Consider the following 72,089-nt stretch of genomic DNA (forward strand, 5'->3'; position numbering starts at 1 on the left):
ACTCCCCACACACTACACTAACCCTAACCCCACTCCCAGTACACACTACACTACCGCTAACCCTGCTCCCACTCCACTCACACACTACACTACCCCTAACCATGCTACTGCTCCCCACACACTACACTACCCCTAACCTTGCTCCCACTCCACGCACACACTACACTACCCCTATCTCTGCTTCTGGTCCCCACACACACTACACTACCGCTAACCTTCCACTCCTCACACACACTATACTACCCCTAACTCTGCTCCCTCTCCCTGCTCACACTACACTACCCCTACCCCTGCTCCCGCTCCCCGCACACACTACACTACCCATAACCCTGCTGCCGCTCCCCGATACACTACACTACCCCTAACCCAGCTCCCTCTCCCCGCACACACTACACTACCCCTAACTCTGCTCCTGCTCCACACACACACTACACTACCCCTAACCCTGCTGCCACTCCCCGTACACACTACACTACCCCTAACCCTGCTGCCGCTCACTGCACACACTACACTACCCCTAGCCCTGCTGCCTCTCCCCGTACACACTACACTACCCCTAACCCTGCTGCCACTCCCCGCACACACTACACTACCCCTAGCCCTGCTGCCTCTCCCCGTACACACTACACTACCCCTAACCCTGCTGCCACTCCCCGCACACCCTGCACTACCCCTAATGCAGATGCTGCTTCCCACATGCACTACATTACCCCTAACCATTCTCCCACTCCCCATACACACTACCCTACCCCTAACCATGCTCCTGCTTCCCGCTCTCACTTCACTAACCCTGATCCCTCTACACGCACACTCTACATTACCCTTAATCTTGATCCCACTCCCTGAAAACACTACACAACCCCTAACACTTTTGCCGTTCCCCGCACACACTACACTACCCCAAACCCTGCTCCCACTCCCCTCACACACTACACTACCCCTAACCATGCTACTGCTCTTCACACACTACACTACCCCTAACCCTGCTCCCACTTCTAGCACACACTACACTACCCCTAACCCTGCTCCCACTCCCCTCACACACTACACTACTCCTAACCATGCTACTGCTCCCCACACACTACACTACCCCTAACCCTGCTCCCACTCCCCTCACACACTATACTACCCCTAACCATGCTACTGCTCCCTGCACACACTACAATACCCCTAACCATGCTACTGCTCCCCACACTACACTAACCCTAACCCTGCTCCCACTCCCAGTACACACTACACTACCGCTAACTCTGCTCCCACTCCACTCACACACTACACTACCCCAAACCATGCTACTGCTCCACACACACACTACACTACCCCTAACCCTCCTCCCACTCCCTGCACACACTACACTACCCCTAACCATGCTACTGCTCCCCACACACTACACTACCCCTAACCTTGCTCCCACTCCCCGCCCACACTACACTACCCCTAACTCTGCTCCTGGTCCCCACACACACTACACTACCGCTAACCTTCCACTCCTCACACACACTACACTACCCCTAACTCTGCTCCCACTCCCCGCACACACTACACTACCCCTAACCCTGCTCCCGCTCCCCGCACACACTACACTACCCATAACCCTGCTGCCGCTCCCCGCTACACTACACTACCCCTAACCCAGCTCCCTCTCCCCGCACACACTACACTACCCCTAACTCTGCTCCTGCTCCCCGCACACACTACACTACCCCTAACTCTGCACTGGTCCCCACACGCACTACACTACCCCTAACCCTGCTGCCGCTCCCCGCACACTCTACACTACCGCTAACCCTGCTGCCACTCCCTGCACACACTACACTACCCCTAGCCCTGCTGCCTCTCCCCGTACACACTACACTACCCCTAACCCTGCTGCCACTCCCCGCACACCCTGCACTACCCCTAATGCAGATGCTGCTTCCCACATGCACTACATTACCTCTAACCATTATCCCACTCCCCATACACACTACCCTACCCCTAACCATGCTCCTGCTCCCCGCACACACTTCACTAACCCTAACCCTGATCCCTCTACACGCACACACTACATTACCCTTAATCTTGATCCCACTCCCTGAAAACACTACACTACCCCTAACACTTTTGCCGTTCCCCGCACACACTACACTACCCCTAACCCTGCTCCCACTCCCCTCACACACTACACTACCCCTAACCCTGCTTCTGCTCCCCACACACTACACTACCCCTAACCCTGCTCCCACTCCCAGCACACACTACACTACCCCTAACCCTGCTCCCACTCACCTCACACACTACACTACCCCTTATCATGCTACTGCTCCCCACACACTCCACTACCCCTAACCCTGCTCCCACTCCCCGAACACACTACACCACCGCTAACTCTGCTCCTGCTCCCCGCACACACTACACTACCCCTAACTATGCTCCCACTCCCCACACACACTACACTACCCCTAACTCTGCTCCCACTCCCCGCACACACTACACTACCCCTAACCCTGCTCCCGCTCCCCGCACACACTACACTACCCATAACCCTGGTGCCGCTCCCCGCTACACTACACTACCCCTAATGCTGATGCTGCTTCCCACATGCACTACATTACCCCTAGCCCTGCTCCCACTCCCCATACACACTACCCTACCCCTAACCATGCTCCTGCTCCGCACACACAATACACTCCCCCTAATCCTGGTGTCGCTCCCCGCACACACTTCACTAACCCTAACCCTGATCCCTCTCCCGCACACACTACATTACCCCTAACACTGATCCCACTCCCCGCAAACACTACACTACCCCTAACACTGTTGCCGTTCCCCTCACACACTACACTACCCCTAACTCTGCTCCCGCTTCCGCACACACTACACTTCCCCTAACCCTGCTGCCACTCCCCATACACACTACACTACCCCTAACCCTGCTGCCGCTCACTGCACACACTACACTACCCCTAACCCTGCTGCCACTCCCCGTACACCCTGCACTACCCCTAATGCTCATGCTGCTTCCCACATGCACTACATTACCCCTAACCCTGGTCCCACTTCCCATACACACTACACTACCCCTAACCATGCTCCTGCTCTCCGCACAATCTACACTACCCCTAACTCTGCTCCCGCTCCCCGTACACACAATCTCTAACCCTGCTCCCACTCCCCCATACACTACACTACCCCTAACACTGCTTACTCTCCCCACACGCACTACACTACCCCTAACCCTGCTGCCTCTCCCCGTACACACTACACTACCCCTAATCCTGCTGTCGCTCCCCGCACACACTTCACTAACCCTAACCCTGATCCATCTACACGCACACACTACATTACCCCTAACCTTGATCCCAGTCCCCGCAAACACTACACTACCCCTAACCCTGCTCCCACTCCCCTCACTCAATACATTACCCCTAACCATGCTACTGCTCCCCACACACTACAGTACCCCTAACCCTGCTCCCTCTCCCAGCACTCACTATACTACCCCAACCCTGCTCCCACTCCCCTCACACACTACACTACCCCTAACCATGCTACTGCTCCCCACACACTACATTACCCCTAACCCTCCTCCCACTCCCCGCACACACTACACTACCCCTAACTCTGCTCCTGCTCCCCGCACACACTACACTAACCCTAACTCTGCTCCTGGTCCCCACACACACTACCCTTAACCCTGCTCCCACTCCCCACACGCACTACAGTACCCCTAACTCTGCTCCCACTCCCCCGCACACACTACACTACCCCTAACCCTGCTCCCGCTCCCCGCACACACTACACTACCCATAACCCTGCTCCCGCTCCCCGCACACACTACACTACTCATAACCCTGCTGCCGCTACCCGCTACACTACACTACCCCTAACCCAGCTCCCTCTCCCCGCACACACTACACTACCCCTAACTCTGCTCCTGCTCCCCGCAAACACTACACTACCCCTAACTCTGGTCCTGGTCCCCACACGCACTACACTACCCCTAACCCTGCTGCCGCTCCCCGCTCACACTACACTACCCCTAACCCTGCTGCCACTCCCCGCACACACTACACTACTCCTAACCCTGTTGCCACTCCCTGTACACACTACACTACCCCTAGCCCTGCTGCCTCTCCCCGTACACACCACACTACCCCTAACCCTGCTCCCTCTCCCCGCACACACTACACTACCCCTAATGCTGATGCTGCTTCCCACATGCACTACATTACCCCTAGCCCTGCTCCCACTCCCCATACACACTACCCTACCCTTAACCATGCTCCTCCTCCCCGCTCACAATACACTACCCCTAATCCTGCTGCCGCTACCCGCGCACACTTCACTACCCCTAACTCTGCTCCTGCTCCCCGCACACACTACATTACCCCTAACTCTGCTCCTGCTCCCCGCACACACTACACTACCCCAAACTCTGCTCCTGCTCCCCGCACACACTACACTACCCCTAACCGTGCTCCCTCTCCCCGCACACACTACACTACCCCTAACTCTGCTCCTGATCCCCGCACACACTGCACTACCCATAACCCTGCTCCTGTTACCCGCGCAAACTACTCTACCCCTAACCCTGCTCCCACTCCTAACTCTGCTGCTGGTCCCCACACGCACTACACTACCCCTAACCCTGCTCCCGCTCCCCGCACACACTACACTACCCCTAACTCTGCTCCTGCTCCCCGCACACACTACACTACCCCTAACCGTGCTCCCACTCCCCGCACACGCTAAACTACCCCACCCCTAACTCTGCTCCTGCTCCCCGCACACACTACACTACCCCTAACCGTGCTCCCACTCCCCGCACACGCTAAACTACCCCACCCCTAACTCTGCTCCTGCTCCCCGCACACACTACACTACCCCTAACTCTGCTCCTGCTCCCCGCACACACTACATTACCCCTAACTCTGCTGCTGCTCTCCGCACACACTACACTGCCTCTAACCCTGGTCCCGCTCCTAGCACACACTACACTACTCTAACTCTGCTCCTGGTCCCCACACAAACTACACTATCCCTAACCCTGCTGCCGCTCCCCACACACACTACACTACCCCTAACTCTGCTCCTGCTCCCCGCACACACTACACTACCCATAACCATGCTCCTGCTCCCCGCGCAAACTACACTGCCCCTAACCCTGCTCCCATTCCCCGCACACACTACCCCTAACTCTGCTCCTGCTCCCCGCACACACTACATTACCCCTATCTCTGCTCCTGCTCCCCACACATACTACACACTACCCCTAACCATGCTCCCGCTCCTAGCACACTCTTCACAACTCCTAACTCTACTCCTGGTCCCAACACGCACTACAGTACCCCTAACTCTGCTCCTGCTCCCCGCACACACTACACTACTCCTAACCATGCTTCCGCCGCTCCATGCACACACTACACTACCTCTAACCCTGCTGCCGCTCCCCGCACACACTACACTACCCCTAACCCTGCTCCCACTCCCAGCACACACTACACTACCCCTAACCCTGCTCTCGCTCCATGCACACACTAACCTACCCCTAACCCTGCTGCCGCTCCCTGCACACACTACAGTGCCCCTAACTCTGCTCTTGCTCCCCACATACACTACATTACCCCTAACCCTGCTGCCACTCCCCGTACACACTACACTACCCCTAACTCTTCTGCCACTCCCCGCACACACTACATTACCCCTAACTCTGCTCCTGCTCCCCGCACACACTACACTACCCCAAACTCTGCTCCTGCTCCCCGCACACACTACACTACCCCTAACCGTGCTCCCTCTCCCCGCACACACTACACTACCCCTAACTCTGCTCCTGATCCCCGCACACACTGCACTACCCATAACCCTGCTCCTGTTACCCGCGCAAACTACTCTACCCCTAACCCTGCTCCCACTCCTAACTCTGCTGCTGGTCCCCACACGCACTACACTACCCCTAACCCTGCTCCCGCTCCCCGCACACACTACACTACCCCTAACTCTGCTCCTGCTCCCCGCACACACTACACTACCCCTAACCGTGCTCCCACTCCCCGCACACGCTAAACTACCCCACCCCTAACTCTGCTCCTGCTCCCCGCACACACTACACTACCCCTAACTCTGCTCCTGCTCCCCGCACACACTACATTACCCCTAACTCTGCTGCTGCTCTCCGCACACACTACACTGCCTCTAACCCTGGTCCCGCTCCTAGCACACACTACACTACTCTAACTCTGCTCCTGGTCCCCACACAAACTACACTATCCCTAACCCTGCTGCCGCTCCCCACACACACTACACTACCCCTAACTCTGCTCCTGCTCCCCGCACACACTACACTACCCATAACCATGCTCCTGCTCCCCGCGCAAACTACACTGCCCCTAACCCTGCTCCCATTCCCCGCACACACTACCCCTAACTCTGCTCCTGCTCCCCGCACACACTACATTACCCCTATCTCTGCTCCTGCTCCCCACACATACTACACACTACCCCTAACCATGCTCCCGCTCCTAGCACACTCTTCACAACTCCTAACTCTACTCCTGGTCCCAACACGCACTACACTACCCCTAACTCTGCTCCTGCTCCCCGCACACACTACACTACTCCTAACCATGCTTCCGCCGCTCCATGCACACACTACACTACCTCTAACCCTGCTGCCGCTCCCCGCACACACTACACTACCCCTAACTCTGCTCCTGCTCCCCGCACACACTACATTACCCCTAACTCTGCTGCTGCTCTCCGCACACACTACACTGCCTCTAACCCTGGTCCCGCTCCTAGCACACACTACACTACTCTAACTCTGCTCCTGGTCCCCACACAAACTACACTATCCCTAACCCTGCTGCCGCTCCCCACACACACTACACTACCCCTAACTCTGCTCCTGCTCCCCGCACACACTACACTACCCATAACCATGCTCCTGCTCCCCGCGCAAACTACACTGCCCCTAACCCTGCTCCCATTCCCCGCACACACTACCCCTAACTCTGCTCCTGCTCCCCGCACACACTACATTACCCCTATCTCTGCTCCTGCTCCCCACACATACTACACACTACCCCTAACCATGCTCCCGCTCCTAGCACACTCTTCACAACTCCTAACTCTACTCCTGGTCCCAACACACACTACAGTACCCCTAACTCTGCTCCTGCTCCCCGCACACACTACACTACTCCTAACCATGCTTCCGCCGCTCCATGCACACACTACACTACCTCTAACCCTGCTGCCGCTCCCCGCACACACTACACTACCCCTAACCCTGCTCCCACTCCCAGCACACACTACACTACCCCTAACCCTGCTCTCGCTCCATGCACACACTAACCTACCCCTAACCCTGCTGCCGCTCCCCGCACACACTACATTACCCCTAACTCTGCTCCTGCTCCCCGCACACACTACACTACCCCAAACTCTGCTCCTGCTCCCCGCACACACTACACTACCCCTAACCGTGCTCCCTCTCCCCGCACACACTACACTACCCCTAACTCTGCTCCTGATCCCCGCACACACTGCACTACCCATAACCCTGCTCCTGTTACCCGCGCAAACTACTCTACCCCTAACCCTGCTCCCACTCCTAACTCTGCTGCTGGTCCCCACACGCACTACACTACCCCTAACCCTGCTCCCGCTCCCCGCACACACTACACTACCCCTAACTCTGCTCCTGCTCCCCGCACACACTACACTACCCCTAACCGTGCTCCCACTCCCCGCACACGCTAAACTACCCCACCCCTAACTCTGCTCCTGCTCCCCGCACACACTACACTACCCCTAACTCTGCTCCTGCTCCCCGCACACACTACATTACCCCTAACTCTGCTGCTGCTCTCCGCACACACTACACTGCCTCTAACCCTGGTCCCGCTCCTAGCACACACTACACTACTCTAACTCTGCTCCTGGTCCCCACACAAACTACACTATCCCTAACCCTGCTGCCGCTCCCCACACACACTACACTACCCCTAACTCTGCTCCTGCTCCCCGCACACACTACACTACCCATAACCATGCTCCTGCTCCCCGCGCAAACTACACTGCCCCTAACCCTGCTCCCATTCCCCGCACACACTACCCCTAACTCTGCTCCTGCTCCCCGCACACACTACATTACCCCTATCTCTGCTCCTGCTCCCCACACATACTACACACTACCCCTAACCATGCTCCCGCTCCTAGCACACTCTTCACAACTCCTAACTCTACTCCTGGTCCCAACACGCACTACACTACCCCTAACTCTGCTCCTGCTCCCCGCACACACTACACTACTCCTAACCATGCTTCCGCCGCTCCATGCACACACTACACTACCTCTAACCCTGCTGCCGCTCCCCGCACACACTACACTACCCCTAACCCTGCTCCCACTCCCAGCACACACTACACTACCCCTAACCCTGCTCTCGCTCCATGCACACACTAACCTACCCCTAACCCTGCTGCCGCTCCCTGCACACACTACAGTGCCCCTAACTCTGCTCTTGCTCCCCACATACACTACATTACCCCTAACCCTGCTGCCACTCCCCGTACACACTACACTACCCCTAACTCTTCTGCCACTCCCCGCACACACTACATTACCCCTAACTCTGCTCCTGCTCCCCGCACACACTACACTACCCCAAACTCTGCTCCTGCTCCCCGCACACACTACACTACCCCTAACCGTGCTCCCTCTCCCCGCACACACTACACTACCCCTAACTCTGCTCCTGATCCCCGCACACACTGCACTACCCATAACCCTGCTCCTGTTACCCGCGCAAACTACTCTACCCCTAACCCTGCTCCCACTCCTAACTCTGCTGCTGGTCCCCACACGCACTACACTACCCCTAACCCTGCTCCCGCTCCCCGCACACACTACACTACCCCTAACTCTGCTCCTGCTCCCCGCACACACTACACTACCCCTAACTCTGCTCCTGCTCCCCGCACACACTACATTACCCCTAACTCTGCTGCTGCTCTCCGCACACACTACACTGCCTCTAACCCTGGTCCCGCTCCTAGCACACACTACACTACTCTAACTCTGCTCCTGGTCCCCACACAAACTACACTATCCCTAACCCTGCTGCCGCTCCCCACACACACTACACTACCCCTAACTCTGCTCCTGCTCCCCGCACACACTACACTACCCATAACCATGCTCCTGCTCCCCGCGCAAACTACACTGCCCCTAACCCTGCTCCCATTCCCCGCACACACTACCCCTAACTCTGCTCCTGCTCCCCGCACACACTACATTACCCCTATCTCTGCTCCTGCTCCCCACACATACTACACACTACCCCTAACCATGCTCCCGCTCCTAGCACACTCTTCACAACTCCTAACTCTACTCCTGGTCCCAACACGCACTACACTACCCCTAACTCTGCTCCTGCTCCCCGCACACACTACACTACTCCTAACCATGCTTCCGCCGCTCCATGCACACACTACACTACCTCTAACCCTGCTGCCGCTCCCCGCACACACTACACTACCCCTAACTCTGCTCCTGCTCCCCGCACACACTACATTACCCCTAACTCTGCTGCTGCTCTCCGCACACACTACACTGCCTCTAACCCTGGTCCCGCTCCTAGCACACACTACACTACTCTAACTCTGCTCCTGGTCCCCACACAAACTACACTATCCCTAACCCTGCTGCCGCTCCCCACACACACTACACTACCCCTAACTCTGCTCCTGCTCCCCGCACACACTACACTACCCATAACCATGCTCCTGCTCCCCGCGCAAACTACACTGCCCCTAACCCTGCTCCCATTCCCCGCACACACTACCCCTAACTCTGCTCCTGCTCCCCGCACACACTACATTACCCCTATCTCTGCTCCTGCTCCCCACACATACTACACACTACCCCTAACCATGCTCCCGCTCCTAGCACACTCTTCACAACTCCTAACTCTACTCCTGGTCCCAACACACACTACAGTACCCCTAACTCTGCTCCTGCTCCCCGCACACACTACACTACTCCTAACCATGCTTCCGCCGCTCCATGCACACACTACACTACCTCTAACCCTGCTGCCGCTCCCCGCACACACTACACTACCCCTAACCCTGCTCCCACTCCCAGCACACACTACACTACCCCTAACCCTGCTCTCGCTCCATGCACACACTAACCTACCCCTAACCCTGCTGCCGCTCCCCGCACACACTACATTACCCCTAACTCTGCTCCTGCTCCCCGCACACACTACACTACCCCAAACTCTGCTCCTGCTCCCCGCACACACTACACTACCCCTAACCGTGCTCCCTCTCCCCGCACACACTACACTACCCCTAACTCTGCTCCTGATCCCCGCACACACTGCACTACCCATAACCCTGCTCCTGTTACCCGCGCAAACTACTCTACCCCTAACCCTGCTCCCACTCCTAACTCTGCTGCTGGTCCCCACACGCACTACACTACCCCTAACCCTGCTCCCGCTCCCCGCACACACTACACTACCCCTAACTCTGCTCCTGCTCCCCGCACACACTACACTACCCCTAACCGTGCTCCCACTCCCCGCACACGCTAAACTACCCCACCCCTAACTCTGCTCCTGCTCCCCGCACACACTACACTACCCCTAACTCTGCTCCTGCTCCCCGCACACACTACATTACCCCTAACTCTGCTGCTGCTCTCCGCACACACTACACTGCCTCTAACCCTGGTCCCGCTCCTAGCACACACTACACTACTCTAACTCTGCTCCTGGTCCCCACACAAACTACACTATCCCTAACCCTGCTGCCGCTCCCCACACACACTACACTACCCCTAACTCTGCTCCTGCTCCCCGCACACACTACACTACCCATAACCATGCTCCTGCTCCCCGCGCAAACTACACTGCCCCTAACCCTGCTCCCATTCCCCGCACACACTACCCCTAACTCTGCTCCTGCTCCCCGCACACACTACATTACCCCTATCTCTGCTCCTGCTCCCCACACATACTACACACTACCCCTAACCATGCTCCCGCTCCTAGCACACTCTTCACAACTCCTAACTCTACTCCTGGTCCCAACACGCACTACACTACCCCTAACTCTGCTCCTGCTCCCCGCACACACTACACTACTCCTAACCATGCTTCCGCCGCTCCATGCACACACTACACTACCTCTAACCCTGCTGCCGCTCCCCGCACACACTACACTACCCCTAACCCTGCTCCCACTCCCAGCACACACTACACTACCCCTAACCCTGCTCTCGCTCCATGCACACACTAACCTACCCCTAACCCTGCTGCCGCTCCCTGCACACACTACAGTGCCCCTAACTCTGCTCTTGCTCCCCACATACACTACATTACCCCTAACCCTGCTGCCACTCCCCGCAAACACTACACTACCCCTAACCCTGCTGCCACTCCCCGTACACACTACACTACCCCTAACTCTTCTGCCACTCCCCGCACACACTACACTACCTCAAACCCTGCTGCCGCTCACTGCACACACTACACTACCCCCAACCCTGCTGCCACTCCCCATCCACACTACACTACCTCTAACCCTTCTGCCGCTCACTGCACACAATACACTACCCCTAACTCTGCTCCTGCTCCTCGCACACACTACACTACCCCTAACCGTGCTCCCACTCCCCGCACACACTACACTACCCCTAACTCTGCTCCTGCTTCCTGCACACACTACACTACCCATAACCATGCTCCTGCTCCCCGCGCAAACTACACTGCCCCTAACCCTGCTCCCATTCCCCGCAGACACTACACTACCCCTATCTCTGCTCCTGCTCCCCACACACACTACACTACCCCTATCCATGCTCCCGCTCCTAGCACACTCTTCACAACTCCTAACTCTACTCCTGGTTCCAACACGCACTACACTACCCCTAGCCCTGTTGCCGCTCCCCACACACACTACACTAACCCTATCTCTGCTCCTGCTCCCCGCACACACTACACTACTCCTAACATTGCTCCCGCTCCATGCACACACTACACTACCCCTAACCCTGCTTCCGCACCCCGACACACTACACTACCCCTAACTCTGTTCCTGCTCCCCACACACACTACACTACCCCTAACTCTGTTCTTGCTCCCCACACACACTACACTACCCCTAACCCTGCTGCCACTCCCCGTACACACTACACTACCTCTAACCCTGCTCCGTCTCTCCGCACACACTACACTACCCCTAACTCTGCTGCCACTCCCTATACACACTACACTACCCCTAACACTGCTCCCACTCCCCTCACACACTACACTACCCCTAACCCTGTTCCCACTCCCCGCACACACTACACTACCCCTAACCCTGCTCCCACTCCCCGCACACACTACACTACCTCTAACCCTGCTCCCGCTCCCCGCACACACTACACTACCCCTAACTCTGCTGCCACTCTCCATACACACTACACTACCCCTAACCCTGCTCCCACTCCCCTCACACACTACACTACCCCTAACCCTGCTGCCGCTCACTGCATACTACTACACTACCCATAAGCCTGCTGCCACTCCCCTCACACACTACACTACCCCTAACCCTGCTCCCACTCCCCTCACACACTACACTACCCCTAACCCTGCTCCCTCTCCCCGCACACACTTCACTACCCCTAACCTTGCTCCCACTCCCCGCACACACTACACTACCGCTAACCCTGCTCCCACTCCCGACACACACTACTCTACCCCTAACTCTGCTGCCACTCCCCATACACACTACACTACCCCTAACTCTTCTCTTGCTCCCCACCCACACTACACTACTCCTAACCCTGCTGCCACTCCCTGCACACACTACACTACCTCTATCCCTACTCCAGCTCCCCGCACACACTACACTGCCCCTAACCCTGCTCCCACTCCCAGCACACACTACACTACCCCTAACCCTGCTCCCACTCTCAGCACACACTACACTACGCTTAACTCTGCTGCCACTCCCCATACACACTACACTACCCCTAACCCTGCTCCCACTCCCCTCACACACTACACTACCCCTAACCCTTCTCCAACTCCCCGCACACACTACACTGCCCCTAACCCTGCTGCCACTCCCCTCACACACTACACTACCCCTAATGCTGATGCTTCTTCCCAAATGCACTACATTACCCCTATCCCTGCTCCCACTCCCCATACACACTACCCTACCCCTAACCATGCTCCTGCTCCCCGTACACACTACACTACCCCTAACCCTGCTGCCTCTCCCCGTACACCCTACACTACCCCTAACCCTGCTGCCACTCCCGGCACACCCTACACTACCCCTAATGCTAATGCTGATGCTGCTTCCCACATGCACTACATTACCCCTAACCCTGCTCCCACTCCCCATGCACACTACCCTACCCCTAACCATGCTCCTGCTCCCCGCACACAATACACTACCCCTAATCCTGCTGTCGCTCCCCTCACACACACTTAACAAACCCTAACCCTGATCCCACTTCCCGCACACACTACACTACCCCTATACTTGCTTCCACTCCCCATACACACTACTCTTCCCCTAACCCTGCTGCCGCTCACTGCACACACTACACTACCCCTATCTCTGCTCCCTCTCCCCGCACACACTACATTACCCCTAATGCTGATGCTGCTTCCCACATGCACTACATTACCCCTAACCCTGCTCCCACTCCCCATACACACTACCCTACCCCTAACCATGCTCCTTCTCCCCGCACACAATACACTACCCCTATCCCTGATCCCACTCCCCGCACACACTACACTACCCTTAACCCTGCTGCCTTTCCCCGCACACACTTCACTAACCCTAACCTTGATCCCACTCCCCGCACACACTACACTACTCCTAACCCTGCTCCTGGTCCCCACACGCTCTACACTACCCCTAACCCTGCTGCCGCTCCCCGCACACACTACACTACCCCTAACTCTGCTCCTGCTCCTCGCACACACTACACTACCCCTAACCATGCTCCCGCTCCATGCACACACTACACTACCCCTAACCGTGCTCCCACTCCCCGCACACACTACACTACCCCTAACTCTGCTCCTGATCCCCGCACACACTGCACTACCCATAACCCTGCTCCTGTTACCCGCGCAAACTACACTACCCCTAACCCTGCTCCCACTCCTAACTCTGCTGCTGGTCCCCACCCGCACTACACTACCCCTAACCCTGCTGCCTCTCCCCGCACACACTACACTACCCCTAACTCTGCTACTGCTCCCCGCACACACTACACTACCCCTAACCGTGCTCCCACTCCCCACACACGCTAAACTACCCCTAACTCTGCTGCTGCTCTCCGCACACACTACACTGCCTCTAACCCTGGTCCCGTTCCTAGCACACACTACACTACTCCTAACTCTGCTCCTGGTGCCCACACAAACTACACTACCCCTAACTCTGCTCCTGCTCCCCGCACACACTACACTACTCCTAACCATGCTTCCGCTCCATGCACACACTACACTACCCCTAACCCTGCTCCCACTCCCAGCACACACTACACTACCCCTAACCCTGCTCTCGCTCCATGCAAACACTAACCTACCCCTAACCCTGCTGCCGCTCCCTGCACACACTACAGTACCCCTAACTCTGCTCTTGCTCCCCACATACACTACATTACCCCTAACCCTACTGCCACTCCCCGTACACACTACACTACCCCTAACTCTGCTGCCACTCCCCTCACACACTACACTACCTCAAACCCTGCTGCCGCTCACTGCACACACTACACTACCCCTAACCCTGCTGCCACTCCCCATCCACACTACACTACCTCTAACCCTTCTGCCGCTCACTGCACACAATACACTTCCCCTAACTCTGCTCCTGCTCCTCGCACACACTACACTACCCTAACCGTGCTCCCACTCCCCGCACACACTACACTACCCCTAACTCTGCTCCTGCTTCCTGCACACACTACACTACCCATAACCATGCTCCTGCTCCCCGCGCAAACTACACTGACCCTAACCCTGCTCCCACTCCCCGCACACACTACACTACCCCTAACTCTGCTCCTGCTCCCCGCACACACTACATTACCCCTATCTCTGCTCCTGCTCCCCGCATATACTACACACTACCCCTAACCATGCTTCCGCTCCTAGCACACTCTTCACTACTCCTAACCCCAACATGCACTACACTACCCCTAACCCTGTTGCCGCTCCCCACACACACTACACTACCTCTAACTCTGCTTCTGCTCCCCACACACACTACACTACCACTAACCCTGCTGCCACTCCCCGTACACACTACACTACCCCTAACCCTGCTGCCACTCCCCGCAGACACTACTGTACCCCTAACCCTTCTCCCGCACACACTACACTACCCCTAACCCTGCTGCCATTCCCCGTACACACTACACTACCCCTAACCCTGCTGCCTCTCCCCGTACACCCTACACTACCCCTAACCCTGCTGCCACTCCCCGCACACCCTACACTACCCCTAACCCTGCTCCCACTCCCCATGCACACTACCCTACCCCTAACCATGCTCCTGCTCCCCGCACACAAAACTCTACCCCTAATCCTGCTGTCGCTCCCCTCACACGCACTTCACAAACCCTAATCCTGATCCCACTTCCCGCACACACTACACTACCCCTAACTCCGTTCCCGCTTCCCGCACACACTACACTACCCCTATACTAGCTGCCACTCCCCATACACACTACACTTCCCCTAACCCTGCTGCCGCTCACTGCACACACTACACTACCCCTAACTTTGCTCCCTCTCCCCGCACAAACTACATTACCCCTAATGCTGATGCTGCTTCCCACATGCACTACATTACCCCTAACCCTGCTCCCCCTCTCCATACACACTACCCTACCCCTAACCATGCTCCTTCTCCCCGCACACAATACACTACCCCTATCCCTGATCCCACTCCCCGCACACACTACACTACCCTTAACCCTGCTCCTGGTCCCCACACGCACTTCACTACCCCTAACTCTGCTGCCGCTCCCCGCACACACTACACTACCCCTAACTCTGCTCCTGCTCCTCGCACACACTACACTACCCCTAACCATGCTCCCGCTCCATGCACACATTACACTACCCCTAACCCTGCTCCCTCTACCCGCACACACTACACTACCCCTAACTCTGCTCCTGCTCCCCGCACACACTACACTACCCCTAACTCTGCTCCAGCTCCCCGCACACACTACACTACCCCTAACCGTGCTCCCACTCCCCGCACACACTACACTGCCCCTAACTCTGCTCCTGATCCCCGCACACACTGCACTACCCATAACCCTGCTCCTGTTACCCGCGCAAACTACACTACCCCTAACCCTGCTCCCACTCCTAACTCTGCTGCTGGTCCCCACACGCACTACACTACCCCTAACCCTGCTGCCGCTCCCCGCACACACTACACTACCCCTAACTCTGCTCCTGCTCCCCGCACACACTACACTACCCCTAACCGTGCTCCCACTCCCCGCACACGCTAAACTACCCCACCCCTAACTCTGCTCCTGCTCCCCGCACACACTACACTACCCCTAACTCTGCTCCTGCTCCCCGCACACACTACATTACCCCTAACTCTGCTCCTGCTCCCCGCACACACTACACTACCCCAAACTCTGCTCCTGCTCCCCGCACACACTACACTACCCCTAACCGTGCTCCCTCTCCCCGCACACACTACACTACCCCTAACTCTGCTCCTGATCCCCGCACACACTGCACTACGCATAACCCTGCTCCTGTTACCCACGCAAACTACACTACCCCTAACCCTGCTCCCACTCCTAACTCTGCTGCTGGTCCCCACACGCACTACACTACCCCTAACCCTGCTGCCGCTCCCCGCACACACTACACTACCCCTAACTCTGCTCCTGCTCCCCGCACACACTACACTACCCCTAACCGTGCTCCCACTCCCCGCACACGCTAAACTACCCCACCCCTAACTCTGCTCCTGCTCCCCGCACAAACTACACTACCCCTAACTCTGCTCCTGCTCCCCGCACACACTACATTACCCCTAACTCTGCTGCTGCTCTCCGCACACACTACACTGCCTCTAACCCTGGTCCCGCTCCTAGCACACACTACACTACTCCTAACTCTGCTCCTGGTCCCCACACAAACTACACTATCCCTAACCCTGCTGCCGCTCCCCACACACACTACACTACCCCTAACTCTGCTCCTGCTCCCCGCACACACTACACTACTCCTAACCATGCTTCCGCCGCTCCATGCACACACTACACTACCTCTAACCCTGCTGCCGCTCCCCGCACACACTACACTACCCCTAACCCTGCTCCCACTCCCAGCACACACTACACTACCCCTAACCCTGCTCTCGCTCTATGCACACACTAACCTACCCCTAACCCTGCTGCCGCTCCCTGCACACACTACAGTGCCCCTAACTCTGCTCTTGCTCCCCACATACACTACATTACCCCTAACCCTGCTGCCCCTCCCCGTACACACTACACTACCCCTAACTCTTCTGCCACTCCCCGCACACACTACACTACCTCAAACCCTGCTGCCGCTCACTGCACACACTACACTACCCCTAACCCTGCTGCCACTCCCCATCCACACTACACTACCTCTAACCCTTCTGCCGCTCACTGCACACAATACACTACCCCTAACTCTGCTCCTGCTCCTCGCACACACTACACTACCCCTAACCGTGCTCCCACTCCCCGCACACACTACACTACCCCTAACTCTGCTCCTGCTTCCTGCACACACTACACTACCCATAACCATGCTCCTGCTCCCTGCGCAAACTACACTGCCCCTAACCCTGCTCCCACTCCCCGCACACACTACACTACCCCTAACTCTGCTCCTGCTCCCCGCACACACTACATTACCCCTATCTCTGCTCCTGCTCCCCACACATACTACACACTACCCCTAACCATGCTCCCGCTCCTAGCACACTCTTCACTACTCCTAACTCTGCTCCTGCTCCTCGCACACACTACACTACCCCTAACCGTGCTCCCACTCCCCGCACACACTACACTACCTCAAACCCTGCTGCCGCTCACTGCACACACTACACTACCCCTAACCCTGCTGCCACTCCCCATCCACACTACACTACCTCTAACCCTTCTGCCGCTCACTGCACACAATACACTACCCCTAACTCTGCTCCTGCTCCTCGCACACACTACACTACCCCTAACCGTGCTCCCACTCCCCGCACACACTACACTACCCCTAACTCTGCTCCTGCTTCCTGCACACACTACACTACCCATAACCCTGCTCCCACTCCCCGCACACACTACACTACCCCTAACCCTGTTGCCGCTCCCCACACACACTACACTAACCCTATCTCTGCTCCTGCTCCCCGCACACAATACACTACTCCTAACATTGCTCCCGCTCCATGCACACACTACACTACCCCTAACCCTGCTGCCGCTCCCAGACTCACTACACTACCCCTAACTCTGTTCCTACTCCCCACACACACTACACTACCCCTAACTCTGCTCTTGCTCCCCACACACACTACACTACCCCTAACCCTGCTGCCACTCCCCGTACACACTACACTTCCTCTAACCCTGCTCCGGCTCTCCGCACACACTACACTACCCCTAGCTCTGCTGCCACTCCCTATACACACTACACTACCCCTAACACTGCTCCCACTCCCCTCACACACTACACTACCCCTAACCCTGCTCCCACTCCCCGCACACACTACACTACCCCTAACCCTGCTCCCACTCCCCGCACACACTACACTACCTCTAACCCTGCTCCCGCTCCCCGCACACACTACACTACCCCTAACTCTGCTGCCACTCTCCATACACACTACACTACCCCTAACCCTACTCCCACTCCCCTCACACACTACACTACCCCTAACCCTGCTGCCGCTCACTGCATACTACTACACTACCCATAAGCCTGCTGCCACTCCCCTCACACACTACACTACCCCTAACCCTGCTCCCACTCCCCTCACACACTACACTACCCCTAACCCTGCTCCCTCTCCCCGCACACACTTCACTACCCCTAACCCTGCTCCCACTCCCCGCACACACTACACTACCGCTAACCCTGCTCCCACTCCCGACACACACTACTCTACCCCTAACTCTGCTGCCACTCCCCATACACACTACACTACCCCTAACTCTTCTCTTGCTCCCCACACACACTACACTACCCCTAACCCTGCTGCCACTCCCCGTACACACTACACTACCCCTAACCCTGCTGCCTCTCCCCTCACACACTACACTACCTTTAACCCTGCTGCCGTTCCCCGCACACACTACACTACCCCTAACTCTGCTTCTGCTCCGCACACACACTACACTACCCCTAACCCTGCTGCCACTCCCCGCACACACTACACTACCCCTAACCCTGCTCCCGCTCCCCGTACACACTACCCCTAACCCTGCTCCCACTCCCCCTTACACTACACTACCCCTATCACTGCTTACTCTCCCCACACGCACTACACTACCCCTAACCCTGCTGCCACTCCCCGTACACACTACACTACCCCTAACCCTGCTGCCACTCCCCGCGCACACTACACTACCTCTATCCCTACTCCAGCTCCCCGCACACACTACACTGCCCCTAACCCTGCTCCCACTCCCAGCACACACTATACTACCCCTAACCCTGCTCCCACTCTCAGCACACACTACACTACGCTTAACTCTGCTGCCACTCCCCATACACACTACACTACCCCTAACCCTGCTCCCACTCCCCTCACACACTACACTACCCCTAACCCTTCTCCAACTCCCCGCACACACTACACTGCCCCTAACCCTGCTGCCACTCCCCTCACACACTACACTACCCCTAATGCTGATGCTTCTTCCCAAATGCACTACATTACCCCTATCCCTGCTCCCACTCCCCATACACACTACCCTACCCCTAACCATGCTCCTGCTCCCCGCACACACTACACTACCCCTAATCCTGCTGTCGCTCCCCGCACACACTACACTACCCCTAACCCTGCTGCCACTCCCCGCACACACTACTCTACCCATATCTCTGCTCCTGGTCCCAGCACACACTCCACTATACCCGTAATCATGCTACCGCTCCATGCACACACACACTGCACTACCCCTAACCCTGCTGCCGCTCCCCACTCACACTACACTACCTTTAACCCTGCTGCCGCTCCCCGCACACACTACACTACCCCTAACTCTGCTTCTGCTCCGCACACACACTACACTACCCCTAACCCTGCTGCCACTCCCCGCACACACTACACTACCCCTAACCCTGCTTCCGCTCCCCGTACACACTACCCCTAACCCTGCTCCCACTCCCCCATACACTACACTACCCCTATCACTGCTTACTCTCCCCACACGCACTACACTACCCCTAACCCTGCTGCGTCTCCCCGTACACACTACACTACCCATAGCCCTGCTCCCACTCCCCACACACACTGCACTACCCCTAATGGAGATGCTGCTTCCCACATGCACTACATTACCCCTAACCCTGCTCCCACTCCCCATACACACTACCCTACCGCTAACCATGCTCCTGCTCCCCGCACACAATACACTACCCCTAATCGTGCTGTCGCTCCCCGCACACACTTCACTAACCCTAACCCTGATCCCTCTCCCTGCACACACTACATTACCCCTAAACCTGATCCCACTCCCCGCAAACACTACACTACCCCTAACACTGTTGCCGTTCCCCGCACACACTACACTACCCCTAACCCTGCTGCCACTCCCCATACACACTACACTACCCCTAATGCTGATGCTGCTTCCCACATGCACTACACTACTTCTAACTCTGCTCCTGTTCCCCACATGCACTACACTACCCCTAACCATGCTCCCGCTCCATGCACACAACACACTACCCCTAACCCTGCTGCCGCTCCCCACACACACTACCCTGCCCCTAACCCTGCTGCCGCTCCCCGCACACACTACACTACCCCTAACTCTGCTCCTGCTCCCCACACACACTACACTACCCCTAATCCTGCTGCCACTCCCCGTACACACTACACTACCCCTAACCCTGCTGCCACTCTCCGCACACACTACACTACCCCTAACCCCGCTGCCACTCCCCGCACACACCACACTACCCCTAACCCTGCTGCCACTCCCCATACACACTACACTACCCCTAACCCTGCTGCCACTCACTGCACTACCCCTAACACTGCTGCCACTCCCCATACACACTACACTACCCCTAACCCTGCTGTCGCTCACTGCACACACTACACTACCCCTAACCCTGCTGCCACTCCTCATACACACTACACTACCCCTAACTCTGCTCCCCGCACACACTACACTACCCCTAACCGTGCTCCCACTCCCCGCACACACTACACTACCCCTAATTCTCCTCCTGCTCACCGCACACACTACACTACCCATAACCCTGCTCCTGCTCCCCTCGCAAACTACACTAACCCTAACCCTGCTCCCACTCCCCGCACACACTACACTACCCCTAGCTCTGCTCCTGCTCCCCGCACACACTACACTGCCCCTAACCCTGCTCCCGCTCCTAGCACACACTACACTACCCCTAGCTCTGCTCCTGTTCCCCACACGCACTACACTACCCCTAACCCTGCTGCCGCTCCCTGCCCACACTACACTACCCCTAACTCTGCTCCTGCTCCCCGCACACACTACACTACCCCTAACCCTGCTGCCGCTCACTGAACACACTACACTACCCCTAACCATGCTCCCGCTCCATGCGCACACTACACTACCCCTAACCCTGCTCCCACTCCCTGAACACACTACACTACCCCTAACCCTGCTCCCACTCCCCGCACACACTACACTACCCCTAACCCTGCTCCCACTCCCCGCACACACTACACTACCCCTAACCCTGCTCCCACTCCCTGAACACACTACACTACCCCTAACCCTGCTCCCACTCCCCGCACACACTACACTACCCCTAACCCTGCTCCCACTCCCCGCACAAACTACACTACCCCTAACTCTGCTCCCGCTCCCCGTACACACTACCCCTAACCCTGCTCCCACTCCCCCATACACTACACTACCCCTAACACTGCTTACTCTCCCCACACGCACTACACTACCCCTAACCCTGCTGCCTCTCCCCGTACACACTACACTACCCATAGCCCTGCTCCCACTCCCCACACACAATGCACTACCCCTAATGCAGATGCTGCTTCCCACATGCACTACATTACCCCTAACCCTGCTCCCACTCCCCATACACACTACCCTACCGCTAACCATGCTCCTGCTCCCCGCACACAATACACTACCCCTAATCCTGCTGTCGCTCCCCGCACACACTTCACTAACCTTAACCCTGATCCCTCTCCCTGCACACACTACTTTACCCCTAAATCTGATCCCACTCCCCGCAAACACTACACTACCCCTAACACTGTTGCCGTTCCCCGCACACACTACACTCTCCCTAACCCTGCTGCCACTCCCCATACACACTACAGTACCCCTAACCCTGCTGCCGCTCACTGAACACACAACACTACCCCTAACCCTGCTGCCACTCCCCGTACACACTACACTACCCCAAACCCTGCTGCCGCTCCCCGCACACACTACACTACCCCTAACTCTGCTCCTGCTCCCCACACACACTACACTACCCCTAACCCTGCTGCCACTCCCCGTACACACTACACTACCCCTAACCCTGCTGCCACTCTCCGCACACACTGCACTACCCCTATCCCTGCTGCCACTCCCCGCACACACCACACTACCCCTAACCCTGCTGCCACTCCCCATACACACTACACTACCACTAACCCTGCTGCCTCTCACTGCACACACTGCACTACCCCTAACACTGCTGCCACTCCCCATACACACTACACTACCCCTAACCCTGCTGTCGCTCACTGCACACACTACACTACCCCTAACCCTGCTGCCACTCCTCATACACACTACACTACCCCTAACTCTGCTTCTGCTCCCCGCACACTCTACACAGTACCCCTAACCATGCTCCCGCTCCATGCACACAACACACTACCCCTAACCCTGCTGCCGCTCCCCACACACACTACACTGCCCCTAACCCTGCTGCCGCTCCCCGCACACACTACACTACCCCTAACTCTGCTCCTGCTCCCCACACACACTACACTACCCCTAATCCTGCTGCCACTCCCCATACACACTACACTACCCCTAACCCTGCTGCCACTCTCCGCACACACTACACTACCCCTAACCCTGCTGCCACTCCCCGCACACACCACACTACCCCTAACCCTGCTGCCACTCCCCATACACACTACACTACCCCTAACCCTGCTGCCACTCACTGCACACACTGCACTACCCCTAACACTGCTGCAACTCCCCATACACACTACACTACCCCTAACCCTGCTGTCGCTCACTGCACACACTACACTACCCCTAACCCTGCTGCCACTCCTCATACACACTACACTACCCCTAACTCTGCTCCTGCTCCCCGCACACACTACACTACCCCTAACCGTGCTCCCACTCCCCGCACATACTACACTACCCCTAACTCTCCTCCTGCTCACCGCACACACTACACTACCCATAACCCTGCTCCTGCTCCCCTCGCAAACTACACTAACCCTAACCCTGCTCCCACTCCCCGCACACACTACACTACCCCTAGCTCTGCTCCTGCTCCCCACACACACTACACAGCCCCTAACCCTGCTCCCGCTCCTAGCACACACTACACTACCCCTAGCTCTGCTCCTGCTTCCCGCGCAAACTACACTACCCCTAACCCTGCTCCCACTCCCCGCACACACTACACTACCCCTAGCTCTGCTCCTGTTCCCCTCACACACTTCACTACCCCTAACCCTGCTGCCGCTCACTGAACACACTACACTACCCCTAACCATGCTCCCGCTCCATGCGCACACTAAACTACCCCTTACCCTGCTCCCACTCCCTGAACACACTACACTACCCCTAACCCTGTTCCCACTCCCCGCACACACTACACTACCCCTAACCCTGCTCCCACTCCCCGCACAAACTACACTACCCCTAACTCTGCTCCCGCTCCCCGTACACACTACCCCTAACCCTGCTCTCTCCCCGTACACACTACACTACCCATAGCCCTGCTCCCACTCCCCACACACACTGCACTACCCCTAATGCAGATGCTGCTTCCCACATGCACTACATTACCCCTAACCCTGCTCCCACTCCCCATACACACTACCCTACCGCTAACCATGCTCCTGCTCCCCGCACACAATACTCTACCCCTAATCCTGCTGTCGCTCCCCGCACACACTTCACTAACCCTAACCCTGATCCCTCTCCCTGCACACACTACATTACCCCTAAACCTGATCCCACTCCCCGCAAACACTACACTACCCCTAACACTGTTGCCGTTCCCCGCACACACTACACTACCCCTAACCCTGCTGCCACTCCCCATACACACTACAGTACCCCTAACCCTGCTGCCGCTCACTGAACACACAACACTACCCCTAACCCTGCTGCCACTTCCCGCACACACTACACTACCCCTAATGCTGATGCTGCTTCCCACATGCACTACATTACTTCTAACTCTGCTTCTGCTCCCCGCACACTCTACACAGTACCCCTAACCATGCTCCCGCTCCATGCACACAACACACTACCCCTAACCCTGCTGCCGCTCCCCACACACACTACACTACCCCTAACCCTGCTGCCGCTCCCCACACACACTACACTACCCCTAACCCTGCTGCCGCTCCCCGCACACACTACACTACCCCTAACTCTGCTCCTGCTCCCCACACACACTACACTACCCCTAACCCTGCTGCCACTCTCCGCACACACTACACTACCCCTAACCCTGCTGCCACTCCCCGCACACACTACACTACCCCTAACCCTGCTGCCGCTCCCCGCACACACTACACTACCCCTAACTCTGCTCCTGTTCCCCACACGCACTACACTACCCCTAACCCTGCTGCCGCTCCCTGCCCACACTACACTTCCCCTAACTCTACTCCTGCTCCCCGCACACACTACACTACCCCTAACCCTGCTGCCGCTCACTGAATACACTACACTACCCCTAACCATGCTCCCGCTCCATGCACACACTACACTACCCCTAACCCTGCTCCTACTCCCTGAACACACTACCCCCCCTAACCCTGCCCCCACTCCCAGCACACACTACACTACCCCTAACCCTGCTCTCACTCCCCGCACACACTACACTACCCCTAACCCTGCTCCCACTCCCCAAACACACTACACTACTCTTAACCCTGCTGTCTCTCCCCGCACACAATACACTACCCCTAACCCTGCTCCCACTCCCCGCACACACTACACTACTTCTAACTCTGCTGCCACTCCCCGAACACAGTACACTACCCCTAACCCTGCTGCCGCTCCCCACACACACTACACAACCCCTAAACCTGCTCCCACTCCCCACACGCACTACACTACCCCTAACCCTGCTGCTGCTCCCCGCACACACTCCACTACCCATAACCCTGCTGCCGCTCCCCGCTACACTACTGTACCCCTAACTCTGCTCTTGCTCCCCACATACACTACACTACCCCTAACCCTGCTGCCTCTCCCCGTACACACTACACTACCCCTAACCCTGCTGCCACTCCCCGTACACACTACACTACCCCTAACCCTGCTGCCACTCCTCGCACACACTACACTACCCCTAACCCTGTTGCCACTCCCCGTACACACTACACTTCCCCTACCGCCACTCCCCGCACACCCTGCACTACCCCTAATGCTGATGCTGCTTCCCACATGCACTACATTACCCCTAACCCTGCTCCCACTCCCCATACACACTACCCTACCCCTATCCATGCTCCTGCTCCCCGCACACAATACACTACCCCTAATCCTGCTGTCGCTCCCCTCACACACTACATTACCCCTAACCTTGATCCCACTCCCCGCAAGCACTACACTACCCCTAACCCTCCTCCCACTCCCCGCACTTATCTGGTTTCGTTATTAACATCAAATCCTGACCAATATTCATTTATATATTTTTCTTAAATTTAATAATGCCGTGTAGTACTGTTTCCATGAGTCAACATTAAGTAAATTAATTGATTATAGTAGGGACGGTTTGTGTTGCTATGTTTTCTTTATAGACACTAAACCAGCCCTCAGATGTGTTATTTACTGCGCTATTGGAACATTATTTCCGCAGTTGGCATTGGAGGATTACTCTGTCTATCAGAGCATCCTATCCAATCATGAGATGGCCGGTGGGATTTATTTCCGGCCACAACATCAACACGTGAGCCCTCTTGACAAAGTCTCTCAGGCGAAACGTGCGTCGGGGGCCGGGAGTCCCTGTGCACACAGGCACTCTGGATCACACGGACGGCAGCTCAGGCATTATTTTTCTCTTCCTCTCCCCGCTGATTGCGCTACCAGGTATTTTCTGTACTATCCTCCTTTCACCAGACTCTCATCAGTTGCCAGCTATGTTGTTCCCACCCTGCAATACTGCGGCAACAGGGGGATCCCACTGCCTGCACTGACAGCAGAGAGAGTGCTTTCTATATTTCACTGTGCTTTGGGACGGGGACTCTCATTCCCAGTCCTATTCTTATGTAAGGCTGGCAATAGGAGATCCACAATTCCCTGTAAATGCACAGATACTTTCTTTTCAATTTCCTGCAATCTGCCATGGGGATGATTTTTGAATAATGAGGGATATCTCAGATTTTCTGTCAATTACCAAACTGTCAGGTCCGTGTTATCACTGCATTCATTGAAATAGGCAATGATTTATGTATTAATTATTGACATTTATATTTAAATGTATTTTTATTATCGCCTTCTACACTCTTTTTAACTAATATAGAGGGTTGTCTCATCATGTCCTTGTGATACACACACGTATGCACTTTTGCACTTTGTATTGATGCACCTATAGTATTAACAATGCATGATATGAGAAATGGTCATTGTTCATGCATGCAGTGAATATTCTGATTTAATAACTGTTTGACAAATTTGTTTCATATTTTCATATTTATATTAATTTAAATGACATTGTTGTGTTTATGTTTTTTCTACAACATCTACTTGACTTGTGTAGGTTTGCATTTTTGCACTGTACATCAATCATAGTGGTACCACAAAGTTATAGCATGGGAATAATTAGTGATCATATACACAATGAAGATATTGATTGGATGAATTGTTTTATACCAAACTTATATTTTTTCATTGTTATTCACATGTGTATCAACACTTAGGAATTTTTTGCTGCTATTTTTAGGATATTTTTGCGCTTAGCACTTTGACATTTCATTTATTGTTAATCTATATATCAATGGTATCTTTCAGATATATGTGTATTAATTTTTGCTGCTATTTCTAGGACATTCTTGATTGCACTAACACTTTGATTTGTTTGCTGCTAATTCGAATGGGTATGGTATCTCTTAAATACATAAATGATATATGATTGCATACCTTCCTATTTCTCATACTAGGTGTGATCACACTCTAGTTTCTTTGGTTTAAACATGATGACCATATGATGTGTTTTTTTGTACAAAGAATGTTTAATTTATTCAATTAAAAGTTACATTTTAATATATGTGACACAGTGTGCCTCAATCAAAGGAGTTACTTTTCTCTTTTATCCCTTGTACTCAGTTTTTTACTCCTTGAGAGCACCTCTGTCAGACATAACCATTGCATCATGTGATTATATTTTCTATAATTTAGAGAACACATTGTCTGTATTTACTTGTGCTGCGTTCCCCTTTTCCCCATCATCCCTTACCCCTGTTTATTGTATTGTTTTTTTTGCTTCCCTGATATATGTACAGATGTGTCCTCATCCTCATACACCTGTGCTCAAATCATGCCACGGACCTTGCGACTTAGCCACACTACACATCTTTTTCTTTGAATATGCAACATAATGGCATCACTTAATGGCTTACTAATCTATTGACCACATTTGTTAGTTCATGGTAACACATCTGCCTGTGAGTATATAAAATGCTGATTTTATACCTTTTATATACTATAATTATGGCAAGCATGTGCATGTCATAACTGCTAATTTGATAGATACATATTTATAATTATTATTATTATTATTCATTTATTTATATGGCACTACAAGGGTTCTGCAGCACCTAACAAAGTACATAAACAAATGAGCGAACAAGAAACCAGTGACTTATAGTACATAACAATGCAGGACAAGGACATGGTTATACACATTGCACCATTAGCGATCATAACACTCAAAATAAGCAGCAGCAGCAACTAAGTGTTAGGTGCCCTTGTGGGGAGTTTGGAGTAGATGATAGTATAAGTAAGGAAAGGAGAGGCACATAAGGGAAGAGGGCCCTGCTTGTAAGAGCTTACATTCTAATGGGGAGAGGCATACAAAGGGCCATAGCTAGGGTAGTCTGACCAGTGCCATGGCACAGGGCACCGCAGGGCAGGGTGCGATGTTTGGGCCTGTCAATTTTCCTGTTTATTATCATTCTCACTTGTAGCTTCCTCTTCTTTTATCCCCCGCATCTCCTGGCCTCTCCTATCTCTTCTCTGGCCCTTCTCCAGGAGGCTATGGCCCTTTTTCAAGTGCACTATCTTATGTCCATATTTAAAAAATGGGGTGCTCTCTCTGGCACAGGGCACCAAAAAGTTTAGTTACGGCTCTGGGCATACAGACGGGTGACACAGATGGAGTAGATAGACAGAGAGAATGGAGAATGGAGCAGCTGGTTAGAATGGGGGCTGGAAGGATTTTATAATAGTGCAGTGACCATTTCTTCTCATGTGCTTAGTATGCAGTATGCTGCTTTATTAGTGCCAATACACATATTAATGGTTAGTGAAGTGCCATTACATATATCTGCCCCCCCTATATATTTTTATTTGGGCTTGTTTCTTTCTACACATTCCTTCTATTTTTAGAGGGTCTGATTCTCTTTGCCCCCATACTATATTTTTTTATGTATTCATGCCTGGTCCTATCTGACACCATCCCTTATATAGTTGTTCATGTGGGCCTTTTTACAAATGTCATACAGATCATTAAGCCTCCTCTACTCCACCATTTTCTTACCTTATGCCATTGGTTCCCAAACTTGGTGCCCTAGAGTACAGTATCAGCATTGTTTTCACGGCATCCCTAGGCCAAAATTTTTAATGAGAAATTCAACAAATATTATTATATGAAGTAAATTGTACTTATATGTCATCCTGAGGTTCAGTTATGTGATGGTAGACAGGATTGCGTTCCTGTTTGTACACATATTTTATGATTGGCAGCCACCTATATTGGTTTTGCCTATCATACCCATAGCACTCCTGCAAGTGCCCCATGGCAACATTAGAGTGCCACAGCACTCATTTTGGTAACGACTGTCATATGCCATTAAGTGACTCCTTCCCTCTTGCAATAACTATTTTAGCTCTGGTTCTCTATTTCTCTTTTCCTTCCTTTTTCTCTCTCCTCTTTATTTTTTGCATGAACTGCGGTGCTATTACACGGCTCCTTTCTGGCAGTATTGCTGTGTTGCTGCGTGATGATGTTCATCAGGGATAAAAGCAGAGAGCTGAGCACCATTCAGTGTCAGTGTGAGGCAGCAGCTCCGGATTCATGTGGGACTGAGGATCTGATTCAGACCCGGATGCTAAGCCGTGAACGCACGCTATGGCCAATAATTGCATATTCACGCATGCGTATGCATCAATATGCGCATGCGTGAGTCACTCACTGCGCTCAGGAATTGTGCGCTCTTATTACACAGACGGGATGCTAATTTGAGTGACAGCGCCGTTTGTGGGTGGTAACAGGGGAAGGTGCTTGTGAACGGGGGAGTGGTGCTGCGATTGCCGGCGTGTCTGGGCGTCTAAACGGTGTTTTAGGGTTGTGCATAATTAGCAAAGATGCGTCATTGTACAAGTCACTTGGTTGTATTTTAGACAGCACTGATCGCTGTGCTTGCGGTGGGGTAGGGTCTACCTCAAGCGCTGCGTGCAGCTCCGATGGCTCTCAATGTCACCGATTAATCACACACTTCCTGGAGATGACGTGTGCTAAGAGAGAAAGGTGGGCGTCTTTATACTGGCTTGCGTTCGCTCTGCCGTCGCTCTCTAAGGCATATAGGGCGTCCTTCCAACAGACAGTGTGATCGCGGCATTTGCATACCCGGCCCCTTTTGGCTGCGTTTGTTCGCGACTTAGCGTCCAAGTCTGAATCAGGCCCTGAGTTACCACTGGATATTGCAAAGAGAGATTTTTCATTGGATGCCGCCAGGTGTCGGCGAGGAGTAATGTAATAACAAAATATGATCCTTCTTCCTGGTGGTGGTGCCCCGAGACTGCAGCCTATTAGCATACCCTAAATCTGGCCATGATCTGGCACTTACAGTCAGTTACTTGAATGTGCTTCAGTTACCATAACCATTTCCTTACTGGTAAGCTGCTGAATGGCTGTGAGGGGATGTAGTCAGCATCCAGGCGTTCAGGATCTGGTGATCAGAATCCCGGCACTGAAATCACGACAGCAGTCTGAATCCCGGCTCCAAGATCTTGACCGATGACATCCCAACAGTGAGTATTAAGGTTAGGGTTAGTATTAGAGTTAGGTTTAAAGTTAGGCATTTAGGGCAGGGTTAGGGTTAGGCTGTGGGAGGGAAGGGTTAAGGTTAAGCTGCGAGGGGGAGTTAGGGTTAGGCTGCGGGAAAGGTGGGTTAGGGGGAAGGTTAGGGTTAGAATACTTATCAAAGTCTGTTGGCATTCTGACTATCGGGGGGGCCACTGTGAGTATTCTGAACTTTGGCATTCTGTCCGTCGGGTGTGATGTTCTGGGTTGTTAGTGGAGCCGGGGTGGTAGCAGGAGTGATCACAGAAGCAGATTTAAAAATAAAACTAGAATTTTTAATAAGTGCTTGAGTAGACAGATAATGGCAGTAAATAAAAGTCCAGGAATATATAATGTGCACAACAGTTCTGTGGTGGGAGTAAAAGGGTTAATGTCCAAGTAGAAACAATTAAAGCTGTCCAGGTTTGCAGGTAGTGAAACTGAAAATAATCAAGCCAGGTTTGCAGGTAGTGAGCTGAAAATAAACAAGCCAGGTATACAAGTAGTGAACTGAAGCACAGGATATCTGCAGGCTCAGGCACTCAGGTATGGGCAAGGGTGATGGAGGAAGCGGGGTAGTCCAGTGGGAGCTAGGAGCTGACAGGCAGACTGGCAGACAGCGAATTCACAGGAACAGGAAAGCACAGAGAACTCCCTCTCAGCTAGGCTGAGATACACGTTGCACTGGCAAAGAAGGAAGGCACTGACCCTTCCTAAATACCCCATGCCGTGCTGTTACTGGCCGGAGGGAACATGTGACTCACCAGGATTGGCCAGCCGCATCACATGGCCAGAAGGCAAGATGGCGGCGCCCATGCCAAACGGAACGGAGACACCGCCAGGCCTCACCAGCGCAGAGTGACAACAGGGCCGCACAACAACGCACGCAGCCAAAGCCCCCCGCCAGACACCAGCTCCGCCACCAGACAGCCCGCGCCACAACGACCTCACAGGTAACACCCGCTAGCGCCATGCTGAAATACCCTGGCCGTGACAGTACCCCCCCTTTTGGGGTGGCCTCAGGACACTCACCAGGCTTCTCCGGATGGGCAGAATGGAATCTCCTGATGAGCGTGGGAGCGTGGACATCACGAGCATCAGTCCAGCAATGTTCCTCTGGACCGTAACCTTTCCAGTCCAACAAATACTGAAGATGACCTCTGCGCAGACGAGAGTCCAAGATCTGGGCGACTTCAAACTCAACTCCTCTCTCCGTCTGGACTCGAGGAGAAGCAGGTAGAGCATTATGGAACTTATTCAGGACTAGGGGCTTTAATAAGGAAACATGGAAGGAATTGGGAATTTTTAGGTATGGGGGTAACTGTAAACGGTAGGCCACTGGATTAATGACTTCTGTTATGGTGAAGGGACTGATGAAGCGGGGTGCGAATTTCTTAGACGGAACTCTTAGACGAAGGTTCCGAGTAGACAACCAGACCTGGTTTCCTACTTGCATGCGTGGGACTATTCTACGCTTCTTATCGGCCTGGGTCTTATAGCGAGAGGATGCCTTCAACAAATCAGACCGTACTGGAGTCCAGATGGCAGCAAAATTCTGCACCGTGTCCTCCACGGCCGGAACATCGAAAACAGGCAGGCTTCGGAATTCGGGAACACGAGGATGAAGGCCATATACAACCTGAAATGGCGTTTGGTTAGTTGACGAGTGGTAGGAAGCATTATGTGCAAACTCAGCCCACGGCAGCAAGGCAGCCCAATTGTCCTGGGAAGATGACATAAAAATTCTTAAGAAAGTCTCTAGATCTTGATTAACTCTCTCGGTGGAGCCGTTGCTTTGCGGATGGTAGGCCGTGGAAAAGTTTAACTTCACTTGAAGAACAGAACACAAAGCCCTCCAGAATTTTGCAGTAAACTGCACACCACGGTCAGAGACAATTTCAGCAGGAAGGCCATGTAGATGAAATATGTGTTGGACAAACAACTGTGCCAGGTCAGGGGCAGAAGGTAACTTCTTCAACGGTATATAGTGGACCATCTTAGAAAATCAGTCTATTACAACCCAGATAGTGTTGAAACCTTGAGAGACTGGCAGGTCTGTGACGAAATCCATGGAGAGATGCGTCCATGGACGTGATGAGGTAGGTAATGGAAGCAATTCCCCAGCTGGAGCTTGTCGTGATGATTTATGCTGGGCACAGGAGGAGCAGGAAGAGATAAACTCCATTACATCTGCCTTCATAGAAGGCCACCAATAGTGTCTTTTCAGGAACTCCAAGGTCTTCCGAGTGCCTGAGTGCCCTGCGAAGCGAGAGGAATGTGCCCAAGTGAGAAGCTGCTTCCTTAATTCCGGGGCCACAAATGATTTTCCCGAAAGAGGCTGAAGTTGTAATGCGGCAAAAACTCTTGATTCCAAGACAGGGGTATTGCTTTGATTTTCAGATTGATCATCACAGAGGAGAAATCTCGATAGGGCATCAGCCTTCTGATTAAGTGCTCCAGACCGGAAGGTCAGGGTGAACTGAAACCTGGCAAAGAATATTGCCCAGCGGGCCAAACGAGGACTCACACATTGGAGGTTTTTGAGAAATAGGTGATTTCTATGGTCCGTAAATATAGTAAATGGAAACTTAGCGCCTTCTAGCAAATATCTCCATTCCTTCAACGCCAACTTTACAGCTAGTAGTTCTTGCTCACCTATGGCGTAGTTCCTTTCGGCAGGAGAGAATTTTTTAGAAAAGAACTCACACGGATGGACTCGGTTGTCCTCATAATGTTGAGACAAGACTGCTTCCACAGCTTCAGATGATGCGTCTACTTCCAACAAAAAAGGCCTGTCCAGATCGGGTTGTCGAAGAACTGGTGCTGAGATAAAGGCCTGTTTTAGAAGATGAAAGGCAGACTCTGCCTCAGGTGACCATTGGGCAGGATTAGCACCTTTGCGGGTCAAGGCTGTAATGGGAGCCAGCAGTGTAGAAAATCCCTTAATGAAGCGTCTATAATAATTTGCGAAGCCCAACAATCTCTGGATGGCCTTCAGTGTCTGAGGTCGGGTCCAATCCAGAATTGCCTGTACCTTCTTGGGGTCCATTTCTAAACTGGAGCCAGATATTACATAGCCGAGAAAAGGTACACTGGGCACTCCAAAGACGCACTTCTCCAGTTTGCAGTAAAGGTGGTTTTCTCTCAAACGGGTCAGAACTTCTTTAACATGTTCTTGATGTTTAGCCACAGAGGGTGAAAAAATCAGTATGTCATCCAGATAGACAACAACAGAAACATATAACAGATCCCGGAAAATCTCATTAACGAAACTTTGAAAGACAGCAGGGGCGTTACACAATCCAAAAGGCATTACTAAATACTCGAAATGTCCATCTCTGGTATTAAAAGCGGTCTTCCATTCATCGCCAGCTCGGATACGAATGAGGTTGTAAGCCCCTCTTAGATCTAATTTAGAAAAAATGACAGAGCCCTTGACCCTATCAAACAACTCAGTAATCAGGGGAAGAGGGTATCGATTCTTTACAGTAATGTCATTAAGGCCTCGATAATCGATACATGGTCTTAGACCACCGTCCTTCTTGCCAACGAAGAAAAACCCAGCTCCGGCAGGTGAAGTAGAGGGGCGAATGAACCCCTTTGCCAGGTTGTCCCGGATGTATTCGGTCATGGCTTGAGTCTCAGGCAAGGACAGCGGATAGGTACGACCACGAGGTGGTATCTTATCAGGTATCAATTCAATTGGACAGTCCCATTCCCTATGAGGGGGTAAGATATTTGCTTGTTGTTCAGAGAAAACATCGGCGAACATCTGATATTCCTTGGGAATGGCAGAAGAAACTAATGGAACTGTCTTTCTCACAGGTCGAATTTTTGGAAGACAGAATCTCTGACAGTCCATACCCCATGACAGAATCTGCATAGAACTCCAATCAATCCTGGGATTATGTTGACGTAACCAGGGTAGACCAAGAACAATTTCTTGAGAGGCCTCTGATATAACCAGGAATTTTAAGGACTCAGAATGAAGTGCCCCAATTCGGACCAATACTGGTTGAGGCTCTTTGGTGACTATCCCGTTAGTTAGAGGGCGTCCGTCTATAGAGGTCAGAGAGATGGCATGGTTGAGAGACAAACAAGGAATCTGAAATTTATCTATGAAACTAGACGTTATGAAATTTCCGGCTGCTCCCGAGTCGAGTAGAGCAGTAGCAAAGACAGGTTTGGGTTTAAGATCCAAGGCTAGGGTAATCGTGAAATCTTTAATCTTTGGAGACGGGTTCATAACTCCTAACTTGATGTCTCCAGGGTCAGTTAGGATTTGGCATTTCCCGGTTTACGGGGGCAGGAGATCAGCAGGTGACCGGACTCTCCGCAGTACAGACAGAGGTTCTTTTGCATTCTTCTCTGACGTTCTTCTTTAGAGAGGTGTGTATGATTCACCTGCATAGGCTCCTCTTCAGTAGGGGAAGGAATGGGACGGGTAGAAATGGAGGGGGTAAATGACCTTTGCCGGTCAGTTCTGTTTTTTTCAGCTTGACGTTCCCTGAAGCGTAGGTCAACTTTGATACACAACGAAATCATGTCGTTCAGATTAGTAGGAAGCTCTCGAGTGACTAGATCATCCTTTAGTCGGTCTGACAACCCATGCCAGAAGGTCGAGGTGAGGGCTTCCTCATTCCATTTGAGCTCTGATGCTAAAATTTGAAATTGCACGGCATATTGACTGACAGGACGGACCCCTTGTCTCAGTGTCATGATGTTTGATGATGCTGATACAGTACGCCCAGGTTCATCGAAAATCCTCCTGAAGGATGACGCAAAGCCTGCGTAATTATCCAGCAGCGGATCTGAGCGCTCCCAGAGTGGGGAAGCCCATTCCAAGGCCTGGCCGGATAACAGAGACTATATAAGCCACTTTAGTTCTTGCAGTTAGAAAGTTGTCAGGCTGCAGGGTAAAATGTATGTCACACTGATTTAGGAATCCTCGGCAGAGTTTAGGGTTGCCATCAAATTTACTTGGTAAAGGAAGATGTAAGCGGGGAGATGATCTGCCTCCTGTATTCCCAGACGCTAAAGCGGATGTAGATGCTGGTACTCCAGGGGTAGAAAAGGAAGTTTGCAAACTATCCTGTCGCTTGGACATCTCTTGCAGAAATTGAGCCATCTGATGCTGCATGTTTTCCAGATTTTCTAAATGACCAGAAATGCACCTGAACAAATCCACTCCTGACTCCTGATCCGTGGCCGGCTCCATGGGGCCAGTGCAAACTGTGATGTTCTGGGTTGTTAGTGGAGCCGGGGTGGTAGCAGGAGTGATCACAGAAGCAGATTTAAAAATAAAACTAGAATTTTTAATAAGTGCTTGAGTAGACAGATAATGGCAGTAAATAAAAGTCCAGGAATATATAATGTGCACAACAGTTCTGTGGTGGGAGTAAAAGGGTTAATGTCCAAGTAGAAACAATTAAAGCTGTCCAGGTGTGCAGGTAGTGAAACTGAAAATAAACAAGCCAGGTATACAAGTAGTGAACTGAAGCGCAGGATGTCAGCAGGCTCAGGCACTCAGGTATGGGCAAGGGTGATGGAGGAAGCGGGGTAGTCCAGTGGGAGCTAGGAGCTGACAGGCAGACTGGCAGACAGCGAATTCACAGGAACAGGAAAGCACAGAGAACTCCCTCTCAGCTAGGCTGAGATACACGTTGCACTGGCAAAGAAGGAAGGCACTGACCCTTCCTAAATACCCCATGCCATGCTGTTACTGGCCGGAGGGAACATGTGACTCACCAGGATTGGCCAGCCGCATCACATGGCCAGAAGGCAAGATGGCGGCGCCCATGCCAAACGGAACGGAGACACCGCCAGGCCTCACCAGCGCAGAGTGACAACAGGGCCGAACAACAACGCGTGCTGCCAAAGCCCCCCGCCAGACACCAGCTCCGCCACCAGACAGCCCGCGCCACAACGACCTCACAGGTAACGCCTGCCTAGCGCCATGCTGAAATACCCTGGCCGTGACATCGGGATCCCGTACCCAACCCACTGTGAGTGACTGTCTACGTCTATCAATGGCCAGCCTGCTGATTGGCTCAGAGATAGTCATTCAAAGCCAATCAAAGGTCTGTTTCCTTCTGCAGCAGCCGTTGATTGGCTGGCGGGGCTCCAAGTGCAGGAACACACTCGTGCCACATTCGGCATCAGTACTGTATGTATAGTATGTACATATATAGCTCTGCTATGTCCGTCTGTTAGGTTTGTTATTTTCTTACCTAAGGATGCTACTTAAGAGGACTAATCTTCACCTAGGATGCTACTGGACAAGGGGACGAACCAACACAAGAGACAAGTTAAGTATGTAGTGTGAGTGCGAGCGAGTGAATGAGTGACTGCATGTATAATAAAAGAATAAAATATTTAGTATGTGTACAGTATACTGTCATTATTTTTATATTTCTCTTACATGGAGACTATAGGTACCAGCGGGCCCTTAATGCCCCTCATGTTGTGCACTTGTGGTTCTATGAAGTACCGGCATGCAGGGGAGGCTGTGGCATTACCCACTCACTAGTGGAGCCTGTTGTTGGTTCTAAAAATACGGGACCCCTGCTCAAAGTTTTCTGCATATTTTTAGGACGAGGGCCAGATCCAAGAGCCCGGTGCTGGGTCAATAAATACGGGGGACCCCTGCACATTTTTTTCACTGTATTTTTTGAACCAAGGCTGGCTTAAAAGAGCCTTGGACTTGTTAGGCTTGGGAGAGGGGACCCAACATCATTATTTTTTTAATTAACACTTTAAAGGCTTTTTTTACACAGAGAAGCATACACGGATCTCACTAATCTATATTTGCTTCTGATAAACACGCTACTGGAATTTGTGAATTCATGTGTGATTATGGGTCAATACAAGTGAAGTCGCACACACCAGAACATGGTGAGTATCACCATCAAATGCCAGCCAAATACACTCTTTAGTAAATTTGTGATTTACTGTGGAAAATGTTCAGATGAAGAGATGTGATTAGAGATCACACACCAATATGAATCTTAGTATATTTCCCCCTTAGTATAAGATCTGAGTGGACTTTGCAGTCTGAGTCAGATGCTGCTATAAGAGGACCTTCCAAAGCAAGGGATAAATGGCCTGCTTCGTTACGGATTGCAACTGCAATTGCAATAGCGATTACTCGATAGTATGCTAATCCACTGCGATCGCTATGTGGATGCAGCACAACATAAGTACCGTATCTGGACGGCAGTGTGCCCTGTGCTGCACTGCCACCCCTCGCATTCCCCTCCACCCCCTCCTCCCTCTGAGTGCTTACCTATTTCCACCTGGGGGTGGGTGGAGGGTGGGTAACTTCTTCGGCGTCGCTCTGCGAGTTCCAAGCAGCACTGCAGGAGGTCTCTCTACAGACCTCCGGAGCCGGACAGGTTGCGGCCGGTGACATTGGATGCTACCGCCCTGTGCGGAGGTACCAGCCGCAGCACCCTCCCTACGGCTGTGATAAGTACAGCCACTTTACCTTACACACATTCATAATCCTTAGCAAGACCACAAAACCATTTATAACATCGAGTACCATCGCAGCCTCACGCACTGACCAGTGAGTAGCGCAGAACCGAAGCTGTGTAGGTGGTAAAAGCAGGAGTCAGTAGGATAAGAAAACAAGTGCCAACTAAATCCTAAGTGAAGTTCTGTGACAGTGCGCTCAAAGTGAAACATGGGGGGGGTTTGGGACACACGGGGAGGGAGTTGTGTGCAGCTGTGTTTGGAGGTGTCCAGCCTCTCTAATTGTCATAGATAGAAGGAGTGAATCAGCACTGTAATGCGGGGGGGGGGGGGGGGTGATTGAAATACTGGTGGTGTTTAATGTGTGTAGAGAGAGAAAAATATATAAAAGAGGGCCTATCACCACCCCCATTGCAGTGCTATCCCACTCCTTCTATATAGATCCTCAGTGGGATTTAAATATTCCTCTCCCTTACCCTGGTGTGTCTGGTTGAAAAGTGGGTATGTTCTCCATATACATTTGTGGTCCAGTAATCGGGGCAGAGTGTAAAGATATTTCTTCAGTGTTACAGCCAGTGCAGCACAGACATTTCTTTACTACTCTACACAAAGACCTGCTTGTTCTGCATCTGTACCCATTGTTGTAATTGCATGCTCAACAAGTGACCTTTGTGTGTGTGTGTGTGTGTGTGTGTGTGTGTGTGTGTGTGTGTGTGTGTATAAGGTACAGTATGTGTGATGTGTACGTGTGTGTATGTGCAAATATGTATGTATGTGTATATATGTGTGCTATATTTCTCTGTATATATATATATATATATATATATATATATAAGCATGTGTGTGTGTGAATATGTAATTGAGGAGGTGGGAACTGAATTGCCCAAAGTCAGAGATGAAATAAGACTGTTTAATAGCAGCCATCTTGATACCTTGACCACTGATAATACTGAGAGTTGGTTGGTGAAATTGCAAGAACAGACTAACAGTTATCAGAGGGACCTTATTACGTTTAAACATAAAAAAATAGCTACTGTTAATTCTGACTATACTAACCCCCAAGTCTTTCGGTGGCTTAGGGGCGATAATTTTTCTAGATGCCCAGGTGGCACCCCAAAATATACGGTTCCTGCTAGATTTGATATGTCACCTTCCCAATCAAATTCTGAAAGTGAATCGAGTAACCAACGTCCTCCTAGTGGAGTTGTTTTAGGCAGAGGCCAAGGCCTAGGTTCCAGACGGGCCCCCGATACCCAAGCAGGCTCAGGGGTAAACACAAGAAAATGGGGAAGGGGGCGACAGAAGAACTAGAGCCTATTTATAATCTCTCTAGTAGATCACTTACTCAGGCTGAAACAGAGGTCCTCTCACTTGGTCTTTCTTTTGTACCTACGGTACAACACGATAAATTTAATTGGTCTATAGAACATTATAAATTTGGACGTAAATTACATCTTCATGAATATTTCTCAAACTCTAGTGAAATGAACACCATTAGCAAATTTAAAAATCCCAGCTCGTTTGATCCTCAGTCAAGTAACGCCAGTATCAAGACTTTTTTACGACTAGTGGAACATGATATGTCCGTCTCCGATGTTTCCAAAAGATATGACAATTTGACTTATGTACGAGACAAGCATTACATGGATTGATACTTGATGAGTCACTGGTGATACGTCAGGCTGATAAGGGTGGGGCCGTTGTGGTACAGGACTGGTACGACTATGACCGGGTGTGCTTCGCCAGTTGAGTGATACACATACTTAGACCAAGGTGGCTACCAATCCAATGTATAAGATCAAAGGTAGGGTTGATCAGGTAGTTAGTAGGGCAGTGCAAAATAGGTGGATTGATGAAAGTGTGGCAGCCTATTTAACAGTTCCACATCCTATATGCCCGATTATCTACCTACTACCCAAAATACACAAGACATTGGTCGACCCGCCAGGGCGTCCAATTATATCTGCTAGGGGCTCTGCGCTTCAGCCCCTAGCGATTTTTGTTGATGGGTTTCTCCAACCGCGTGTAGTTGCAATGGAGAGTTATTTACGTGATACAACTGATTTGCTTGACAAAATTTTGTTACTGAATGATCTTACTGATGTGATGTGGTTGGCCACCTTGGATGTATCATCCCTTTATATCGTGATACCACACCAGGATGGTATTGAGGCGGTCAGAACCAGTCTTGGTAGTGGTACGCATGTGGGACCTCCAATTGAGTTCCTATGTGAGCTAATTGATCTTGTACTTGGTTCTAATAATTTTTTCTACTGTGGTGATTATTATATTCAATTGTTGGGCACGGCGATGGGGTCGAATCTGGACCCATCGTATGCCAATCTGTACATGCAGCAGTATGAAAAGAAATATATTTTGGGCCATTTTGGCCCAAAGATTGTTTGTTATGAAAGGTATATTGACAATCTGTTTTTGATTTGGAGGGGTACCGATGTTGAATTTTTCAACATGGTTTCTGCCCTCAATGCAATCGATGGCCCCATACGCTTCACCACTAATTTAGATAAATATACTATAAATTTCCTTGACGTGACCATTTCACATCATGGTACAGGTGTGAGCTCAACCCTATATCGCAAATCTACAGACCGTAATACATTGCTGCATGCATCTTGCCATCACATAAGCAACCTGTAGGAGTCACTCCCCATATCACAATTTGTACGTGTTCTAAGAAATAATACATCTCAGGATGTGTCTGAAATACAATTGTTGGAGATGCGTGACAGATTCCTCGCACGAGGGTACTCACCGACAGTAGTAAATAGATGTTTGTCAAAGGCACGCCAGCGTCATTTACAAATTACCACCAAAAGAAATATTAACCCGTCAAGAATGATATACCCTGCTACCTACGATTTGGCTGCTAAGACTACAAATAAGGCCATCAGATGTCATTGGTCCATTATCACCACTGATCCAGCTCTTAAAAGTATTAACAAACAACCACCCTTGATGGCGTACCGCCGTGGTCCCAATTTGCGCCAACTACTATGCAATAACCGAAGGTGACAGAGACACATTGGTTGTCTATTCGTCGACCCAGCTGCTACAGGTGTCCTTACTGTATTACGTGTCGATCCATGGCCACGGGGACTCATTTCTCCCATCCCCACAGTGGGAAGAATATAGCAATTTGCCATCAGTTATATTGCACTTTGGACTTTGTTATCTATATTTTGATGTGCCCGTGCGGTCTCTATTATGTCAGGATGACAACAAGACCGTTTAGGGACCATATGGCTAAACACCGATCGACAATTCGAGCTGCTTTACAAACAAAGCACTCTGATAAGCCAGTGGCCAAGCACTTTGCGGCACTTGGTCACCCTGCGGCTTCATTGAATTGCATACTAATAGATCATGTACCCCCACCGAGTCGTGGTGGTGATAGGGAGCTTCTCCTGAAGAAAATGAAGGCCAGATGGATATTCAAGTTGGACACTGTGGCACCAAGAGGCCTGAATGAATATCACCCTTATAGCATTTTTTTGTGGTGAAGTGCATGTATATGTGGGTACATGTGTATTCGTGTACATGTATGTGCATATATATGTTTTCCATGATGATGAGTTCTCTATGATATGTACATGCACAAATATGTGATATTCGTGTACATGTGGAATACTTAGCTATGCTGGCACACATTGTTTATTTATTTTTCTGGGTTTTTGTGTTTTTTCAAACAGTTATTTATTATGATTATTGTAATATATGTTTAGTGTATGTTCTTGTCAATAGGTATATCCTTGTCCTTTATTACCTATTTGTGTAGTCACTTATGGATGTCAGGATTAGATCTACATCAGCTCTATTTCCAGTGTTGTTTCAGCAGTCAGATCTGTGGCTGTGTTGTTGCTATTTGACAGTACTAGCAGCGTTTGTGCGTTGCCTAGCAACTGTGCATGGCTAGCCGCGTAATTTCCGGTTGGGATGTGTTCCAATCTGTGGAGCGCAAGGCTCTCCGGTTTGCGGCGCCATTTACAGTATGCTTTATGGTTACTATGTACTAGAGTGCTGCTGCTGACACTCTTGTTGATGGCCATAGATTTCTGATTGTTAACACTAGCAGTATTGGCTTTAGCACGCTGTCTAGCAACCAAGTGTGGCTGGCCGCGTCACTTCCGGTTGGGGTGCGTTCCACGCGGTTCCACGCAGTGGAACGCATGGCACTTCCGGTTCGTGGCGCCACGTGCTTTGCATGTTTGGGGACAGTATGAGCCACAGACACTATGTGTCAGAGCTGCTGCCGATAAAACTTGATGGTGGCCATGCATTTCTGATTGTAAGTACTGGCATTAGCCACAACTGATTTGTTGTATTATGTATATGCTCCTACTTCCGGGTATTGTGTTGGGGGTGGTGCTTAACTAATTGGGGTGGCTATTTAGGTGACTGGAGGGTCATTGGGCTATGGACTTCTTTGGTTAAGGTAGCATTGTGGTGGTTCACTTGTCTTGACAAAGGTCCTTTGGGGACCGAAATGTTGACCAAAGTCATGTACTTTGTAAGTGATAAATTGGAGATTTTTTCTACTGATTGGTGAGTGCCCATTTTTTTTATTTGCACTTTGGACTTTGCGGCCTGTAGTGGAGCACCCTGGATAATACACTCTGAATTGTGAGTGCAGCATACTGGACTATGTGTATATAACTATGTGTATATATATATTATATATATATATATATATATATATATATATATATATATATAGGATAATGAAAAAAAAAGCACTCAGAGTCAGTAGTCACCAAAATCCACATATATATAGTCAAACGTTTTTGGGGTCACAGCCCCGTCCTCAGGACAAAATACATACAACAATATTTTATAATTTATTGTTGTATGTATTTTGTCCTGAGGACCGGCCTATGACCCCGAAAACATTTGACTATATATACGTGGATTTTGGTGACTATTGACTCTAAGTGACAGTTTTTTCATTATCCTGGATTTTCTGTTACTTGTGCACTGGAGCAAGTTGTTTGGTTTATTTGAGTGCCGGCAGACTGAGATTTATATATATATATATATATATATATATATATACAGTGTATATATTTTTTTTTATATTACATTGTGGTGAGAGGGGTGGTCTCTCACCTGAGTTGCCCACATTCTGGTGGGATCAGCAGGGAAATATATACTAAAGTGCGGGTTTTCTGAATTGGAGATGTTGCCCATAGCAACCAATCAGATTCTACTTACCATTTATCTAGCAGCTTCTAGAAGAAAATAGCTAGAATCTGACTGGTTGCTATGGGCAATATCTCCACTTCTAAAAACCCACACTTTAGTTAATATACCCCTAAGGGAGAAGAAAACAAGACCAGCATATTCTGCAGCTACAGCAGCAGTTTGGAACTTCGGGTTTTCACGGCTGCACAGCTCAAAGTGGAAATATGGAATTCCGGGTTTTCTATGTCACCCAGAGCCAGCATGAAATCAGCAGCAGAGGAGGATTCTGAACCCCCATTCACCTAGTCTTCCATGCACTGATGCCGGCAAGCAGCCAATTAGTAGGCCTAAGTGGCTGTAGTGCCAGGGACAAAGGGCTATGCTGCGAGAGCATGGCTGATTGTTGCTGCAAGCCACTGCAGTGGACTGACAAGCAAGAGGAGTGCTGGGATCTTTTATGTTCATTTGATTATTTTCTGTATGTACCTGTGCTTCCTTCTTCAAGAAGTCTGTTACCCGGATAAAACGCGTTGGAGACTTCTCTCACCTTTCATGAACTTACCATTGTTTTACCTGATAAGCCATTTTTATATACTTCATGTGATGTGTTATGTACAGTATATTATTAATTTATTTATTTTTTTAACCACTTAACGGGCAAATTCTTTTCCCAAAAACAGCTCCGAAATTGTCGGGTTTTTTATGATTGAATTAGGTCAAGAACATCTAGTTAAAACTTATTCAACACAATTTTATGAAAGAAAATCTTTTTTTTTCTGTTTTTTTTTTCTATTTTGAAACATAGGGCCTGATTCAGAGCCGGACGCAATTAGCGCTCGCTCGTCCAGAAAATAGGGGTGGCTATTCAAATGAACCGTTCGCTGTTTGCGGTCTGTTCACGCCTCTAGGTCTGAACGAGCGTACAAAACTTGCGGTCGTTTTTTGGGAAACTACGCCCCCTGGCCGCTCGCATCCTACGTCCTGTCCGCTATTTATTAGATTAATCGAGTACATCGAACAGGGTATGAACTGCTCGCTATTCTTGTGGTTGGTTTTTGCTACCACAATTTTGCGAGCAGTTCTGGCTTAAAAAAAACCCAGTGACGTGGTCAATGACGCTGCTGTTTTAAATATGCACACCCATAAAACGCCCGTTTTGACCTTTAAGCACGCCTGCGATCGGATCTCCACTCCCCATTTTCAAGCACCTTCCCCTGTTACCACCCACATACGCCTCTTTCTGTCACTCAAATTAGCAGGCATTCGCTATTTTGCGAGCACATGAATTCGGCCGCACTGACTGGTTCGAGCATGCGTATAACGATCCATACGCATGCGCAGTTGGGCAAACATCGCTCAGAGCGAACGAGCTGCCGCTTACGAGTGGCTCTGAATCAGGCCCATAGTACACTGTATACCATAAAATAGCTATTTTTTTTCAAATTCATGAACTTGAACTTTAAACACTTTTAAACTATTTAAGACTTATATAAAACTCATGTAACAGTAGTTTTCAGTGTAATGGAACATTTAGACATTTTTTTCAGTATGAAAGACTTTGAAACAAGGCACAGCACAAAGTCCAACGTCGCACTCTATGCAGTAGAACCGTGTCTCTTTGCATATTTTTTTTGCCACTTTCATCTCTCTTAGAGCAGCAAACAGCACATTTTCTGGCTGCATTGTCTTTTTCTGTAGTAGGGACATACTCTGGGAAGTGCCTCTCTGTTAGCTGTAAGCGGTTTGGGCTAGGTGGTGGCCGGCCACGTTTTGTTGTGCAGGTCTCTGCTGTGTGGTGATTCTCTATTAGCTCCAGTCTAAATTGTAGGTGGGTTTTACCACCTCCATTTTTTTTAAACAGGATGTAAGCATTCCAAATTGCTTGGTCTAATAGGTGGGTAAATATTTTGATATAAAATTTCTTACCCCTTTTACGGCTTATGGGATAATTAGTAATGTGCTGGTCTGCACGGTCTACCCCACCTATTGTCAAATTATAATCAATAACAGCCTGTGGTTTGATTTTGGTTGTGTAGGATTTTTCAATTTCTACAAGTTCTATGTTGTGGACTGTAGATAAGATACAGACATCTTTTTTTTATCTCTCCACCTCATCACACACACTTTTCCCCGTTGAAAGCCTACAATATCTCCCTTTTGCAGTTTTTTCTTCTTCAGTGCTTCAGGGGCATCTTTTCAGGTCAGTCCGATAGGTCAGCAATATATCGGCCAATAGAGGGGATGTATAAAAATTGTCTGTTGTGAAGCAATATCCCTTATTGAGTAAGGGTTTCAATAAACTCATTACTATTTGCACAGATAATGGTAAACCTTGGTATTATGTGTCCACTATAGTCCCTTTGCCTGTATATATAATGCTGGTGCCAAATGTATCCTGATTTTGCTTCACACAGCATGTACATTTTTATTCCAAATCTGGATATTTAACTTGGAATATACTGCTTCCACCCCAGTCTGCCTTTGTACAGCAGTAGACTTTCAGCAATGGAGATGTCTCTGTCACAGCTACAGACACTTGAGGCTCCTGGGAAGAGTCAGGCTTACTAGAAAATATAAACTGAGGTGGTTTTAGGAATGACTTTTTCATGAAATATCACTGACACGAAAAAAAAGTAAATAGAAGAACAAGAATTCAAGAACAAAAACTGTATGGCAAAGTTCCACATTAAATCTCAATAACACAAAGTTCATGACATGCACTAACATGTGCAGGGGAATGCCCCTGTGAGAAACAAAGTTCAAAGTACACATTGAACTGGTGTGGGGTGGAACCCCGAGTTCAACACAAGGCTAGGGCCTCAGGATAGAATGGAGGTCAATAACAGGGTTGAGCCCTGTAGCGTGACGGAGGTCCGGAACAATGTTGATCCCTGAGATGTAACAAGATCCGGAATGAGGTTAAGCCCTGAGATGTAATGAGGATCCGGAACAGGGTTGAGCCCTGAGACGTGATGAGGGTCCGGAATGCGGTTGAGCCCTGAGACGTGATGAGGGTCCAGAACTGGGTTGAGCCCTGAGATGTGACGAGGGTCCGGAACAGGGTTGAGCCCTGAGATGTGATGAGGGTCCGGAACATGGTTGAGTCCTGCGATGTGATGAAGGCCAGGAGCAGGGTTGAGCCCTGCGGCAGGATGAAGGTCCGGAGCAGGGTTGAGCCCTGCGGGGTAATGAAGGTCCAGAGTGGGGTTGAGCCCTGAGGCATAATGCGGTCCTGGTAGGATAGACTGTAACAGTGCAGTTGACAACTGTAGAAGAAGTAACCCCAGTGTCCGTATGAGTCAATAATAACAAGTAAACCAAATAGTGTAGCGTAGAATGGAATAGCAGTAATAGAGCAGGATAACAACGGAAAAACAATGGCAATGCTGAGCTCTGTAGTGCAGCTGATAACATGTATCAGAACTTGAACCGGAACACGAGCAGGAATGTAGCGAGGTCCACAGCATACACCAGGCACAGCGGGGATCTGGCAGAGTTTAAGGAAGACCTGAAAGTAACGTTGCACAGACATAGTTGAGGCATATGAGGCATAGTTAGTAACAGGGGTTTATACTAGAGGTCTGTGATCCATAGGAAGTTCAGAACATGTGACCCAAATAGAATCAGGTTTGGAATAATAAGCAATCAAGGAATCCAACAACCTGACGACACCTAAGAAACAGATGATCACTTTAACACTCTGTACACTGGATGTGATGAGCGCCAGTAACAAGGATAGATCCTCCAACGACCACAGTGGAACTTTCGGCAAGTGTAGTTTGTCTTTATGTACTGAAATAGTTAAAGTCCTGACAGTCTCGTTCTGGGGTCAGTAGTTCAGAAAACCTCTTGGACAAGTAGGACTAAACAAGCCATATTTTCTGGTGTTTGGGGTTGGGATGGGCTTTTTCTTCAGCCTGATTATCTACAAAATGTAGGAATTTTTTCAGTAAGATAAACCATCTGTGGGACATTATTGATGCAAAAAATGGTGTCGCCAGGGCATTCCTCTTAGACCAGTACCACTCCAGCAGAGGTTTTTGTATCAAGCCTTGCAGCACTAGCAGAGATAAGAATACCAGTATTTCTGCAGCCCTTGTTGGGACCCAATCATTGCTTCTTGAAAACTGGCGTGGTGTTGCACCGTTCAGCATACCGATTTGTTTCCACAGTAATCAATTCGACCAAGTGTAGGTCAAAAAACAATTTGAAATATCCCAGAATTCCACTTTCTATTGTCACTTGGTGTTCACCCATGAAGGGAAATTGTGGTGGTGCTGGAGCACAGTTTTGCGCGTCTAGAGCGCAAAATTGGCGCCCCTCCTCTTGATCTTGCTCTTCGTGAGTGGCATCCAAAAGTAGTTATTCTTCATCACTGGAATACATGTCACTTCCAGAATCTGTATCACTGGTGGACATCGCTGCACTCTTATTGTAGATGATACATGGATAATGGTTTTCACCGTACTTTGATGATCACAGTTTTTATAACTTTTTTATAATTGTGTCAGTCACTGTAATATCTAACAATTGTATCCTTATCTCAATCACTGATGTCTATCTCTCTCTCTCCTCAGCTACACTATCACAGGACTCTCAACAATATGGCCCTCATTCAGAGCCGTACGCTCTGAGCAGAGCGCACGCTCTGAATGAGGGCCGCCCTCCATAATTATGGAGCGTCCTCCTGGACGCTCGTATAGCTGTGGGTCACCACCCACAGCCTATACGAGTGTGCAGTTTGATGGCCGCAATGGTCGTGACCATCGCGACCATCGAAACTGCGAGCCGGAGCCTGCGGTTGAGGTTTTCAACCGCAAGGCCCGGAGTGATTTTGGCTCTATCAGAGCCAAAATCACTCCCACTGACATCACTAGTGATGTCAGTGGGCCGGCTTCTGACGGTAGGCGTTCCCTTAGGAACGCCCCCGTCAGGAGGCACGCCCCCGGCACGCCCACCAAAGGGGGCGTGCTGTCAATCAACATCGACAGCACGCCCCGTTTGATCAGACACAACGAGCGAAGGACTTTCCTTCGCTCGTCGCATCTGGCGCATGCGCACGACGGAGCTCCCGCCGTCATGCGCATGCACAGTGCACAACATCGACCCACTTGTGAGCGGACAGCCGCTTGCGAGTGGGTCTGAATCAGGCCCTATGTCACCAATATCATGAGGTGAATAATCCTCATAGGTTTGTCCACCCCTGTTGCTGGGAAGATATGGAGAGGTAGGAGTGAACAATCCTTAGGATTGCCCACCCCTGTTGTTTGGAAGAGAAGAAGGAGGAGAAGTGTGTGTAGGTATGAATTGGGCATACTTCAGGGGCCATCATACAGTATGATCTGTGTGGGTCAAGGATGAGCAGTACACACTTCAGGGGCCAGCATATGATCTGTGTCAGTCAGGAATGAGCAGCACACTTCAAGAGCACCAAATATTCTGTAAGCAGGGGAGAAGGGATGGATCGGGGATAAATCACTGTAACCTGCCAATGGCCGTCCTTCTCTTTTTTAGAGCGGCCTCCTGGCTGCTCGCATAGCTGTGGGTGACCACCCACAGCTTATGCGAGTGGCCAAATAGATGGTCGCGATGGTCAAGACCATTGAGACCATCGGCTTGCGATGAGACCCTTGTGGTAGGGTCTCGTTGCCGTAAGCCCTGGAGTGCTTTCGGCTCTATCAGAGCCGAGAGCACTCCCACTGACATCACTTGTGATGTCAGTGGGGCCGGCCCCAGATGGTAGGCGTTCCCATGGGAACGCCTACCTTGGCCGTCGCTATCCGGGTCTCGCGCATGTGCACGACTGAGCCGGCTCCCTCGTGCGCCTGCGCACTGGGCCAACATCGACCCGCTTGCGAGCGCTCAGCGCTCGCGAGCGGGTCTGAATCAGGCCCAGAGTTTCCAGTCACTGAATTTCCCCGGCAGTGCAGCATCATGGTTACACAGGAGCACAGGCTTCATTCATTCTAATAACCCGGCGTCTGTGAGGAGCAGCGCCAGGTCTAAACCAGGGGGGGGCAGCAGCTGTGTATGTGTTCATTACCCCGGCATCTGCGAGTAGCCACGCTGGGGTTACACAGGAGCACAGGCTCCATTCAGTCTTATAACCCGGCGTCTGCGTGGAGCAGCGCCAGGTCTAATCAGGGGGCCAGCGGCTATATATTCATTACCACAGGAGCACAGGCTCCTTTCATAGCAACAGCCCGGCATCTGCAAGGAGCAGCGCCGAGCTGATCAGTGAAGAGGGGAGCGAGTGGCTGGGAGGGAGCAGGCAGAGGCTGCACGGGGCTTACATAGGAGCAGAGGCTCCATTTAGTTCACTAACCCGGCATCTGCCAGGAGCAGCACCGGGTGTGTGCGTAGAGGGGAGCAGGCGCCAGGCTGGCTGATCCCTGTGCCCAGCAGTGATCAGCAGAAACGATTAGAAAATGTAGTTGCAGAGGGACCGTGGAGGTCCCTCTGGGGCTGGTGGCTGCAGGAACATTCTCCTCCAACAGCCACCCACAGGGCATTTCTGACTAGTTGTATCAGATCAGATACGACCAAGTCAGGGAAAGCCCAGTCTGGTATGGTCGTATCTGATACGACCGTGCCAGGCAAGTGGTTAAAAAAAATGTCCAATGCATGTTGACTTATTGTCTACTCCACCTCTTATGTCTAGATATTGTCTTATTAAATTGCTCTTTTAGCTCAAAGTAATTGTGTATCCATTTTTTGCATATTTATATATATTAATAGGTGATAGTATTGCTGCACAAAATGATAGGTGCTGTGAAATTCTAGTATGCACCTTTTTTGCACAATGCACTGATATAAACAATTATTTTTATCATTGTTTTAGATACTTAAGGGTATATTGTTGCATTTACTAATGTATACATAAACATGGTGCACTTTAAAAGCATTAAGAAAAGTCTATTATGTACTACTTTTTTTGCATGATGCACTCTATGGTATGAATGTACTATAATTTTCGAATACACAAAATACCAAAGATTATTAGAGTTTTATCACATTTTTTGCACATTAGCACATATTGCACTTTGAAATAATTACCTTATTACATGGAATTGAATATTCCTTTTTGTATACACATAAAATATACAAGACATTGGGCGCTCAAATGCAGATTTAATTATTGTATGTTTCCGTCAGCAACAGATCTCCAGTGTTGCACTTCTGATTGAGCCGACACCTTTATTGCTGGGGAGTGCTGTATACAGGTAGCTCACCATCTATACAGGTTTTCTTTCCCATTGGTCTCTGGGCCTGATTCAGATCCGGTCGCAAGCACTGAGCGCTCGCAACCGGGTCGATAGTGGCCGGCTCCGTTGTCCGCATGCGCGAGACCCGGCTAGCGACGGGAAATCCGTCGATCCGGGTCTCGCAACAAAGGGGGCGAGCTGTCGGTGTTAAGTGACAGCTCGCCCCCTTTGGTGGATGGACCGGGGGGTGGCTGCCCAAATGGAGGCGTTCCCATGTGAACGCCTGCCATTTGGGGGCGGCCCCACTGACATCATGAGTGATGTTAGTGGACAGATTCCGGCTCTGTTAGAGCCGAAATCTCTCTGGGACTTGCGGCCACGACACCCTACCACAACGGTCTCATCGCAAGCCCGATGGTCGCGATGGTCTTGACCATCGCGACCATCATCCTGGCCGCTCGCTATAGCTGTGGGTGGTCACCCACAGCTATGCGAGCTTCCAGGAGGCCGCACAAAAAAAAAAATGCCCTGATTCAGAGCGAGTGCTCTTTCAGAGCGTCCGGCTCTGAATCAGGGCCTCTATACACTAATTTGTGTATACAATTATTCAATTATTTTTTATAAATCAGTGTAAGAGTTTCTACCTCTTTTGGTGCTGCAATTTTCCATCTCCATATATATATTTATGTATATATAAGGGTGTGTGCTATCTACCCTATATAAGGGCGTTATACATATTGAGGTGTGATATTATTTTATATCAATACAACTACGAATTCTTTCTGGCTGTATACTGTTGATTGAAAAAGATTTTATGTATAATAAATATTTTTATATTAATGGTGGCCTTTGGGCCTTCTTTGGGTGTATTCTTGGTGCAAGGGTTTATTTTTAGATATTTATCTCCTTAAGAAGATAAGGAGTTTTTCTTCATATTAAGAAAATCCAATTGTATGGGAGAAAAGCCACACTGAAGTGTTTAGTATACATAAAGTGCACAAGTCGGCCGTAGGATCCATCTCTTCTAAGAATTTATAATACTGCAAATTGGATTACGAGCTTATTTTATATTGGACTTTTTTTTATATATTTAATTGAAGTGAACAATTCGTTATTTGTTTTCTTTGGGGCACATCTTCTATACTACTCTATAAAATATTGTGTTCTAGCCCCTACTAACAGGGGGATTGTTTTAGACGTTTTGTAGCCATTTATTATATACTAATAAAGCTGAGCGCAGGTTAAGGGCATTTCTTTGTGTGTATATATATATATATATATATATATATCCCCACTGTCATATTTCTGCATTTACCCCTGAACCTGTTTCACCTCTCCAGTCATACGGACTTTAGAGGTGATATAGTTGTATATGTATGTATTTTTTGGAGCGCATTTACAATACAGAAAGCATATTTTACACTATCAGAACAGATGTAAGTAAAATTCTGCATGAGGCCGAGAGTGTCTCTCACCAATGAGGAGAAAGATCCATCATTGTCAGACCGAGATTGCATCCCAACCTTTCAGATGGTCAAAGAGTGGCAGTTGAGTCTTAGGGGGTCTATTTACTAAGCCTTGGATGGAGATAAAGTACCAGGCAATCAGCTCCTAACTGCCATGTCACAGGCTGTGTTTGAAAAATGGCAGTTAGGAGCTGGGGATCAAATCCTCACATATATTCCTGATGTTACTCCCTCACTAATTCCTGGGCCTCAGTACTTCCCTCGGGCCAGGCCTTTACCTAATGGCTCATTACTGATCTCAGATCTCCATATAACAGACAGCGGTGATTACACAGTGCAAATACAGACAGAGAAACCACGAGAACAAGCCCCTGCGCTCGTGAGCGGGTCTGAATCAGGCCCTCTGTGCAGTGTGCACAGAGATGCAGGATAAATTGAGATGCATAGACTCTGGAAAATGATAGGTGTTCCTGGGAGGTGGCTATGCAGATGCACAAAGATCTTCCATCTGATAGGCATGTTATGGGAGCATTGGCGTATCTATAATGGATGCAGGGTGTGCGCTGCACACAGGTCCCGGGGTGCAGGGGGGCCCACACTGAACATCTTGCACTCATATAAAAATTATATTTACCTCTCCAGAGGAGTACCACGTTGACCAGTTCTATAGAATTTAATCACCAGGAAAATGACGCTGTGGACATTTTCACAGTGATTTGCACATATTCAGTAAAGATGTCCCCAGAAATAAGTCACGGACGCCATGTTCCCGGAGACCTGCGCATGTGCAGTAGACTCAGGCACAAAGCCACAGTCTACTGCTCTGCTGAAGAGGAGAGGGCCCATAAGGCTGCACACAGGCCCCTGTATGGGAGTTTTGCGGGCATGTTGCAGGGGTGTACTCTGGTCCTGATTCAGAGATGGATGCTGTTAGCATCCTTGGATGCAGCAGCGGCGCTACCACTAGGCAGCTGTAGAGAGCTACCACAGGTGTCGTCACCTAAGGAGGCCACTGTTGAGGCCGCCTATCAAACAAATGAGGGATTTCTCTGAAACAGACTCCTTTTTTCGATGATGCCTACGACTGCCACAGGTCTTATTAGCTGGGACCGACACTATCTCCTCATTTCTTCCCTGCTTTTGGCCTCAATGGCAATTTCATGTGTTCTGTGAAAAAGCCAGCACAGCTTCTGATTCTGGTACCCTGCTCAATTTTTGCTACAGTAGCTTTTCTGTGTGATAGGACCAGACAGGCTAGCCTTCATCCCACATGCGCATTAATAAGCCTTGGTGCATATGACCATGTTGCTGGTTTACTGTCTGTCCTTCCTTGGACCACTTCTGGTAAGTTCTAAGCACTGCATACTGGAAGAGCTGCCGTTTTAGAAATGCTCTGACCTAGTCGTCTAAACATCACAATTTGACGCTTGTCAAAGTTACTGAGATTCTAACGCTTGTCCATTTTTCCTACTTCAAAGTTCGGGGTCTATTCTGATCATTTTTATGCCCGATATGTAAAAGGGTGATGCTTTTCCTAGCAAGACACGGCTACTAGTCATAAATATGATCAGAAACACCCGGATTTACAACCAGACACTTTGTAAATAAACCCCATCAACTTCAAGAACTGACGGCTCACTTGTTGCCTAATATACTCCACCCATTGACAGGTACCATTGTAACAAGATAATTAATGTTATTCACCTGTAAGGTTATGGCTGATATATATAAATGTGTGTGTGTGTGCAGATATGTCTGTGCAGCTGTATATATGTGTCTGTACAATAGTGTCGGTGTAAAAAAAAATATATAAATATATATATGTGTGTGTGTTTGTGAAACTTTTTGTGTAGCTGTATATATGTGTCTGTGTATATATGTGTCTTTAACTGTTGGCATGCATATAGGTTGTGCACCTGCACACCCCTTAGCACCGGAGAGCTCAGCCACACCAAAAGACCCGGAAGACCACGGAAAACAACTGTGGTGGATGACAGAAGAATTATTTCCCGGTGCGTTCTTTCTTTTTAAGAATGTTCCAAACAGTTGATTTGGCCACACCTAATGTTTTTGCTATCTCTCTGATGGGTTTGTTTTAATTTTTCAGCCTAATGATGGCTTGCTTCACTGATAGTGTCAGCTCTTTGGATCTCATATTGAGAGTCGACAGCAACTGATTCCAAATGCAAATGTCACACCTAGAATCAACTCCAGACCTTTTACCTGCTTAACTGATAATGAAATAACAAGGGAATAGCCCACACCTGTCCATGAAATAGCTTTTGAGTTGATAGTCCCATTACTTTTGGCCCCTTAAAAAGTGGGAGGCACATATAGAAACCGTTGTCATTCCCACACCGTTCACCTGATTTGGATGTAATTACCCTCAATTAAATCTGAAAGTCTGCAGTTAAAGCACATCTTGTTTGTTTCATTTCAAAGCCATTGTGGTGGTGAATAGAGGCCAAAATATGAAAATTCTGTCAATGTCCCAATATTTATGCACCTGACTGTATCTGCGCTGGGAAACCATTTCAGTGATGTATCACGATAACTGGAATAGGGGTTATGACAACTATATTAATACCAAAGATGGAGAACTAATTGTACTTATGGACCACCAATCCACCATGCAGATGTGCCTGGGATTTGTACAGAGATGCCCACAAACAGTCCCTGACCAAAAGAGGCCCACAAAGTGCTTGCGAGAGCATGGGTTTCACTAGCCAACCCCCGATACGTCCAATAATCATTCACCAACTGTCAACTGTCCCATCACCACTCTAATCTCACTTGCCTCCATCTAATATCTTAATTCTAGTAATGATACTTAATTTAAGTTCAGTCTTTACTTGAACCACTGCTGTGTGAACTTTCATGCTGAATTTCCTGCCTCTCCTAAGAGAGAGGCTTTATATTTTATTTTACAATTCCAATTCCAACTTTCCCATGCACTCTGGCCCAAGATCTCTGATCCCATTGTGTACTGTGATCTATAGTTCTACTCTTCCTCCACGCCTGCCCTGCTGAGATAGCTTTCCAGATCAATGAATAGTATATACAGGGCAGTGCAAATATAATTTCAATCTCATTAGATGGAGAAGGTTGAGTTCCCTCATACAGTTTAACACTGGAGATGTTTTCTGAGTCTTCAGTATTCACTCTCCAGAAGCCACCTTCTCCACTTTCTTCTGTAAAAGTTTATGTGAAGAAATGGAAGGTACAGATCACTACAGTGAGTAATCAGAGGTGGATGGGGGTTTTAAATTAAAAATGGCAAAGAAATGCTGATTTCAGAAGAGTGGAGATAGCTACTCCAACATTGTAACACAGCTACAGCCCTGGAATGTTGTCTGGTTTGTAAGTGCCTTAAAATGTTCATACTTGATCACTGAATTTGTAATATCGATTTGAGAGTGCAATTTTTGCGACAGAGAAAACTAATGTCGTGCCCATTTTTTCACCTAGGGTATGTGCACTCCCAATTCCTGCGGTATTCAATTTTAAAAAATCGGGTGCAAATATTTTTATGAAAACATACCCATGCAAAAATTAGAAAAAATCAGTCTGTCACCCCCAAAAATAAAATAAAATATAAAAAACAAACTTTTTCTTGTCAAACATTTTCTTGTTTAATTTTGTACGCATAAAACAAATAAAAATTCAAAAAAAAAGTGATTTCGGGGTAATTTTAGGTCAATAAAAAAATTAATATGTAAAAAATTCTAAAAAAACATTTTAGGTTAGATTCAAATGAAAACACAAATTTATATAAAACATAAAAAATACCGGCACTCACTTTGTTGCAGAGCCTTCCAAATGCTTGCTGGGGTGCTCACCTTGGGGTGTGGTATCCCTCCACATATATATACAAGAGATAAGTGGCATTCCCAGTCCAAATACTCAGAGAAAAAACAGTGCTTTACTGTACTGTTTTTGCTCTGAGTATTTGGACTGGGAGTGACAGTTATTTCTTGTGTTATATATATATATATATATATATATATATATATAAGCAAAAAGGTCCACATTCACGTTTTTGTATCACCATTGCTGGGGTCGCAGACTCGAACGGGCATAGTAGCTCCAAAAGCATAGAAACATATTGAGCGCACTCACCAGACTTGTAGTTGTAGAAAAAGGATTTTATTAACTGAAAGCCATCATAAGTAGTCGACGTTTCAGTCCTCCCTTGGACTTTTGTCTTGACACAGTGGTAGATTGCATTAGTTTAAAATATACTCTATATTTTACGTTGAATTAATATATTATCTTACTACCACGGTTACATCTGTGCACATCTATACTTGATTTATGTTTAAATATTTATTTGTACATGTGAGGATGCATGTGTACATCAAGGCATGCATGTACCCACATGTATATATTTAATTTATTTGTATCTGTTTATTGTTTAAGTTCTATTAGTGTGTATTTTTAATTTTTGTATTTTTTTTCATTTTTTTTATTTTTTTCATTTTTTCTTTTTGCACATAGGAGATGTGTGTGGTGTTTATATTTTTTTCTCTCTGTTTTTGTGATATTGTTACTATTGGATGGAATATACCAATGTGTTTACTCAGGCTTTAATATTTTTCCATTGTAGACGTATGTGTAGAGTTTCCATTTATCTCTTCTTGGTATTGACAGCATGGATGGAATCTAACACTGTGTCTATTCAGGCTCCAATAATCTGTCTTCCTCTACATTAATGTACTATAGCGATTAAGTCTATTAAATGTTCGTTTTTATCCAAAGAATGAATGGTTAACCATGTCCCTCCCTGTGAGTAGATATGCAGATTAACTTTGAGTTACTTTAGTCAGTATAGAGTGCGCTATGCCCCGATCGTTTACCATGTATACATGGCAACCTATGGAACGCACCCAGACTGATGGTGACAGACTCTAGTGTAGGGAACTTCAGGCCTGACAGGGAACATGTGACCAGGGGTTGGTCTGTGACCACTTCTGCCGGGATGCGTAGTTGGGCAACCCGGGGGATTGCAAGCAGTTGGGGACACACACGTGTGTGTGTGTTAGTGTACCGGAGTCCCACGTTGCCCATGAGTGGAGATAGCGGAGTGTGGTGTTCATTTGAACCTGGTAAGCGCACGTCTTTTTGTCATATGCTCGCTGTTTAGTTGGATGTTGTATCTAAGGTTGACTATTTAATGTTTCTAGGCTATCAATGATTGTGTGGCAATGTCATCGTTAGCACTTATGTTTGTGATATAATATATATTTCTTTATGTGATTGTGCACACTTCATTGATATTCAACTGTATAGGTATCCATGATGCACACTCGCTGGGACAATTGTGTAACATAGCCCTGATTGGGTTTTGGGTTGCAGCATTTGGAGTTCTGTGATACTCCTAGCTTTTTCTTTTGGAATGCTAATATGTGTAGATATATATATACACATAATCTTCTTGTCCAGTCGTGTATGTGTTAATGTGGTTGGTCTTTTGTGCAGATTTTGTATGGAGCCTGATAGACTGTGTCACTGTGTCTTGTATTTTCTATTTTTCTATTGGTAATTTGAGTTTTCAATTTATATTGATTATATCTTTGTTGTTTCATTTTTAGATGTAATATGAAATATGCACACATGGTGCATTTTTGCAATTTGTTGCCGGTCTTGAAAAAGGTTCATATTCGAACCGAAACGTCGACAAATTATTTATATGGCAATCGTTTGGACAAATTATGCTGAATAAATTGTGTCATTTTTGGATTACATATTGAATGACTTCTTGGAGACTGGATATTGTGTGGATATTAATTGGATCAGTTTAAAATTTGATCTTGGATAGCAACCCACCGACAAATTATTCTTGATGTGAGTGCAGGATTCGATTGTATATATGTATGTATGTATATAAAATGATGATTTTTGGGTAATTTATTTGAAGCCATTTTTAGTTTTGACAAACAGTAATTACATGGAATTGTTGGACTAATTAAGCTAATTGGAAACTTTCCACAATTAGTCATGGGGGAGTGTCTTAGAGGCACGTCCTGACAATATTTCCTAAAAATAAAGATTTTAGAAATAAGATTTGGTTTGGAGGTGTTCAAATAGAATTTGATAAAAATCACGCACCCTAATGGATAGGGAAAACCTTATGGCTGCAGGTAAAACCCATCGCTGCTGTGTTTTTCTAAATTACGGTTGCAATTGGATATGCCCTAATGTGAGTAATGACTAGGACCATTGACAACATCTGTCTGTCACTCGTCATTTCACCACCAGTTTGAAAGTGTCACTTAACACAAGGAGTTAATTTTGAATTACTCCAAGGACTTATGTGCTAATAATTTCTTAATTAGTGCCAGAAAAACTAGCACTTTATTTCAGTGATGATAAGATTATGGCCTGATTCAGAGGTGGACACTGATGCAGACGTAAGGACTGAGACGCCCACTCGCAGTATCGTACAATGCTGCATTACTGGCTGGTGCATCTTTAGACACACCATCGGTCTCACCTTGAAACTTGCACCAGCCCTTTGTCAGGGTAATTTTTCCATTGGTGTACGGCCTCCCATTTAAGCAGCTGTATGTCTGAGTATAGCCGCTTTCACCTGCAACACTCGCATAGCATGCTACCTCTGCGTGCGCCGGATTTGGCACCCCTCTGTTACCTCCCGATCTCTGTCCAGGAATGCCCCATACTGCCTATACACTTCCCTGTGCATGCACTGGAATCTGTACTGTGTCATCTTAGTCAGACCCTGTACAATAACCTCATTATCATTATCATTTTTTTTTCACATGAGGCTGCCTGTTTAAACAGTATCTCAAAGGGGGGACAGATAAAAGAAATGACAATCTGGAATGATCTTGGTGTTATTACCATCACCTTACACGTGTTCTGGGAAACGTCACCTGTAAAATGAGTCCCCCTATCACTTTTAATAATTCTAGGGATATAGTATCTGCATACAGGTTCCTGCAATTAAATCTTGTTATTAATAGCTACTGCTCTAAATAATGCCTGGACCCCTGGGTTGGACAGTATTCCAAGTATTTGACCTTAGCCTGGCATGGCTGCCGTTTATCCTTAGCAACCTTGTGTCCTGTGGGTGGGAGATAAAGCACAACAGTTTAATATCATTTAAACATGACCTAAATACAACAATAAATCATCCACATTTTACATTAGAACAGATCCATTGGCAGATTGAAAAGATTGTAAACAGTCATATAAGGCCTGGGAGAAGATACTGGGGTTGCCTATGAATCCATGGGAAACCTGTGTTCATGTGTGGTGTTCTTTACTTTGCAGTACTTACTTATGTGTCCCACTTGGTTGCAGTTAAAACATGTTTTTGAGTGGGGTGGATGAAAATATTGTTGTGGGATTTGAGCAAGAGGGAAAGGTGGTGGGTATGGGTAAGGATATTGAAGGAAAGGATTTTGTGGGGGGTATGGAGTTTGTGGGTAGTATGGGACTTGTGGTAATGCGTGATAAGTGGGATAAGGCTGTGCGTGCAGTGGTGTGGGATTGGTGAGGACGTGTAACTGTTCAGGTGTAGGTGTGTGTGGGTGCAGGTGTATCTGCTGGCTGTGATGTTACCTTCATTCCTTCCAGAGCTTGGATACTGACAGCCATTAGTTTTTCGCTCTGGGTCTCTCTCTTCTTTGGGATGTTTTTATCATGTTCTATGGCAGATTCTATGAGGGTATCTATTGTGACTCCCCTCCACCCAGGTTGTGAGGTCTGAACCCGGGTCTTTAGATTTTCTTTAAGACCATCCATGAGTATAGTGACAATCATTCCCCTGTGGTGAGTGCTATCTTTAATATCCTCTAACCCAGTGTACTGGGTGATAGCCTGCAGAGCCCGGTCGCAATAATCTTCTGCAGATTCACTCTCCTTTTGCTTTATAGTGAAAATTTTGTTCCAGTTAACTACTACTGGAAAATATGTACCCAATTGAGTTATGATGCGGGAAATATTATCTTGGTTTACTTGGTCTGTTAAGGGAACGTCACCATCCAATACACAATCCGTGACAAATTTTGTCACGTCGGTATTACGTGGTAGACAGGCCCTTAACACCACACGCCAATCTTTATTAGTTGGCTCATGAGAACTACCCAAATTACTCAAAAATCTTTGACATTTGGCTAGTTCCTTTTTGGGATTGTGGAAATCATTTATGATGGAATTTAGTACTGCTCTTGTCCAAGGACAATGCATCACCACTTCCCTCGTGGGCACTACACCGTTCGCATCTGCATTTCCGTTTGGAACAGTTATTGTCCGAATGGGATGCAGACCGGCAGCGCTGCTAGCTTTGACCTTGTTACCTGGCTGGGGGTTTAATCTGCTGCTGCTACGTATGGTATGAACAACTTCCTCTACGGGTGCAGAGGGTGTTAACACTTCCCTTACTGTTACTGATGGAGATGACGGCACCACTCATGATTGTGGTGATGCAGCATCTATCATCTGTACAGCATGGGAAATGGCAGACATTACAATAGGCTCATCATCCACATCATGAACATTTTCTTTATGGTTGCTTAAGAGAGGGTACAAATTGCTTGTTACATTTTTATGGGTATTTTTGATAACTGCACTTGCACCTCCATCCACATAAGGTGGAGGTGGTGTGCGTGAACTGCTGGCAATACCTTCCACAACGCTACCTTGCCGCACGTGCGCGCCATTTTGCGGCTCACCCGTATTGCAATTTAGCGTCGCGGATGTATTTTCTGGCAATGCGCTTGCAACGCTAGTTTGCGTCGCTTGCGCATTTTTAAGCCACGCATCCCCTTCATGCTGCCACAACTTTAAACATTCATAATATTTTACCTTTTTCTCTCGGGAGCGCATCAGACTGATGTGTTCCTGGACATTATCTAATACATCCTTATCAAAACTACTAATTCTAGGAAACAGTTTAACACTCTTCCTAGTCATATTAAACCATAAATCACAATACTTAGTTGCATTGGCACCGTACTTGATATGCATAATATGCCGCACCGACCCAAGAGGCGCTTCCAACAGCAGCAAATCATTTAACATCTCTACCAATCACTTGGTCCTCATCCTGGGAGAACCCTAAGTTTTTCAATAAAGATTTAATTTGGTGAAAGACAGTCTAGATACTCTCACTTACCTACGGAAGAAATTTCTAGATGCCCCAGCTCACCTATTATCTCTCAGTTTACAATCACAAGTTTCCAATGCGGCTTAATTACAATGCTCTAGTAACCCAACCTAATTACCGAACACTGCAATCACACTGAGAGCTGGTCCCTACAACAAAGACAACATGTACACCTGCCGATGTGTATAGAATGGTAAGCTACTTACCGAGATACTAGGCCAACCCCTGCGCCTAGTACTTAAGGATCATACAATACCCTTAACCTTTAGGTCCCGTGTTACACCCTAAACAAATACTCACAATCACACACTCTTTTCATGCGCAGAAAACTACATGTTAACCCAATTATTGGCAACACTTGAAAAGAATGTAAACCTCAATGGCTTTGTTTAAACACGTGGCAGCACAACCGGAAGTACGTATACGTTATTGTGCAACCAGTCGCATACACAATAATGCGACTACCACACAACCATATAACAATCTTTAGCTGCGTACACAAAAGTGCGTCTTTACGGTGCGCAAAACTGTGACTCAGCCACGTGTTCAATACTGCGGCACCCCTTTAAACATTATTGTTCTATCAACAAAGGAAAACAAACTTTTTCCTCTCTTGTCCCTGGATTCTAGTCAGCGTCCTTGGCGCATACGAAAACGGGTAGCGATTTCTCAGCACCGAGTGGTTGCAGGCAAACCCTGCATGTGGCCACTCCACCCTTTGGTGAGATATCGATAACCGTATGTGCCGTGTGAGTAGATAAGTGACTTCACTATGAGCCCCCAACTAAGGAATCTATGGGCCTGATTCAGACCCACTCGCGAGCGGCTGTCCGCTCGCAAGTGGGTCGATGTTATGGACTGAGCATGCGCACGACGGAGGGAGCTCCGTCGTGCGCATGCGCCAGACACGACGAGCGAAGGACTTTCCTTCGCTCGTTGTGTCCGATCAAAGGGGGCCTGCTGTCAATGTTGATTGACAGCACGCCCCCTTTGGTGGGCGTGCCGGGGGCGTGCCTCCCTGACGGGGGCGTTCCCATGGGAACGCCTCCCGTCAGAAGCCGGCCCACTGACATCACTAGTGATGTCAGTGGGAGTGATTTTGGCTCTGATAGAGCCAAAATCACTCCGGAGCTTGCGGTTGAAAACCTCAACCGCAGGCTCCGGCTCGCAATTTCGATGGTCGCGATGGTCACGACCATCGCGGCCATCAAAATGCACGCTCGTATAGCCTGTGGGTGGTGACCCACAGCTATACGAGCGTCCAGGAGGACGCTCCATGAAAATGGAGCCTGGCCCTCATGCAGAGCGTGCGCTCTGCTCAGAGCGTACGGCTCTGAATGAGGGCCTATATTTGAACCTCTATACACTCATGCCTATACCTTCTAATGTCCTGCCTATACCTTCTAAGGATGACGCTATTTTGCGTATGCAATCATACAGTAAATAAAGACTCCAGACCTAGAACATGTGGTTCCAAAGCACAAAGTATTATTCAAGAAAAAGTACAGTCAGTTACACACTATGATCTGTGTACAATTAAGCGCAAAGGAATTATACAGACCCAAGTACAGTATACATACGCAGCGCTTCTGGACCAGATGTAGGCATCAGCAAGAAACCCCCGTCAATCAGCATTCAGCAAGAAGACTAACAACCCGGGGTTAGAGCACACATATTTATACCCCCCAGAAATAGACAACACAATAGAAAGGCTTGTTGCTGATGCCATTGGTTCCCAAGGGGGGCGCATCTGTTACAGAGCATTTAACAGGTTGGTTCAAATGGACACAGAACAGCCTCTAACAGCTTGTTGCCTCCTCTATTTCCCCTGCATGCACAAAAATACATTTTGGTTCTTTATGTCTTTACGGTCCATAAGTTGCGAATGCATGTTCCGATCTTCACACCGTTGATACCGGGAAGCTGTGGATAAAGTGCGGATCAGTATAATATCAAAAACGGCTTACTTATCATGTATTAAACCTTAGATACCAAAATAGTCTTTATTTCACAGCATTTGTAATAAATGAATAAAACTTGAATCTTTTACTTTATAGCTATGGAACCTTTTGTGTAAGTGTGCATTATGTAAGTATTAGGGATATGGGAAAAGACGCTAGTTAACTTGGTTCAGATGCATGCGCATGAGGCTAATAAACAGCATTCGCATGCAGGATATTGTGTATTCGCTACTGAGCGTCATGTTAGCAGCTCAGCTGTGCGTAATGTGCAGTGCTTATGCATGAGATTCCATCTATGATGGACTTAACATATACATATATATATATACATGTACATACACATATATATATATATACACACACATACATACATACATACATTCCTCACTCACAGTTTCAGACTGCAATGCAAATGTGTTAACCCCAGCTGTGAAGCCGGGGCCATTCTGTCTGGGTGCGGGATTAAAACCTATTTAGGGTTCAGTCAAATTCAATTGTGTAGATCAATGCCTGGGTTATATTACAATTGCCACAACTATACTTGTCTACATACAGGGATTCCCAATTTGTATGTAAAACACTCACAGTATTCTGGTGCATTGTCTATTCTATTTACTTTTTCTCAGGAGGCTGTTCTTCCAGTTGCCCTTGGTAGATTATCAAAAACATTGCCATCTGTACTTAGCTCGTGAGTTGTAACTTAAAATGTCGCTGGTCGCAAAATGGCGTCTTGCAGATTCTTGTTTCTAAAATGGAGTCTAGTTGCCATTCGCAAGATGGCGTCACACACGCTTCAATTTTAAACTAATCTTGTCTCAGCCAATTATCCAGCTTCGACAGCAGAGTTCCCGGCAGCGGAAGCCCGACAGCGCTGGAAATCACGATCGTCGATAGGTAAGTACTGACTAACCTAACCCCCTAACCCTCCTTAGGGGTGCCTAACCCTAACCTCCCCCCCAAGTGCCTAACCCTAAACCCCCCTCTAAGTGCCTAACCCTAACCCCCCCTTTCCCGATGCCTAAACCTAAGTCCCTCAGGGGGGTGCCTAACCTTAAGTCCCCCCCAGGGTGCCTAACTCTAACCCTCCCTCCCCCTAGCCTACCCCTAACCCTCCTGGGGGGTGCCTAAACCTAAGTCCCCCCCGGGTGCACTAAACCTAACCCCCCCCACGCGGCTGTCAGGCATCTACATCCAGACGCCCGGCATTTCACCCTCGCCGGGATATGACAGTCGGGAAGCCGGCTGCCGATATTAAGGCAGCCAGCTTCCCGATTGTATACCGTGTAAACAGCAGCCTGTGGAGGTTATCGGGTTGAGCTGAACTCCACCTGAAAGTGGCGTTCAGTAATATCATCATGTTCCAAAAACAATGCTTTTTCGGAACTTGATGAATAGCCCCGACACTTACTTTTCACAAAAGTATGTGAAAATGTTAATTTCTACTTCAGGGTCCATAGGGGTCCACAGGGTGACCTTGGGGTATAGCTGGATCCTGGATCCTCGGGCACCACGGAGTTAAAGCTTTCAGCTGCTCCCAGGATGCACTTGGGTCCAACCTCCCCTATACCCCGCCCCCGAGCCACAGGCACCTCAGTTTTAGATGGTGCCCGGCCGGAGTCGGGTCACCCTGCGGGGTGGGCTGCAGGAGCAGCCCCCTAAAGCTTTTAATTTTTTATTTAACTTAGTTAAATTCATTTATTTTTTACTATAAGTTTTTTCTCTAGAGCGGCAGCGCTGGGCTGTCTGTACAGACGCCCACGCTGCCGCTCCTTCTCCCTGCTGGCGCCCCGACGCCAGCACTGAACTGGGGATCGCGGCGGGGGAAGCCAGAGTCTGTACTAGCCGGACTCTGGTTTCCCCCGGGACTGCTGCCGGAAGACGCCGGGGAGATCAGGTAAGCCGCGCACCGCTGATTAGCGGCGGTGCGCGGGTTCCTTTCAAATGCAGTCCCATGCCCCCGGTCTAGGGGACAGACCGGGGGCGCTAGCGGTGGCGGCGGGCCCCCCCTCCAGCGGAGGCATACCCCGCCAGACCACTAGACCACCAGGGTTAATATCGCGGCAAGCGGGATGCCGGCAACCCGGGGGTTAATATGCTAGCCAGGGGAGGAAGCCTTCCCTGTCTAGCGGCTCCTCCCCTCAGCTCAGCGCGCCTTTCAGCACGGAGTCTGGCGTCGCTGAGCTGCAGATACTCGGCCACTCCTCCTCTGAGGTCTCCAGCGGCCATTTTCTCTGTGGCAGCGTGGATACTCTCAGGTAGCACGCGGACCGGTCCCCCTGTGTACCTCTCCCTTGCAGAAGGACAGTGTACACAGCGCTATAGCCCTCCCAGACACTGAATCTGGGCAGGTTGATTGTAGTGGAAAGGTGCAGTGAGTATATCTTCCTGCATGGTATGTGACTTTTGCTAGTGCTGCCTGTCTGTGTCTTTTTTCTACTTACTGTCAGCCTGTACCTATCCCTTTCCTTCTCCTACAAGCCCTACAGGTGTGCGGGGGAAGGGTGTTTCTACTGACCTCACCTATATAGATCACGTATTTGTGAGGTCCGTCACATACAGTTTGTGTGCTACACGGTGCCATATTGTGGGCTGTTGTTCAGCACACTGGTGAGTGCGCACGTTTTCTTCCTAAGTCATGTCTGAGGAGGAGATTGAGCACTCCGGGGCTCCAGCATTGTTCTCCTGCAGGCGCTGTTCTGCAGGAGTGGATAGGGAGGATTTGTCACAGGACGGCCTGTGCGGACGGTGCCAGGCGGTCCCTGGTATGTCTAAACCTCCCATTTCGCAGGAGCCACCATGGGCGATGTTTTCCCAGGTGCTGGTGTCCATCGCGGACCATCTGTCAGTCCCGACTGCCGCCCCTACTAGGGCGTTGCCCCAGCCTGCCATCCCCCATTCCCCGGGTGTCCCACAATTATTGCAGACTCCCCCGGGGTCTCAGCCTGTTGGTCACTATGCGGGGTTGCCAATGTATATTCAGTCCACCCCTGTGGCACAGCCGGCTGTGGTGCCGTTTCAGGCTCCTGTGACAGCTCCTCCACCCTGGGTGGATGCGCTTTCCCACACTGTCCAAGATTTGGCGGCAGCATCTTCGGCTTTTCAGTCGATGTTGCACGGTGACGTGCCCTCCAGGGCGTCTAAACGCTCAGTCATGGCACAGGCTGCGCATCTTTCGGATTCTGAGGGGTTCTCGGATGATGGTGAGGTACAGGATGACTCAGCCTCAGATGCCTCAGTCCAGGAGGTAGACACTAAGTCTTCCATCAATGTGCGGGCTCTGGTTAAGGCGGTGCAGGCTATTCTTCTGATTGAGGATGAGGCACCCGCTCCCAAGTCAAGGTATCCTAGTTTTAAAAAAGCTAAGGTTACTTCTACAGCGTTCCCCTTGTCTGATCAGTTGACTGATCACATGGCGGTGGCCTGGCAGACGCCCAGTAAGCGTTTCCTGCCACAGAAACGCTTGGCGTCCAATTATCCATTCCCGGAAGCGCATTGTAAGAAATGGGAAACTCCGCCTGCAGTCGATTCCCATGTAACACGCCTCATCAGGAGTGCTACTTTGCCATTGCCGTCTATATCCTCGCTGAAGGATCCTACGGACAGGAAGGTGGAGACTTGTCTAAAGTCTATTTATTCTCTCTCAGGGGCTGTAGCCCGGCCGTCCATGGCCATCTCCTGGGTGGCCAAGGCCATTGAGGGGTGGGCCAACGCCTTGGAGGACACGTTTACGGATGAATCTCCGGACGTCCAGAGGGCGTTGTTAGGACAGATGAGAGATGCCGCCTCCTACATTGGAGAAGCATCTTTGGATGCTAGCCTGTTGACCTCTAGGGTTTCGGCGGCAGCAGTGTCTGCTCGTAGATCCTTGTGGTTGCGGTCTTGGAGAGCAGACGCGGATTCAAAGAAAGGCTTGGAGGCCTTACCTTTTAATGGGGAATTACTATTTGGTCCGGACCTGGACAAAATAGTAGATACCCTGGCAAAATCCAAGTCAGCCTTCCTCCCTTCAGCTACTACACCTGCTAAGGTCCGGAGCTCGGCGTTTCGTTCCTTTCGGGTTCAGGGCAAGGCAAAGGGTCAGTCCTTCCCGAGGCAGTCCGCACCCAAGACCGCCTCAAAGCCAAAGAAGCAAGCCTGGAGTGCTAGGCGCCCTTCTTCCAAGCCAGAAGATAAGCCTTCTGCGTGATGGGACGGGCCTCCCTCTGGGGGACCCCAGAGTGGGAGGCCGACTTCTTCAATTCGCCCAGTGCTGGCACAAAACAACCACGGATGCCTGGGTGCGAGAAGTGGTCTCCCAGGGGTACGCCCTGTCTTTTCGGCACAGGCCGCCTTGCCAGTTTTTTTGCACAAGTCCTTCTCAGGACAAAACCAAGGCCTTGCTGACGGCGGGGGTCATTATACCCGTACCACAGTCTCAACGTGGGATGGGGTATTACTCTACACTGTTTCTGGTGCAGAAACCCAATGGCTCTCATCGCCCCATCCTCAATTTGAAGTCCCTGAACAGGTTTCTCAGGGTTCCCAAATTCAGGATGGAAACTTTGCGTTCCATCATACTGGCGATGGAACCGGGGGATTATATGGTCTCCCTGGATATCCAGGATGCCTACCTCCATGTGCCTATAGCAACATCGCACCAACGGTTTCTGCGGTTTGCTATTCTCCACAACCACTACCAATTCAGGGCTCTACCCTTTGGTCTCTCCACGGCACCAAGGGTATTTACCAAGGTGATGGCGGTCATGGCGGCTCACCTTCGGAGCCAGGGGATACGGTTGCTACCGTATCTAGACGACCTCCTCTTGCTGGCAAGCTCCCCGGAGGTACTGATCCAGCATCTCCACCTGACGGTCGCTTGTCTACAGGCGCACGGCTGGTTGATCAACTGGAAGAAATCCTCCCTCATCCCATCACAACGGATGGTTCATTTGGGGGCCCTGCTGGACTCTCGTCAGCAACGGATTTTTCTGACTCCGGAGAAGGTCTCCTCCTTACAGCTGCGGATTCACAGTTGTCTGAGCAGTGGCAGAGTGTCGGTGCACTCAGCGATGAGAGTTTTGGGGTCCATGGTGTCCGCATTCGACATGGTGGAGTTTGCCCAGTTCCATTCCAGGCCCCTGCAGGGGCTGATTCTTTCAGAATGGAACGGATTGCCACACAGGATCCGCTCTCAGATGCTGGTGTTGTCCTCGGAGGTGCGTCTGTCCCTAGCCTGGTGGCTGCAGACAGCGCATCTCCTGGAGGGGCGCCCCTTTTGGATCCCGGAATGGGTTCTGCTCACGACAGATGCCAGTCTCCGGGGTTGGGGGGCGGTGACAGGCTCCTTGTCACTTCAGGGTCGTTGGTCGGCGGAGGAAGCGATTCTTCCCATCAACATCCTGGAACTGTGGGCAGTATACAGAGCCCTGCAGTCGTCCGGCACCGCTCTTCACGGAAGGGCCGTTCAGGTGCAGTCGGACAACGCCACCACGGTGGCGTACATCAATCACCAGGGAGGGACTCGCAGTCGAGCTGCGATGTCGGAGGTGTCCCGCGTCCTGGCTTGGGCGGAGCGCTATCTTCCAGCTCTCTCGGCAGTTTTCATCCCAGGAGTCCTCAATTGGGAGGCAGACTTCCTCAGCCGTTACGATGTGCATCCCGGGGAATGGTCGCTTCATCCAGAGGTATTCCAACTACTCGTGGACAAGTGGGGGCTGCCAGAGCTGGACCTGATGGCGTCCCGTTACAATCACAAGCTGCCTGTGTACGGGTCAAGGACAAGGGACGCAGGCGCAAGTCTGATAGACGCGCTGTCGGTGAAATGGCTGTTTCAACTGGCTTACTTGTTCCCTCCGATATCTCTGCTGCCTCGGGTCCTGCGCAAGTTCAAACAGGACGGAGGCACACTGATCCTGGTGGCCCCAGCGTGGCCCAGAAGGCCGTGGTACTCCGATCTGCAGAGCCTGTCCATCGACGCTCCGTACCTCCTACCTCAACGGCGGGACCTGTTGTCTCAGGGGCCCTGTCTTCACCCGGATCTGGGTCGACTATCTTTGACGGCGTGGCTCTTGAGACAGCCGTCCTGAGGTCTCGGGGCTTTTCTAGCTCCGTTATTACCACCATGCTGAGGGCGCGCAAGCCTGCTTCCGCGAGGATCTATCACAGAGTGTGGCACACTTACTTTCAGTGGTGCGAGGCCAGAAACTATGATCCCCAGGTGTTCCGAGTTTCGCGTATTCTGGCTTTCCTTCAGTCCGGTTTGGACTTAGGATTACGTCTTTCTTCACTGAAGGTACACGTGTCTGGTCTGTCGGTGTGGTTCCAGCGCAGGATCGCTGCTATGCCGGACGTACACACCTTTTTTCAGGGTGTTTTGAGAATCCAGCCTCCCTTTGTGCCACCTGTGGCCCCGTGGGATTTGGCGGTGGTTCTTAGGGCCTTACAGGGTCCTCCTTTTGAGCCCTTGGAGTCAGTGGAGCTCAAGTGGCTAACTTTTAAAACTGTTTTCCTCTTGGCAATTGCTTCTGCCAGGAGGGTTTCAGATTTGGGGGCGCTTTCTTGTCGTCCCCCTTTTCTGATTTTTCATCAGGACAGAGCGGTGCTTCGCACTCGTCCTGATTTCCTGCCTAAGGTGGTTTCCAGGTTCCACATTAATCAGGAAATTGTTGTACCAGCCTTTCAGTCACCTGATCTTTCGGCTGAGGAGACTTCCTTAGACGTTGTAAGGGCACTCCAGGTTTATGTGGACCGGACTAGTTCTGTGAGGAAGTCGGATTCTTTGTTTATCCTCTTTGGTTTTCACAAGAGGGGTTGGCCTGCCAACAAACAGACTCTAGCCCGTTGGCTTCGTTCTGTTATTATTGAGGCTTATATGCAGGAGGGTTTACCTGTTCCAGCCTCTGTTAAGGCTCATTCCACTCGGTCCGTGGGCCCTTCTTGGGCTGCTAGCCGTGGCGCCTCTGCTGTTCAGCTCTGTAAGGCGGCCACCTGGTCTTCCATTCAGACCTTTTTGAGGTTCTATGCGTTTGACACCTTTGCCTCTCAGGATGCATCCTTTGGGCGCCGGGTTCTCCTATCAGCACAGGAGCGTCCCCGCCCTTAGTTGGACTGCTTTGGGACATCCCCAAGGTCACCCTGTGGACCCCTATGGACCCTGAAGTAGAAAACAAGAGATATGGTAAGAACTTACCTTTGTTATCTCTGTTTCTACGAAGTCCATAGGGTCCACAGGGCACCCGCCCTGACGCACCTGGCTTCATATGGGCTCTGTGACTGGTCACCGGTTTTCCGTCTCCCATTTCTGTGAGTATGGTTCTTGTGTGTTCCAGTCTTCCTTCTCTCTGTTTCGTCTCCTCCTCCGGCCTGGGCTGCTTACCAACTGAGGTGCCTGTGGCTCGGGGGCGGGGTATAGGGGAGGTTGGACCCAAGTGCATCCTGGGAGCAGCTGAAAGCTTTAACTCCGTGGTGCCCGAGGATCCAGGATCCAGCTATACCCCAAGGTCACCCTGTGGACCCTATGGACTTCGTAGAAACAGAGATAACAAAGGTAAGTTCTTACCATATCTCTTGTTTTTCACATGCTTTTGTGAAAAATAAGTGATGATAAATAGGCCCCCATGTATCTGTGTATATTTTCATCCCTTTGCATGTTAGGGTCTGTATGTGTGTGTTTATTCATGTATATGAGTTTATATGAGTATATGTGTACCTATGTAATAATGCATGTACAGCATAAATAAACAAAATGCAGTGTATATATATATATATATATATATATATGTATATGAGTGTATTTGTGTGTGTGTGTATCTATGTATACTGTAGGTAAGTCTACGCACCTCTCTCTCTCTCGCTATATATCTATATCTGTATACGTGTATGACTGTCTGTTACAGCCCCAACCCTAGAATTGGTGACCTCTTTGATGGTTGGGGATGTGGCACCACATTCCTGTAATTGTGGCCCTGCTCCCTGCATTTTACAGTCAGTGGGGCTAGAATGACATCATTCAATGCAAATTGCATGTAGTGAGGGAAAAGGGAGAGATCGTCACACTGGCTGAATAGCAATACAGAAAATGTAATAATAAGAAGATTTATATGGATGGAAGAACTGTGGTTCCTTTATTGTCACACTACCAATAGTAAGTTATCGAGGTCACGGTGGTGCTCACTAGAGTTGGGGTATAGAGATATCAGTAAAAGGATAGAAAGAAAAGAACTCTGGTGAGCACTCTGAAAAAATGTGATTGGATAATATTAAGAATGAACTTTTAATATGCAAATGTTAACATACTATTCCTTGTAGATACATACACTCTATATGTCAGTGATCATACACCTGACACTAGGTAGAGATAGTATACATAATGCTACCAAGCTAATATTTAAATCTCTGATGTTGTTCACAATGAAAATTTTGCACACACAAATAAAGGTTATTTTAAATAATATAGAAAAACTGTAAAAGTGCATAAAGGAGATAGAAATTCCCCTGGCCTATATATTAATGGCGAAAAATCACACAGTTGTATAGTAAATGAATATCATAATAAAATTACTAGTATCCCTAGACTTCAATTTGTCTCCATGATATTATCCTTTTTAAGAAAAGAAAGTATAAGGATGGTCAGGGTAAAGAATCTGCTATTACTGATGCTGCTACTCCTCACCTGGGCATAAGCTCATCTATGAGGAGGGAGTGATCACTAAAGAGCAGGTTGCCCCTAGAAACAACAGTGTAACAGTGATGTTGCTCAGCTGTTCATTTCTGCTGTTGAAGGTCTTACTAATTTAGCATTGGACCCACAATGAGAGAATTACTAAACCTGAGATAATCAGCTGTTAATAGAGAGATAGAAGGAGAAGGTTTTAAGATGTTAACATATATAAGTATTAAATGAC

Source organism: Taudactylus pleione, unplaced genomic scaffold (genome assembly GCF_031769625.1).
Source record: "Taudactylus pleione unplaced genomic scaffold, aTauple2 ptg000727l, whole genome shotgun sequence".
Lineage (NCBI taxonomy): Eukaryota > Metazoa > Chordata > Amphibia > Anura > Myobatrachidae > Taudactylus > Taudactylus pleione.